Source organism: Ischnura elegans, chromosome 6 (assembly GCF_921293095.1).
Source record: "Ischnura elegans chromosome 6, ioIscEleg1.1, whole genome shotgun sequence".
Lineage (NCBI taxonomy): Eukaryota > Metazoa > Arthropoda > Insecta > Odonata > Coenagrionidae > Ischnura > Ischnura elegans.
This window is the reverse complement of record NC_060251.1, coordinates 117,455,884-117,520,788: the sequence shown is the minus strand read 5'-3', so window position 1 is coordinate 117,520,788 and position 64,905 is coordinate 117,455,884. Positions and strand designations below refer to the sequence as shown.

Genomic DNA, 64,905 nt, shown 5'->3' with positions numbered 1-64,905 from the left:
AATTCAAATGCTAGGGCGCCCTTTTAAGAGTTTACAATTCGCCATGGTGAGTGCGTTATTTGCCCTGAAATTCTTGTTTGCACATAGGTCTACTCAAAACAATCTCTATGGCACTCGACAAAAGCAAAACCTAGTTTTATCCTAATCTTGCGCTTGTGTAAGAACATTAATTTTGTATTATAATATCGTTTAATTGAGCGATGCTGAAAAAGTAGAAGCTCCGTGAAGGATGTAAAAATCCTATGACTTTTATGTTCTGACCACCACTATTGCGCAAACAATTGTCTGCTGAATATAATTGTTGTATAAGGGAAGTCGCAGCCGGAGAAATGTCTGTTTACGTATCGTTTGGTTTTCTTACGCGTTTCTCGCGAATCGGCGCCATCAACGGCAGTCTTCGCTACTCCCTCCGTCCGCCTACGACTCGTGACGTCACGATGGAGCGCTCAGGCCTTCTCTCTCGGTGGTCGTGGGTGACTGCATATATCCAATAAATCATTGTATAGACCATAACTCCATCTATATTAACTGGATTATTTATCTCTACAATTTATTTCATGAAGTACACAAAAATTAATTCTCCATTTGAGTTTCACTCTCGTAACTATTCAAATTAAAAAATAATTTTTAAAAGGTCAAATCCAAAGAAAGTCGATTGTATAATACTCGTAGAAAAATCTATCAAGTGGACTATTGATCATGGGCACAAGTGACCCTCTTGAAAAGAGTATAGCCTTGAAATTTCATTGATCTCATTCAAACCGAATCGTATTAAAAGGGAATAGAGTTATATTTCCTATTAATTTACATTAAAAATAAATAGGGATATAAAATAAAAACCAGGTTTGGCATGGAGGCATAAATTTAACCAAATAGGGTGGTTTCCTTTTAATTTTATTGCCTAAATCAAAAGATTATTACTCCTGGAGTACGTAGTTCACGCTTTTAGATTTTTAAATGACAATATCTATTTTTCGCGATTAAGTGAAAAGTGAAAAATTTTCAAGCGCGCGAAAACGCGATCGTAAGTATGAATGCTGGGAAAACGCCGAGTGACGTAATTCTGGTTCCCGCTGTCGGCGTGTGAGGTGACCTTGGGGCGAGGCTTTGAGCGCTGATACGATGCAGGATGCTGGCAGGTAGCAGAGTACCCTGTTAGTAGGTAGCGCTTGGCTTAAATAAGGATTATTAATACCTTATCAAACGAAGGAAACTTACCGACCATAGGCAGTTTTAATTGGTGATTATTAAGACATGTTTCCCTGACCTCTGTGCCTCATGCATGCATTGATAATCTCAGACGATGTAAAACTCCTATCTCCTCGTATAGAAACTAGGTCCCTGTGACGCCACGTGGAGTGGCATCGCATGGACACCAATCTGGCCTTTTTCAAATGCGATTAAAATTGACCTTTGCCATTCGTCTGAACTTGGATTTCTAAAACCAAATAATTTGTATATTATGAATACACTAATGGTTGGTAACGAATCGCAATCAATGCTTTTCGTTTCCTTTGATGAAGGAGACTACCCTATTCTTGTATTACCAACCAGGTAATATTCTGAAAATATTACGGTCATCACCGTTCAATAGCATAGGATAAAATCGAAATTATCGATATGATTTCATAACGATATATCTTCTTGTGTAAGGATTATTTTCAATTATAATTAATGCGTGCATAAGTTATCTTACTGCCCTAAAATCACATTTTTTTATTTTCCAAAATATAATACTTTCGCTTCTAAAATCATCTATCGAGCAGACACTTGTATCGATCATAACTTCTACTATTACCATTGGATTTGTTTGCTTTCTCTTTTATGTGAATAAATATCACATTTCCAATTTTCATTAAAGGCTCAGTCTCGCACATTATTAAATAAAAAAATCATTAGCGAATTATCAAATTGAAGGGAAGTCAATTTTTTTTAGCTAGTAGGAAAAAGAGATCACGTGGAATGAATATCATTGCCAAATGCGACCTGCGTGATAAGGACTATATCCTTAAAATTTCGTTAATGTCACCCAAATAGAATGGTTTGGAGAAAGATTTGAGGTTATTTCTCTTTAATTTGCATTCATATTAGATATCAATATAAAATGAAATCAATTTTTTGCATAAAGACTAAATGATTATTGAAATCTTTTATTACGTTTAGATCTTACGCTGAAAACTTGGGACAATATCATAGGGGACATAAAAAATTATCGGCTTAACTTCATATCGATATATCTTCATTGGGAAACGTAACTCATAAAAGTGATTTATATTTTTGCATAGCCTAAACATAATGTTAAAATTCTTATCCCCTCAACTATAACGGTAAGCCAAACATATATATCATTCTAATGCACACTTGTATCGATCATAACCTCGACTCTAATTATTCGATTCGTTTGATTTAACTTTTATCGCATTATACACAATAAGCGAAATTTGCTGTATGACTTTCAGTCTCAAACCTTGTTCAATAATATAGTAATTAGCAAATAAATCTTATTTGAGTATCAACATAACTCACTTATGAATGGATCAAGGGGACTGGCAATCGTTGCAAAGGTTGACATATTTAATAATAGTTTTACCCTGTAAATGACATTCACATAGCTTGAACAGTTACTAAGAAATTCAAGATCGTATGCTCCACAAAAAATGGCGACAGTGATTTATGACGTGCAGGATATTTTTCGGAATTTTATTATGAATTAACCAAGAAAGGGTTCGGGAAAAGCAGAGTGGATCGCGAGGGTATGAAGTAATTTCCTGCAAAGAATGGCATTTCCTGCAAATTACAAATATTCGTATGCCAAAGTCTAAAGACCGAAATCCAAAATTGAAGATTCGTCTATCCCGACAGAGTAAAATCGAAAATCATTTATTCCTCAAAATGGCTTCGACGTATGGAAAATCTAAGACAGCCAAAAAATAAATCATAAAATGTAGTACATACGTTTCAAGGACTTCGTCTGCGAGTATTGCAAGTTCGTCAAAAAATGTTTTCAAAGTTAGTCCTTTAAGAAAATCATTTGAAATTTTCAGAAAATCATAAAAATACTTAATATCAAAATATCACAATGACAACCACACCAAAAAATCAACCAAAAATCTAGTTTTCTCCGCGGGAATTTCATGTACCTGAGACATTCATAAATATCCGATAATAGCGAAAAAAATTTTAGTCCCAGAAGGCTCCCATGTCAATTAAAGTCGATACATCTCGAAAACTAATCGACATTTTCGAAATTATAGATTTTTCATTCCGATGATTTTTTTACGTTTACGACCCATAAGCAATATTCCCGCACCTATCATGGTTTTGACTGGGAATTTTGATGAATCAGCAAGTCAGTCAATCAATTTCTCATTATTTATAGCACCGCGGAAAATAATACAAAATAAAAATAAATTTTTACAAATAGCAACGTTTTTATCAAAAACTAAAAATAACGCAACCCTTAAAATAATAGCAGCGCTACCATCGGATTTTAGTGGTCATTTTTAAAAACTAATCCACATGTTTAATTTTATATTCTGAAATACACTCGAAATACAGTTAAGATCGTCATAAAGGTGTTAGAATATTGCATTGTCATCTGCTTCCGAGTTATCATGAGAATTTCAGCTTGATTGCTAGTCGGAAATACAGTTGCAAGATTTGACGCGGGCAAGATGCGGTAAACGAGGGCATCAAAGCGAATTCATAAACACGTAATGAAACAGGCCAATCCTATCCCGCACAATCAGATAGTTTTTTCTCTTCTTCCGTGTTGATTTAGGCATTTAATATTCATCTCAAATAAATAATTATTTCGTGATTGTTCCTCCACAGATGCTGAAACACCAAATTTTAGGTTGTCTGGAGGCGGTGGGGGTGTAGCCGGACTCTTGGAGCAGCGTTTCGGCATGAAGGAATTCGACAAAACGGTCGAAATATTTGTTCTCTTAAAAATACCATGTTTACTTTCATTAACGTTTTATCCGTGTCGAAAAACTCAACATTAAAAATGACTGCTTTCAGGCCCTTTAAGCGCCTTTAGGCATTTCATGCACGGCTATCCGACGTCACACGAACCTGGAACTTTTTTATATTTTTTTCCCTCGCCGATTCGCATATTTTGAGATTCTTAAATCCGAGCAAGTTTGTAAATGAAGCGCGGGCCTAATGGGATAGCTCTGGATCTCAGTCGTGGCCATTTCAATGGTGCGGAAAGTAATCTCTCTGTCCTCTCATCATAGTATACATCTCTACTTCACGGATTATGTAACGAGGAGCAAAACGCTCTTAACACACACACCCGACAAAGTAACGCAATTCTCTCCAGGTTTCAATACAACAATCAAATTTAATATTTCACATATTTACACTTATATAAAAAATGTAACAGCTCACTTCCTCAACAGGACATTTTGGAGTATTGTTAATATAATTTAAATCATTTTTAATTCTCTAATCTACGAAATTCTGCAATTCTACCCCTCATATTTCTCGTTTTTTAGCCTCGATAAAACTTCTGTGCAGCGGCACCAATGACAATAATATTTGTTTAATTATGAATTATTAATAATTATGATTTACAGGAATTAACAAGAATAGATTCACCAAATAGCATAATATATTTTAGAAATATGATTTGAAATTACCAACGTGATTCGCGCTCTTCAATTGTTTTTGACTGCGGAGGCAGTGTGTTGATCGCTGAAATTATCTCGTGCCCATTGACTTATGGGTAGTCTTCATTGCCTACGTCAAAGTATTTCGCCAAGAGAACGAAGTTACCCGAACTGAAGCCATAGGCGGGGCGAAAAGAACGAGTAGAATCTCGGAGAATATTTTCGCTCCGCTTCGAGTTGCCGCTGCAATGCCGTAGCGAAGCAAAGACTCGGGCGAAAGGATAACGAGAATCACCGCCCCTGGTGTCATTTTCCGCCAGAGAAAATCTCCGATTGCGATTCGAAACATGTTCAAAATTAATATGGCTGCGCCCATTACGTCTTCTGCTATGGTCGCGAATAGATATGTTTGCGGAGGAGTGACGTTTGAAATATAAGATTTTGAAGACGTGATGTAATACTGGCTTCATATTTGTCATCAGCTAATCGAAAGAATCGGTTACATAAGTATATCATTTGAAATATACTATCCAATAAGATTTAACCGAGGTCACAAATTGTATTTGAAATGTTTTCAGCTCTGAGAAGCTTTTCCACTGTTTCCAACGGTTTTCTTAATCAGAAAATTTTCTCTTGACTATAAAAACAGTCGCGGACGGAAGTGAGTTAAACTCTTGGTTGTGATTGTGGGAGGTCTTCATATCGACAGTCACTTCATGTCATCAGAATGCGATTGAAATGTTGATTTCTTTTTCGGATTCCTTCTCAAAAATCCCGCCTCACGTATAATTAAACCTAACAAATTTTTCATAGTTTCATCGTCTCATGCGATTAAAATCCCCAGAGCTTTCATTACCGCCCACTTTGAAGTGTCTGCTGTTTGGTCACGTGACTGATAAACTGCGCAGCAACTGTTCAGCAGATCGCTACAATAGGGTGGTTCCCTATTATTTTTTTATTGCCCAAATCGAAAGATTATTACTCCTGGAGTACGCATTTAACGCTTTTAGATTTTTAAACGACGATATCTATTTTTCGCGATCAAATGAAAGGTGAAAATTTTCAAGGGCGCGAAAACGCGACGGCTAAGTATGAATGATGAGAAAAGCCCGTGCGACGTCATTCTGGTTCCCACTGCCGGCGAGTGAGGTGACCGTAGGGCGAGAATATGTGCGCCGCTGAGATGAAGGCTGCTGGCAGGTAGCAAAGTACCCTGCTAGCAGGTAGCGCTTGGCTTAAAAAAGGATTATTAATACCTTATCAAACGCAGGAAACTTTCCGACCATAGGCAGTTTTAATTGGTGATTATTAAGACATGTTTCCCTGACCTCTTTGCCTCATGCATGCATTGGTAATCTCAGACGATGTAAAACTCCTATCTCCTCGTATAGAAACTATTTAAAAATAATATTAATATGAATACTGATGTCATGGCTTCATGCCTGTGTCACCTTTACTTACTAACAACCTTTCAGTAATGCTTAAAGCAATATCAATCTGAATTAAATGATACCCTTCGATCCACCGAATCGGAGTGATGACTAAATTAAATATTCCGAAATATCTATTAAACAAGCAGTAACTTTTCCCTCACAGCGATAATAACGAAAAGACTTCCAATGACTAAGATAGGAGTAATTAATAAATGTTATATCACACAGGACACTTTAAGAGCCTCATGCCCTCAAATTGTAAATTTACATTTCAGTAAAATCCGCAGCTATAGCAGAACGAACCACTGCTAAAAACTTCTTTATTTTCTTCAAATTATAGTTTCATTTCCATGTCTCACTCATTCAATCGGCTTTTGCTTTCCTCTTCAACAATTCCCCGATCCTTCCACTAACAGCTCCCTAACAACATTTTAAACGCCACTCGTCCTGACGTCACAAACGTCCTCTGCTCGCCTGCCTACGCCTTGACTAATGGTGACAACGGTTTTACCCGTACGTTAAGCGAACTGTATTTCAAGGAATGCGAATTCGTATTGGTTGGTTCTGCGTCCGCGTTTTCACTTGGATCCGTCGTCTTGTCTAAATGTAAGCGTACCAACTTTGTTCACTTCACAAGTATATACGAGCTTTTCCAAAATAGATGTAACTTTCAAAAGAATGACTGTAGAATAACTGATGCTGTCTATTCCGAACTAACCCGTTGATATGATATGCTAGAAATAACTGATTACCTCTTAAAGATTAATTTTATACATGGATATATTAACACCCTCCGATAGTGTAAATTCGCGGGCAAATCTAGGACGCAAAATGCATTGGGATCCAGCCAGCTATATCAATGCGTAGATTATTTCCTCCAAACGACATGATATTTTAAAAAATGTTCCATAACAAGTAATGAGGTCTAATGGCGGGTAAATAGTTCCAAATTCCGTGGTTTTGCCGGTTTTGGTGGTGTTAGTACACGCTGTCCATCGAGTTTTCTTTAAGCGCAGATCCTCACTACTTACATAGTATTTGAATATACAAATATCTCTAAGTGGCTAATGGCGTTTTTCACGAATGTCTAGTGGCCAATAATGTTAGATAAATAGGTATACATCCCTGAAATGATAGAAATACTCAAGACCGCACGAGGGTAGTTCATTTTAATCCCATTGCCAACGCCATGACCATGCAATGACAACACAAATAGCAAATCGTTGGACGTTAGAGATGTTATGGAGACAGACTGTAACACTATGCCATAGATAGGTAAGTAAACCTATGGAGGTATCATTGAGATAAAAATACGCTAATTTCGAATTCATTCGTGAATAAGAAAGCACAAAATGCACTCACAATCAGTGCGAATAATATAGCCAAGGCTTTACCACGAGCAAATGCATTAAATGTCTGTAAAAATCACTCTTAAAATGTGAAATATATCATTTTACCTTTGATTTGCCTCTTTCCACGGGAATGCAGCCAAATCCTGAGATTCGAGTACCGCTTGATATGTTATTCCTCTTCTTTAACTCCCATGGTAGCACAGCTAGATACACAATATCACACAATCTCTGCAACACGGTACAACGCACACACCAGCGAAATAACTTAACACTATTCCGCGTGCTGACCAGCGATTACCTATTTGAAATGTTTTCTTATTTGCCAACAGAGCGAAACACTTCTTCACTTCGCACAACGAGCAATTGGTGCGTTTTAGATCCACAGCCTTATAGATATTGGGAGCCGTTACTCCAAAAGACAACTGAGGCGCGCCGCTCCGAAATAAGCCTAAGCAGTCGCGTCGCCCCAACTGACTGAGCTCTCTTCGCTGACTTCGCGTCGAGTCGAAATTTTCCCGACATCGACTCAAGCGTGGCGCCCAAGGACGAAGACACGACCCCTTCCACTGACGACGCCGATCATCTATTTTGCAGCCCCTCGACATTTGAAAGAATCAATTGTAGGATTTGGAAGCGTCAAAGTAGGTCAAATGTTTAGCTCATTCGGTATTAATTTGACGACCGTGGTTCTACTTTCTCTGATTTCGTAAATTTAGGCTGTTAAAGTGTGCGTCGTCGTCCCAAGTCGGGGAGCTTCGAGTCTCCCGAACCCCAGTTCTGCTTATTATTCCTAAAGATCTCATTATGCATCTCGTACGTGAGATGAGGCATACATCTACATCTACATAATACCCTGCGAGCCACCTCTAGGGTGTTTGGCAGGGGGTGATCAATCACCAGCATGCAGCATGCATTTGGACTCCCACATGCAAATGGAGGCATAATGGAGCATCAGAGGACAACAGTTTTCGTTGGTACCTTCAGTTCACGTAATTAAAATAAATGTGTGCGCGCATTGTCTCCAACCGCGATTTTTTCAAGAGTTCGCTTACTTCACCACTCAAGTACAGCGATCTGAATTTCACAGGAGATGAGATGTAACTAGTACTGTTAGCTAAATGTATATTCTCGATGATACAATCTTTCCATCGACTTCAAACACTTCCATTGACAATGATTGGGTCTCTCTGTTGCGTTTCGCGCTTTTTCCTAACCAATCACAAAGCCATCGAAGAGAGTGAAGCCCCCCTCTGGTCACATCCGCCCCCCCTGTAGAGTTCAGCCCTCGCCGCGGCGATTGGGACGACACGAAATTGAAATTGGAAGGGGGAGGCCGAACCTTAGACCATATATAACTTACTTATATGGTCTAAGGGCCGAACTGTGAACAAAAGAATGACGATCGCCAATATGAGCGAACGGGATCGGATGAAACAAAGTTGCCCATGGGAAAAAACGCAATATTGAATGTCTGTGTGAAGGATCTCGGCACATACAATTCAAACGGCAAAATTGGATGTAAATGGCACGAATTAAGGATAATTAGCTCGGGCACGCAGTCACATGGATATGCAAAAGTGTCCACTTGCGTCAGAGAATTCTGAACTCCACGGGTAAATAAACTGTGACAAACCAAATGTATGTTCATGATGAAAGAATCGAAGAAATCTTTAATTTTCAATGCTTTTCTTCACGGGTGGAACTCAAGGTGCGTATAATAGGCACCTTGGGTGGAACTAATGTACTGCAATTTTTGAATATATGAATCACTTCGCTCCCAACGCTGAGCTGCGGTCATTTTTGAAAAACCGATTCAAAAGCGAGCCAAGTCGGGCTGAAATTCGAACTTCCACGTAATCCTCCTGGCTCCACGTATTACGCTAAGTACTCAATAGGGGCTCCTTACCCACCTTCTCTAAAGGCCTTCTCAAATCAAGATAGGAGCATATCCTTCTCGATCCAAAGAAAAACGCGTTATGTAGACATCCCATGGACTGAGGAATCGATGGAAGAAATCTCCATACAACGTGAGGGATAACTAAACAACTACTATCGGTAAAGAATAGTAAATATCCGGGACCGGAGTGTGTACACCCTTGGTCAACAAGTAGTTAGTTATGGAGGGGCAACGTGTAAAGCTTCACGAGTACTCGCATTTGCATTTGTGGTTAAATTCCTGTCTTCCCTTTATTTTAAGTGGAAACAACAGCTGCTGCACTGCCTTACTTACTTTACGTCCCAAGGGTGACTATGCTTTAGCTAATGGCGAAATATGGCGCTCGTTAATCCATTGTATGGATTTATGAGTCCCCGTCTCACCGGATGCCTTCAATTTTGAGTTTACTCTATCGTATGCCGCGGTGAGGTCTGGTCTTTTATTCCTCGCTTCATGTTATGATCGGAAATGCTCTCGAAGGGAAGAATTACCCCGGATTCCGTACAAAGCCATCAATAGCATTTAATCGTGCGATTAACACGACGCATCACTCTTGCTCAACCGGCAGTATTTGCTTCCTTGCTTTGGTTGTGAACTGGCGTCTTCCACTATCCGTAGATAGAGGTTGTGTCTTTAGGCCTTCAGCATGACGCAGTTCAGAGTTGAGGATGGGAAAAATTTGGGATCGGTGCGAAGCCACTCAGAAAATACTTCAGTTGCTGGGTAACCATGTGACGATAGTGTTGGAATTCATTTTTGAGTGGTGTCCCTTTTCCGTCTTGTGAAGTCATTATTTCAAATTTATAATAACATGAAGGAAGTAATATGTGCATCTAAAACACGCAAATGATTCGTTAGGCTGTGTGAAGTGCATTGGTTTGTGAGGAGTTCGAAAATATATGAATGTGGAAATAACCGGTTCACTGCATGTTCATATTGTTATGTGTGTTGGATGGTGTGCGTGTGGAAGCGCATCTTGTGGTGATTGTGTAGTTTTTTGTGTTACTATGAGTGTTACAGAAGAGGAATAATGATACTAGGATCTTAGGAGTCGGCTTCATTCTCCTGGAAAGAGTCAAAGGGCTCCAGATCCAACGAAACAACTAAGTAACTACAAGTTTCACCTTTTAAAACTACTCGTAATTATTATATTTTTATACAGTCGATTCTGAGAAAACAAATATATTGCCTTAATAATCATACTGTATGTATTTATAATTCCACACCTTCACGGTGTAGGATTAGCACATCCCGTACACAAACGGTTCCTCAGAAATGTGCTGAGAATTGAAGGTCGCGGAAGGAAGAAAATCCCTCTGATAGTCGCTTCTTACTTCCATGGATTGCATCGGTGGAGGACATGCGTTAAAATGGATATAATCAAAATTTCGATTTTTTTCCTCCATTACATAAAAGAGACGCGCAATTCCAATAAACTGATGTCAACATTGAAACCCCAACCTCAGTACTAATGCGGGAAATGGCGAAAGTTAGAGAGGGAAATAGTCATACACAGACTATAATTGAGGATAAATTTACCCCCCGCAAGAATGTTCCTATAGAGTTACCCAAGTTCCCGTTCCAGTGGCGTAACTTTGGGGGTGGATGAGGGGGATAGATTCCCCCCAAAGCCTCAGAGAAATAAAAATGAAATGCAAAAATATTATCTAGTTTTGATGTGTAGTAAATTTAACCGGAACCTTTTAATGAAACCCAAATTTTAAGTGCCAAAATTATGTAAAATGTATTTGCAGGGATTTCATTTCTTCAAATTTTTCTCAAACAGGTGGAAGGCCACCCTTCCCCATCCAAAGCATATTCCTAGTAACGACACTGCCTCGCTTGAGCTATTTAGCGGCACGGGCACTAATTTGAGGATAATCATCAAACACTGTGAGATGTCAGCGAAAATATCACTTATGATGGGTATAGAGTCCCGCAGACGAGAGATAGTGGGCTATTGATATACGAATTAAAAGTTACGGGACAGGAGGTGAGTAATCTGTTTTGGAGGATTTAGTCTACAGAATTTAGAGAGTGAGAAGACGTTGAGGATGGGAGGGGATTGGTGGCCCACTTATAGACTCCAATTTCACTTGAATGTAAATTAATTGAATTAACTTTTTTACTCACGTATTCAGGTTTATTCCTATGAATTTCTGCTCCATCGGCGTGCTCGTACCATTTGTTCTTCTCGCACCAAATTTCTTCTGACTTTATTCTCGTATCTGTGACAGCCGCCCCGACGAGCACCCGGATGAATACCCGGAAAAACGCTTAGTTCAGTGATACTGCAAAATTACACCAAAAAAAACGACATGAGAAAGGTTATTGGAAGTTGGTACACCAGATAATTATAGCATGAATATTATGTTTTGAATAAATTATTAGCATTAAAATTACATCATTATCTACATCACGGATGATGAGATGATTAAATACAAGTGACGGAAACTGAGAATGTCATTTACTGACCACATTTGTTGGATGCTAGCTAAACCTTTCTGGGAAACAGGGAGGTTACCCGAGAAATCTAAGAAGCACTAAAAACTCTTTTGGGACTGAAGAGGGAACAACAATGCATATATTGAATCCAAAGCAACCGGATGAATTCAGGGAATATAAATCGGGGTTGTGATTAATATTAATTAGTTACTATGGTGATGGCACGTAGTTCGCCATTGAAAATTTGGTATGGGGTGTAGAAGTACATTTGAGGGTGTTTACAAAAATACAGTTTATGTCATCGCTCACTCAATGCCTCAGACCGAACTTTGGCTTGGATGGACGTAAATATGAAAATGATAGATCATAGGAGAACTGAGTGGAGAGCTGCATCAAACCCACCTTCGGATTGCTGATCTAAGATGACGGCAATTAATTCATAGTACTTGCACATTAACTTTCACGTAATCATGATCCCCCTCGTGTATTTCTGCTACTCAAGCACGTCCGTACCAAATTTTCCCCTCACTCCGTACTCACATTCTCTGTAACCAGTGAAACAGATCAAATGCAGTTACTTTAGGATCATTGTCCAGGAGAAAGTAATAAAGAAGTATGCTGCAAAAATGCAAATAATATACAGAAAATAAAAGATTGATACAAAAAATAAGAGAGAAATTAAAACAATACAAAGCCTTTTTTTTCCAGAGAACCTATCGGAGATAACCAAAGTTTGAAATAATATCAGTTTTACCATTGTCACATCTTAAGGAGCTGTTGAATGGGTAGCTAACTAATGCAATTGAGTCATAAAATCCTAAAAATCGACGATATTTTATGTAACATGATAGCAATTTTGCCGACAACCGGCTCACTAAGAAATGGAATGCAGATTACGATAGCAATAAAATCCCACAAAATAACAATAATTATAATTTACTCACTCATTAAATCACGGTCAATCACGTGAATTTATTCCCAGCAAGCCGCTGTTTGCAACACGTTATCATCCTACTCTAACCTCGCATGCACACGTTTTCTCACTCCTTTCAAATTTCTCAAGCGTGCTCTGTGTGCCAGCCGATGTTGATGTTATAGACGGTGGTCCGTTGGTGTAGACACTGCAACACTGACAGCGCGGAAGTAGTTTTTGAAATGACACTGGAGGATGACTAATGGTCTCCTGACGGTTAACAAGACAAGAAATTCCAAGGAAGTTAGGGAGTGGTGAGGATCAATAATGGAATTTAGCGACGTCTGGTTGAATAGAGCACTGAAACCGTTGGAGAGTCAAAAGCACTGAAACTATCGAATTTATTACGCAACTCAAGGAAAGGATACGAGTTATTTGGAAAACTAAATTATTTTAAATGAATTTATATAAAGTATTACATTTAAAAATTATATTCGATGATATCCTATTTATTAATTTAAAACTGAGAGTCTATTTTATTATATTTACGAAAATATATCGGCCTTATTTTCATGACGTCATAGGTGTTATCCAATCAGGTGCATGTTCAATTTTCGAATCTTCGGGAGCCTCGACCCGCCTCAGTTTAGTGATAGTCGTCTTCGAGTTAAGAGGTAAGTAACCAAGCCATGTTTAAGTTACCAATTCCCTGTTTAATTTCTACGCCATTACTTTATTATTTTAGTGTTTAAGATATCAGTGAATTAACTGTGATTAATGCCGACAAATGTAGGTGCTTTATTCCGATTAAGAACCTCAAGATTTGATGGAAGTGTTTTCGAGGTATCTTCGCCGGTGATTTCTATGATTTCATTGTTCCTGCCAAATATGCGAGGATAGTGAGGCTATTTTTCCATTGTTATCTTGCCTTATTGTAATCGCTTATTCACTTTCACGGTCCGATCGCTATTGTGATGTGGGATACGTCTAAATTGTTCATCATTGAGTACGATGCCTATTAATCCAGTTTCAGTAATTTCTTCTGCATATCTCACGTATCAGATGATGGAAAAAATATTCCATTGCAGCAATCCAGTGGTCATATTGCGATTATTTAGTCAATAAGGTGTAGGTACTCAGTTTAATTTTATCTGGTTTGAGTGGTTGTGTGTCGTCGACGAAGTGCTTCAAGGTCATCCGTACGTGCTTCTTGAGTGATTCCTTCAAGGGTTTTATTAACAGCTAAAATATAATGATTTGTCTCCCGTAGTCGGGTCGATGAGATTTCAATCGAGTTTTCACGTCGTCTTAGCTCTGACCGCAAGGTAATTGAAGAAGAATTTCCGGGGCTTTGTCACGAAGATAGTTGAATATTTGTAAGGCCGTGCCATTACACCGCAGATTGCCTAACCTTGGAGTTATCACTGGCATGGTATTATCCGGTGTTCCTTCAAGATGTTGTAACATGTAAATTTAAGTTGTTTGTTGTGGATTTTGGTGTGACGTGAACCGGGGAAGGTAATAATAAGCAGCAGAGTTGGAGGGAGGTGATTGTTGTGGTTGTGGACGGCGCGGGAGGAGAGGTATGGGAAGAGTGAGTTGCATTGTAAGAGTGATGGCCGACAGGTGTCTCTCCCGAGATTGATTTATTTAAAGTGTATTTGAAAGTGGAGTAAACCAAAGAAAAATAAAAAACGTTACAATGTATCCCTTAATATTTCGTTTTGAGAGTTGAAATAGACGCCTCTCCGTTTTTGAAACCGGCGAGTGGCTGTGATTGATTGCCTTTTTATCGCAAACATTCGGGAATTTCCTAAGAATTTAACCAAACTAGGCCTTTCATTGTTGGCTTAAATTTTATCTTCTCAAACCGATTACACGGTATTAGAAATCATGAAGGAAAGATTATCGAATAAATTAGTGTATTGACTATCATTATTCACCAACTTTTTTTCTTACCTTAAAATTTTACGTCATCGTAATAGCGGGACGGTGCTGCGATGATATTTCAGCTTTCAAATTTTATGCATTTCGTAATATCGGTTCGTGCATTAAGTAACAGCATTATGTTCATTTTGTGTCTGTCTCAATTTACTTTCAGTACACCGAGTCATGTGGAAGTTGTGGTGTGTCAGTTATACGGGTGATATTTCTTAGAATTTTTGTACATTCGAGAGTGATCCTGAGGAACGAATGGTAAGCTAATTTCAATTTTCAATATCACACAACATTTTATTATGTTATACGCCAAATTGTTGCCATTGACAATCCTTAGTATTTGCTTGAAATTTTTTCTTTTTAGTTGAAATATTTTAATTTTAATTTGATTAAAGTTTTTAATTGAAATTTTTTTCACGGGTCTATATACTTAAGTGTATACAATTTTTTTTTAATTTGGCTCGTTTTGCCTTGAATGGAGTTCTTAAAAATTTCAAATTCCAGGGAAAATGCCGGAAAATATGAATGGAAATTTTTTCGTTTAGGTTTATTGACGCATTTCTTAAGATATAGGCGTCGGATTTTCTTTGCATAGTTAACTTGTTTCAAAAGTGGCTTCTACAATTTAACTACACTCGCGTTTCCGTTATGAATATCAACGTCTTCTGAATACGTATGATGAATGATCTGAGTTGGTACTTAGTGAATCAATAGATTGGTTCCCTTGGAACATTAAGACGTTTTTGTTCCGATGCTACTTATAATTGGTTCTACGACTTTCGACAACATTGAACCTAATAAAACAATCTTCATAGAGTTGCCTTGTAGAAACTGACGAAAATCTATTGAAATGAACTACATTCTTTGTAACGACAACAACTTTTGACATTTTCTAGCGTTAGTATCTACACTACGGTTAGACTGATGGCAATGGCCCTAACTTAATTATTCAATTCTTCCGAATGCATTTAGATTTTAAGTCAGTTGATGACTTTGTATATTTGAGAGATATTTTATATAGGTATTTGCGTGTAACTGCCATGTAACATATCCGGCTGTTTCTTTAAGCTTGTCGTCACTTCATAGTACGTTTATACTACCTATTTTCACTTTGTTATTTTCTAAAGTATTTCTAATTGGATTTGTTGAGTCACATACTTCCAGATTTGGAGTTTTTGTTAAGCATTGCCTCCACAATTTGCAAAGAAAACTTAATGTTCTGAAAAATCTGGTTAAAAAATACGATTAAATAATTGTATTTTGCGGAAGAGAGAAGCTGAACACCGGAGTTATTGAGGTGGTTATTAAGCCTTTTGAAAAAGCTCTGGCAGTTCAAAAGACGGGTTTGTGTATGTCATTCTTGTTTCAAAAGTTGACCTCGTTGCCGCAGTCGAATGCTCTTCGGCCGGTACCCTTTGAGCAGCGGCGCCTTATATCCCTGTGGTGTTCTATCCGCTGAACTCTCAATTGGGGAAGGGAATGGGAGAAGTAGGGGGAGGATACACGCTTACTCCAAGGCCAAGGAGGGCGTGCTTTTTAGCGAAGCCTGGACAACCTTTACTGTCCATACAGAAATGGAGGAATATTCTATATTCCACAGATATTTCTGTAGATGCTGAAGAATTTCTTCTTTGGAGATGTTGTACCTCGTATGTAATCGTTTCAGGCTTCACTCGGTGGAAGTGCGATATATCTATTAAAAAATATAAACTTCAAATGGAAATTTCAAATCTTCCATTTAAAACTCTACTGCCTGGAGGGTGATTTACAACACAGATTGACTTACTTAGGAATCACTTATAACTTTAAGCACTGGTTATTGAAATACGCGTTGAGATTGGCTACGCGGAATTCGATATAGAGTGTAGGAAATGATTCTTCTATAGAGAGTATTTAGATAGAAAGTTTTAAAGGGAGTCTATAGAGAGTATATAAAAACGTCTTATCCTTAACTGCCTTACTAGCATTACGAAGTCATAAGGTATTTGAGTTCATATTCAAGAATTAGAAATAGCCATGAGTAGTTTATATTTAATCATGGATATTTTGTTCCTCGTTGCTGCAGCCATAACTTACAATATGACTCCAACTTCAACCTTTTTTTCCTATATTTCATGTCATAGTTAAAGGTTCATCCCATTTCCATCGTCAATACTTATTCGTAAGAATTTCTCGGTCATCATTTGTAGTTTGCCAAGAATTTTTCCTTTTGTAAAGGCCTGTTTACACGAAACATTAACACGTACCAGTTAATGGACGTTTGCGTGAATGATTTTTGTGGACCGGAACGGAACATGTACGAATGCATGAACCAAATTGGAACAGGTTCTATTTTCTGTGCATGCATTCGCACAAGATGGGTGGTTACGCGGTGCATTTTAGCGTTCATTCTCGCGTTCATACATTTAGACATTAACCCGTGCGAGTTAATGTACCGTGTAAACAGGCCTTAATAGTTGCTATGAACTTAGGTTGCGTGAGGAAGTGACCGACTAGCGTTGCTTTCTTATTTTCATTTCTTGCGTTTTATTTCCCTTTGCTGCCCAAAAAATATCGAAAGATTGTGCACAACAAGTTGCTATGCCTAGGTTTTCGAATACAGATAGGAGCCTTTAGGACGAAACTGGCATTGAACCGGGTACTTTCAGATTCAAAATGAAGCAAATCATCTACCACACTAGCCTCTTGCTGATTATATGATATACATGGCACCTAAGTGCCCACGGCAAGAAAATAGCGCGAAACCCAGTTGTGGGTCAAATGACCCCCAGCCGTCCTTCTAGGTATAACACGTCATAAAAATTTAAAACAAAACATTATTGTTGAATTTTCACTAATTTATCAAAATATAGACCAAAATGAACAAAGCCGAAAAGTTTCAAAATTTAAAAAGATATTTTAATAAGAGAAAAATAAATTTGAATTCTGAAAATGGGTCAAATGACCCCTGCCGTCCTTCTAGTGTTAACCCGTGCGAGTTAATGTACCGTGTAAAATGGCCTCAATAGTCGCTATGAACTTAGGTTGCGTGAGTAAGTAACCGACTAGCGTTGCTTTCTTATTTTCATTTCTTGCGTTGGTTCTTTTTCCTATTGAGCTTCTTGCGGTAATTTCTCAAGTATATTTCTGTCGGTCTACCCATTTCTTGTAACCCTCCTCCTTTAGGGAACCCAACAAAGTACCATTAACCCTGAAATTTGCGAAGGTACTTTTCTTTAATTGAAAGGTTTTCTTGGCTGCCGATGTCCTTCTTTTGGCCTCGCAACAGATGATATTAATCTCTAGTATTATGTCATTGGCATGAGAGCACACTATGACGTAGACGTCATAACGAGACAGATTTCGTTGTTCCATCTTCTTCGGATGATTTAAAAAATAGTATTTCTCTTTTTCCTCTTCCACTCCTCTTACCATTTCCTTATTTCTCACTCGAGCGAACCACGTTCTCTTTATCATTCTTCGTTAGCTCCGCAATTCGAATTCATCCACCATTGAAATTTTTGTTGACGACTCTGAGATAATAATTTACAACTTCTAAACCTCATTCCTTTCTGCCAGCGATTTGATTGCCATACAAAACCTGCCACTTTCAATTTCCGCATTTGTCATTACCTACTTCCTCGTTACGGAATGTGTGAATGCGTATTCTAAATGGGGTCTAACGAGGGAAAAGTAGGTTATTTCTCTCAATTTTTCGTCGCACTCTCCTAATATTGTTTTAACAAAACCCATTTTACGATTAGCTTCACCTGTTATTTCCCGAATATGTTTATTCCACGATAGACCACAATAGAGTCTAACTACTAGATATTTCAGGGATTCAACTGTTTTCAATTGGGTGCCCCGAATGATGTGGGGAATTATTCTTCATTCAGAAACTCATTACTACGCATTTTTCAAATTTAATTCTAAGTGCCATGCATCGCACCACGATTGGCTAGCAGCGAGGTCATTATTTAGTTCATCCCTATCCTTACTGGAACGGATTTCCCTGTAAACTACAGCGTCGTCTGCAAATAATCGTACCTTACTGTGTAGTACTTCACCAATGTCGTTTATATAAAGAAGTAATAGGAGTGGGCCAATGAAACTACCCTGAGGGACGCCTGAAGTGACTCTAACCTCGTTGGAGACTGCACCGTCTAATACTACTCTTTGCACGCGGTTGCTCAAAATATCTCTTATCCAGGAAATGACATATTCATCTTGCCCGTAAGATTTCAGTTTTTTTATTAACTTTCCGTGGGGTACTTTCTCAAGTGTTTTTTTTTGAAATCAAGAAAAATCGCGTCTACTGGAAAGTTTTCCTCTTCGGATACTAAAATATCGTGGGCGAAAAGCGGAATCCACGCTGAGTTCTCATTAACAAGTTTTGTGCATCTAGGTTTTTATTTCCGAGCTGACCACGATGTGTTCAAGGACTTTGCATGATATGGCCGTTAAATATAGCGGAATGTAAATAGATGACTGTTACTTGTCTCCACTGATGAATATTGGCGTTACATTAGCAATTTTCCAGTCGTTAGGTACTCCCTGTTCCTTGATGGATTTACTGAATATTAACTACAAGAAGTGGGTAATTTCTGAGGCAAGTCCTCTATATACGCGAGAAGGGATTTCGTCTCGACAAGGCGATTTAATTGACCTGAGCTATTTGCATATATTTTCTATTCCGTGCGTACTAATATTAGGCGGCATTTTTGGTATGCAGAGATAGTCTACTGCCTCGGATGAGTTTCCAGAAGGCTCTGTGCATAAACTCTAGGAGTAGGAATTACATCTTCTACCTTGAACTTCCGTAAAATAAGACCAAAATACTTTTGGGTTATCCCTTAAGTGCTCTACTAGTGTTTTTCCTTTTAAAATTCGTGATTGCATTCCTGAACGCTTCCTTCGTGGCGGTTTTAGACAACCTATCTCTTCTAATTAATGCACGTTCATTAGCGGGTAAATCCGTGCTGACGTTTTTTTTTTCATTTTAGCATGGCACGCCCTCTATCGCCTCATTGATTTTCTCACTTCCGCGTCATACCATCTCGGTTCGCTGCCTCCTTTTATTGTTTTACTGAGGATTTCCGAAGCTACGAGCTATTTATTCCCGAAGTTACGAGGGAAATAAAAGCTTTCAAAGTACCCTCTACATTTAATTTTATTATTTATTCTTGGAATGCAAGGAAAGCATTTTTCAGACGACTCTTTAACCCATCAAAATCGGCTCTTTTAAATATGAAAACTCTGCGTTCAATTTTTAAAATTTCTAGCGGTACTTAGACAAAACTTTGCTGTTACTACCCTATGGTCATCTATTCCTTCGATGGTGCTCAATTTTATTTCCTGATGAGATATTTTCGTCGCTGATAAATCAAGTATATTTTCTCCTCTGTTTTGTGCGGGTGCTATTTGAAACAATGAATTTGATGTAAAAGTGCGTAATAACGCCTCGAAAATCACTTTATCCCTCCCACCAGGAATGAAGCTATACGTCCCCCAATCAATCAAAGGTACAGTCGTATTCAAAAGTATTGCCACGAATGAAGCGGCGCCACTTACGCCGCAGCTTTGGGACTGAGTTTCAGTATTTTCTATTGTACCTGTAGGAGGGAATACGGAAAATATTTCAGGCAGGAATTCTTCACCATCAAGGCCTTTCTCGTATCACCCGAATGTTCTATCGTTTTCAATACTATGTAGACAATTAATTGCCATATCGTTATCAATAAGAGCGCTAGAATCGAGTGCAAATTTCAGGTCGCAGATATGGTCATATTGCGAAAATATTTTCGGACGTGAAAGTAAAAGAGAGGTCCTATTTCGCACTCATCCGGTCACACCTTAAGCTAGGTTTACACCTGCGAGAAATTACGCGAGTTTACTGTCTGACAGCCAAAATTGCAAGTGTAAACGGGTCGGCGAGCAGTGTCGCGAGCTTGGCGGCGGAGTGTCTGACACTTCGACTCGCAGGTCTAAACATGAAACTTAGCTCTAGCAATTTCTCGCGCTCGGACTGTCGCCTGATCAAACCGTGGGAGATATTTCCCGACACTTTTGCGGAAGTTGGGCTGAAGTGTAGTTGTGTTGTCTCTCGAGTCTCCTGTAATTTGTTGTTTTTTGTTTGTTTTTTGTGTCATGTTGTTTTGTTGATGGATGAAGGGAAAAGGATGGAAAATCCCCTTGAGAAAAGTAGTTACAAATGGTCGGACTTAGAGAAAAAAAACTTATTACGTTATATGAATAAAGCGAAATATTGTGGAATGTGACCCTGAAAGATTACAGAAACAGAGTGAAAAATCAGGAATCTTTGCGTAACATTAGCAAGAAGAATAAATACATCAGAGAATGATAAGAGTCACCTAAAAAATAGAGATTGTATGACGAAGATAGTGCATAGATAGTACAGCGCCAAACATATAGCTATGCATGGTACCACTTCAGTGGCACAAATTTTCTCTCAAGTAGATTGGGATGGACAATTTTACTACTTTACTAGTATTAGCTATTCGTATAAAATTTGAAGAAAATTATAATTGAACTTTCATAACTTCCTTCGGTCTGGTAATGAATTCAAATATACGATGATATTTAAGTGAAGTTAACATGGAAGTAGTGGCCACAAGCAGTATAAGCTGAGATTTGTATTTCGGAAGGAATAAGGTTCAGTGGATGATTCCTATATGTTTTCCATTTCTATGTTTTCTTCCGCTAAAATCAAATGATAAAAACAACAACATCTTATGGCAGAATACCAGGCCGTCTTCGATCAGGTATTGTAGACCAATTAAATTATTTCTGGAAGATGAAAGTTATGAGATAACTGGGAAAGAAGTGCAAAAGGTAAAGGCACAGATATCTCCACTGATGCCCTTGGTCATCAAAATAAACTGGAAGAAATTGTACAAAGTATCAGATTTTGACGTTAAAAGAATCCTGACATTTCATCAGGCATTAGTTGAGTAGAGGTGGAATTATTTCATTGGTTTGGAACAATTCTTAGCGCACTTTCCTGTGGTTTCTCCATAAGTACAAGTGAAATTGAGAAGTATGCTAAAAAAACAGAAGAAATGTACATTAGGGCGGATCGCAAAAATCGATTTTTTTCAAATCCATCTGGCCCAATGAAAAAAAGTTGTGGGACCGATCAAAAATAAGGCCTGAAAAATTTGAGACCTGTACGTGAACCCCTGACCCTCGCTCAAATGTAATTTAGGGGGGGAGGGTCAAAATTCGAAAAATATAATATTTTATGGTCATTCCCTATAGATTTTGCCGAGTTACCGTCCGTTAAGAGCAAATATTTCGTGCATTTTGACGTATCTGCCACCGTTTACCCACAAAATGCCTAATTTGAGTCCGCGTCCGCGAAGAAAATATTCCAACGCCCACGCAGCGTCGCGGATACCAGAGCCGCAGGCCGATCCCTTCCCCTCCACGCTCGCTTCTCCCCCTCCCACGCCTCTAATGCAGCAAAATTCATCCCGCGCATGCTGCTAGGAGGTAGTTTATCTTTGATAATATAAATCAGAAGATGGTAGAAGGTAAAAAACGATGCGTAGTGAGACGACTTGTCCCTTATTTGGAGCATCGTCGGCGTTAAACAAATCGATGTTACCAACTTTTAGAGAATTGATGAAATATTTTTAGATCTGCACACGCAGGAAAGGAGACTACGGTCTATGAAGACGCCTCTCGAGTGGCTATGAAGGTTTGGGAACTTAGGTTATGCACTTATATTCCGGTATTGTCCGACAGCTGTGACTTAATGGATTAATAAGGGTGAAGGCCGCCGGCGTACCCTCCCCGCTACCCTCTCGAACGCCCCGGATGCACCAAAATTCACACCAAGTGCGTCTTTCTTCGTTAGTCTTACTAATATTTGATGTATCAGCATCGTCCAGTGAGGAACAATCACTAAGGAATTACTCAATTACCTGCTATATATGCGATATTTTTGCGTGTAAGTGCATGGAGGAGCATAAGGTTCCCCCAATGAAGAAGTATTTTGAGAGACAATCTGACGAAAAGAAAGATGATGGCTGCTGGATTGAACCCTAAATTAACTCGACATCTGAGGAAAAAAGGGAATTGTAGGACAGCGTTGAGTCATCATCGTCAATTCTTGTACGGGAAAATAGTATCAAAAATTTTCTTCATCAATTCATCCGAAGAAAATTAAACTGGCGAGGAATAAGTCGATTTGTATCTCTACTTTCCTCATGAAATAAACATTAAGGACTATAACCTCAAATTGGAACTTCTTCGGAGAAAATGCGTCTGCCAACTGTGATAGAGGTATATGCTAGAACCAAACAACAGCAATGATCGTTCCCGCAACTTTAGCTGACGCAAAAGTCATAACTTCGTAAGATACATCAAAGCTAGTGTACCAGAATTACTTACGTAGACAGAAAAAGATGCTAATTACAGTGAATAAGAAAAGAGAGGTGTCATCAAAGGGCCTTATTTTATTGGAATGAAAGACTATACTCTTGTCTGATGCAAAAATGGAAGAGGACTTATCAATATAAGTTTAGAGGGTTATGTGTGGTGTTAGCTGAAGAAACAGGGTCCTACTTTTGGAGGTTTGCCTCCCCCATCTGAGGATTAGAAAAAGTTATAAAATCTGCGGTTATCGATTCCTTTCCGAGTGAAAATTAGATACACAGAATTAAAAAGGATTTGATTGTGATGGTACCAAGCGAATACCGCCCAAAAAGGAGGCATCATCCCTTTGCTAAAAACATAATTCCAACATCCCTTGCAGTGTGGGTAGACTCTTCTCGGGATTCCCACCGGGTTAATTTTTCCATAATGGCCAACATTTCAAGCTCCGACTCGGGGCTCATCCTAAGGGATAAATTTTGTTGAACCCCGAAAAGATTTTACCCATATCATTCGCCGGGAAAGCATCAAATCGTATTTCATCCCTTACAGTGGTCTATTTGCTGATTGCACTATGTTGAGTTGGATTTGCGACATAAACGTTGGGAGGGTAATCTAGGGACCCAATTTGCATTTCCTGAAAGGATGCGTTTGGTGATCAATCCGAGATTTTTTTAAATGCTGGATTTTAATACCGACGTAAAGAACTACACGCTGATGATATATAGGAGAGAGACTCCGGTTCCTTGGGCTATATCTGAGCTTAGCGCTGTGGTGTTTAAAAATCTATTTATGAAAGCTCAAATTTGAATTTAAATATTCCTTTAATTATACATACGTACGAGAGATTCGCGAAAGAATTTACCAAAACTTTGTTGACAGCAGCAAAAGACGAGGAATTACACTAACATAAGAAATACAGACTGGAAAGCAGGAAATTGAGTAATTCCTTCATGATTGTTCCTCACTGGAAGATGCTGATACATCAAATATTAGTAAGACTAACGAAGAAAGACGCACTTGGTGTGAATTTTGGTGCATCCGGGGCGTTCGAGAGGGTAGCGGGGAGGGTACGCCGGCGGCCTTCACCCTTATTAATCCATCAAGTCACAGCTGTCGGACAATACCGGAATATAAGTGCATAACCTAAGTTCCCAAACCTTCATAGCCACTCGAGAGGCGTCTTCATAGACCGTAGTCTCCTTTCCTGCGTGCGCAGATCTAAAAATATTTCATCAATTCTCTAAAAGTTGGTAACATCGATTTGTTTAACGCCGACGAGGCACCAAATAAGGGACAAGTCGTCTCACTACGCATCGTTTTTTACCTTCTACCATCTTCTGATTTATATTATCAAAGATAAACTACCTCCTAGCACCATGCGCGGGATGAATTTTGCTGCATTAGAGGCGTGGGAGGGGGAGAAGCGAGCGTGGAGGGGAAGGGATCGGCCTGCGGCTCTGGTATCCGCGACGCTGCGTGGGCGTTGGAATATTTTCTTCGCGGACGCGGACTCAAATTAGGCATTTTGTGGGTAAACGGTGGCAGATACGTCAAAATGCACGAAATATTTGCCCTTAACGGACGGTAACTCGGCAAAATCTATAGGGAATGACCATAAAATATTATATTTTTCGAATTTTGACCCTCCCCCCCTAAATTGCATTTGAGCGAGGGTCAGGGGTTCACGTACAGGTCTCAAATTTTTCAGGCCTTATTTTTGATCGGTCCCACAACTTTTTTTCATTGGGCCAGATGGATTTGAAAAAAATCGATTTTTGCGATCCGCCCTAATGTACATGCGTCATACTCATGGTGTTACATGCCTTTCACGGTACTTAAAATATAATTCATGGGACAAAAGTGATTTATTGCCCCCATTGCATTGCTTTCCGAAGAGGCCCAAGAAGCAAGGAATAAGCATATTCGGAAATTCAAAGAAAATCACGCGCTAAAATAACCAAGAAAGGACACAATGAGAGATGTTTATAACCTACTATTAGTCACATCTGGCCTTATGTTTCCAGTGTTAGTTCGTTGCACCCAAGGCATTGTTATTCCCTCTCGATAGATGCCAGGCAGCTTCTCAGGGAACCAATATTACCTGCGCCTAATGAAATGAGTAATGCTAAAGAGTTGGAGGACGTGGAGTCGGTAAATGTCGGAGATGAAGAGAGTTGGGAGAGTAATAATGATGAAGGTGACTAACGTTCCGCAGTTCACTTTCTGTGAAAAACGATTTTACGTTTAAATCATGTGTTTAAGAGCATATTTTTAAACTAATTAGTTCATCAAATTAAAAAAAGCGCATTACTATACATTTTTTATGATTTTCTTCATATTTCTCAAGTGTTAAGTAACATGAAATTATTTTGCAAATTAAATACATTTTTTTCGTAATAACCACTTTGAAAAGACCTGTGATAGTGTTATTTTATATTTTTGTCTATAATTTGGCATTTCTGAATGTTTTCATGACAAAAGATCTCAGTTTTTTGATAAAAATAATTTTGTCCCGCTAGATTCGCAATACGGTAGTTTCCTTCATCAAAGAAAACGAAAGGCATTGATTGCGATTCGTTACCCACCATTAATGTATTCATAATATACAAATTATTTCGTTTTAGAAATACCGGTTTAGACGAAAGGCAATGGTCCATTTTTATCCTTATTTGAAAAGGGCCAGATTGGCGCCCATGCGATGCCACTCCACGTTACGTCACAGGGACCTAGTTTCTATACGAGAAGACAGGAGTTATACATCGTCTGAGGTTACCATCGCATGCATGAGGCGCAGAGCTCAGGGAAACATGTCTTAAAAATCACTTATTAAAACTGGCTAAGGTCGGAAAGTTTTCTTCATTTGATAAGGTATTAATAATCCTTATTTAAGCCAAGCGCTATCAGCCAGCAGGGTACTCAGCTACCCGCTAGCAGCCTGCGTCGTATCAGCGCTAAGCCTCGCCTCAAGTTCACCTCACAGGGCGGCAGCGGGAACCAGAAATACGTCACACGGAGAGATTTCCCGGCATTCATACTTACGCGTCGCGTTTTCGCGCGCTTGAAAATTTTCACTTTTCATTTAATCGCGGAAAATAGATATCGTCATTTAAAAATCTAAAAGCGTGAAATACGTACTCCAGGAGTAGTAATCTTTCGATTTAGGCAATAAAAAAAATAATAGGAAACCATTCTAATGGAACCACTGTGCCATCCGTTTGGTTACTGTGGATATTTACACTTACGTAAACAGGCCAATATAACGAATAAAAACGATTATACTTATCAGAGGCAAGAAAACGTGGGGTTATAACTATCAGCCGCTGACTCGCTGATATCGATTCCCTCAAAACTATGTCCTGTTTTTGGACTTATGGCCCAACAAAGTAGAGCAGATTCTCCAGCTCTGTAGCAGACATCCTGATGAAATTCCTAAACTGTTGAGAGTCCTCCCTTTGTAACTCATTTACTTAAAGTCGAGAAAGCTCTCAAATGTTGCCTTCTATCAATCCATTCCTTAACCCAGATACTCCTCTTCTTTTTTTTATTTTTATGTCCTCCATGCCAATAATCAAGTAACACTATTGTAGCGGCAGTTTGCGCACGTCTACTTCGTGGCATTGTAAAAAGCTACTGACCACGGTACGGGAGGGACCACTTCCGCGAGTTGAAATTGCACCGAATGCTGTCACATGTAAACGGATTCCATACCAACTGTCGCAACCAACAGTGACACTGGCTCGCGCGAGAGCTCGCAAAATAACTCGCGTCCAACTCTCGGGAAAAATTGCATCTGTGAGTTTACACTATGCGACACCACTCGCGCAACTTATGTCGCAACTTTTCTCGCAGGTGTAAACCTAGCTTTAAATATGCAAAGAGCATATGGGTTGCGGTGCAGAAATACTTCATCTTTGAACTTAATAAAACTCGAAGGAAAGCTCCGCGATTCGTTAAAAACTGCTATCAGTGTACAGAGAGCGTTAAACAGATAATATGCGAATTAGGTTGGGAGCCGCTAGAGACTCGGAGGCTACGAGCAATGCTTATATTGCTTGAGCAATTGAGAATGGATATCTTTAAGAGTGACTCGGATAACATGATATTTGAAGCCCACTAGATTTACTGGTACGACTAAAACGATAAATCAACAGAGATATTCATCCGATTAGAAATGTGTGGGAATCCGTTTTTCACCCGCGCGATAAATACTTCAATAAATACTTGGCTTGATTTCGTTAGAGGGTTTCCTTTTTATATGCAAGCGGCTGGTGTTCTAATACTATACGCCGCCTGCCTATTCAGTCGGCTTACGAGGTAGTAAATATAATAGTACGTGTATTAAAATAATGAGGAAATACTGTTAATATAATACACTTATGACCGAAATTGATGTCAAAATTCAACATTGATGTCATATCTGAGTTATGTGGTCTTTAATACGAGCATAATAATAGTGTTTTGAATTTTGGGCATTTAACTCTTTAAAACCCAATATGTTTATCCGTCAATTTTAATTTAATATTTGTGGTTAAGTTGCGTATATACAATAATTAGAATACGTTAATACAGTTTTTTTTCGAATTTCCCTCACACATTTAGATTTTACTGCATGTTGCTTCAGAGCAACATTAGGCCGCTAGGGAACTATTTTAGATTTATCCGCTGTAAATTAGTATCTCATTCAAACATCAAGATGTAACTATTTTTAAATATTCACATCATTAAATATATTATTTTTAATATTAGGTAGTGAATTAATTTATCATTAAGGTTATACGTATTGAATAATTATTTCAAGTGTAAATTTTTCACATGCATGAAGTGCTTTATTTGCACTGATGATGGAGTAAAATGCACTGAGCCACAAAATGTTGATCAATAAAAGCTTTTCTATAACACCATCGGACTGAGGCAACATTAATGTTATTTTAAATTCGCCAGTTTGAATTTCGTCTTCCAGATGACTTGAGAATAACCTCCCAGGACAGAGGGTAATAGCACATTCAATCACAGCGAATTGTGCATAGGTATAGGTAATAGTCTATCCTTTAGAGCAATTGATTGGTGAAGGGAAGAAAACCAATTATCGAAGTATACTTTTGAAAACTTGATATTCCGACAACTCATCATTGAGAGCCATTACAACATCACACGAAGCTTTCAATCGTACGTCTTTACAAGTTCCCTTCCTAGTACATATTTCAAAGTCGTACATGAGTCCCTACTGGCCAGATCTCGTAAAAACTTAGAAACCCTTAGTTTAAGGCTTGCCTATGATTTATTGTTTAGATTGGCTCCTTCCCTCGAAAAGAATCGTTTGCTCAATCAATCAATGGAATGTCACTCTTCTGGGGGTGTTTGTTGCATTTTGGTACTATGGTATTCAAAATAGGCCTCAATTTATACAATTCGTCATATTTATGATGATTCTTGGGATTTTTATGGTTGTTATACGCGAAATGTCGATACTCATCACCTCAAGTGAAGCCGATGGAGTCGTTGATGTGCTCAGATATGTTGCCGTAACTGAATTCTTCTAGGATGTCAGCAATGTATTTCTCCTTTCAGTACGATTAAGTATTAAAAATGTGTCAATAGAATGACCAAATTGTTAATCTGGAATTTCTAAATGCACCAGATTTTCCCATCGTTCCCTGGAGACCCGTTGTTGCTTTGAAGCAACACAAATTTCGGATCAAATTTAAAGGTAATAGACATCGTGTAATCGGCCTGTATCTTTTACGATAGCTAAATCATGCATTTATTTTAATAATATAATGCGTAAAATTTGATTGAACGATATTCAATGACAAAAAAAGCTTTCTAACAACAAGGCTGTCAGGGAGAATTTTCAAACGTTCTGGATTCCTTATTCCATTGTCCCCTATTAAATCGAGATTTGCACAAAGCATTACCTTGTGACGTAAATATTAGCTCCGAAGATACAGCTTACAAGCAATATTAAAGCTGCCTTAATATCATGCATTCTCTATGATTTTTAGGTCCTTGAAATGTATGTTGCTTCAAAGCAACATTGAGCGAAACAGCTGCCACAAATTCTTTTGAAATGGAAAGCGGACTGGGTTAAGAGAAAGAGGTTAGTTGGCCAATTAAACGAGTTCATTGCCAATAAATCAATACTATCATTATCACTGACCTAAAATATGGGGTTCTTAACAGATGACCCATGCTACGAATCGGAATGAGGACACTCGAAAACATTAATAACTTGGTTTGAATGAATGTCATTTTTATGTCCGTAGAGTCACCTTGAGTGGTGCAGGAATGCCTTAAATACATTTTAAATTCCTTTAAAAAAATGAAATACTATGAAAGTTCCGTGGCTTATAGCTGGGCTAAGCAGAGTAAAATCCAAGATATACCCCCGAGGATGTGAGACACATTGTGGGTTAGGATTTTGTGGTGCTTGGATAAAATATGGTGGTAATATTCGGCCATTCCTACGCATCTGAAAATCACAAATTTCATACAACTTTAAATATTATTTAAAACTTATGAGGTGTACGTCTTCTTGCCACTCAAAATCACACAAAACTACAAATGCGATGGAAAAAAAAATATTGCAGGAGGATCATCGGTATACCCAATTTACATAAGGGCTACATAATAACGGCCTTGGGGCCCGGGAATGTCCTCAACCACCCCCTCGCTGTGTCCCTGTATCTCAGAATTTGCTTGGTAGGGTTACCATATATTTTTCTCCTCGCACAAGTCCCAACTGAAGTCATTTGACAACGTGGAAACACTTCGCTCTTAATTGTAACATGCCACCAGTAATCAGGAATTCTATTGTTTTCAGTCACCAGTGCACTTTAATATCGGGATACATAAATTAATATGACCAATTGATTGCAAACGGTAAATTACTTCACATTTGAAAGGAACCATAGGGTTCGGAACCCTACCTAATTATAAAAACACATTTCATTTACTTCATAAAATAAAACCAAATATGGAAAAATCATGAATTTTCAAAATATTTTTCATCGACAAACGAAGTATTTTCTACCATGAAAAGCGTTAAAATTAGTTTGAAGCCCTCTACTTAGTAACTTTACTAATCTAGCTTTGGACCCCCTTCACCCCCGATCGAAATTCCAGGCTACCCCACTTCTCGTTGTACCTACTTTCATTATTTTTAGTTTCACTTTTTTTGAAGCTAGCCGTCAGATGGCAGCAGGGAGGATTCTGTGTGAAAAGGATACTGTGCTTGTTGTATTGAATGAAGGCTTATGGCGGACATTTTTAGTTGGCTGAGGATTGTGTAATATCTTGGTGAAAAATGCGTACATAGCGTATTGTTTTTTTTCAGAATTCCCCATGATCCAAGCATCTGCAAAGAAAAAGGAAGAATTTTCCGGAGTGAAGGCTGAAAGTTTATTCAAGGCTAATGTAAGTACTTGGTGGTATTCAACGTAAACGGCTTGATAACTCATCATATTCGTTGGTGATATTATAATTCATCCATTGTGTATATGTCATTTATCGACTCACAAATTTACAGTAATTATCAATCTTATGTAAAGTTCATTTATTTTAACCAGTGAATGCTATCATTACAAATGTAAACCCACCAACGATTTACTATATCGTCCATCTGATAGAGACATAATTTAAGCCTTAGTTGGCCGTATTTGTTAACACCTGGAAGTTAAAATATCACGAAAGCGAAAAGGAAAAATGTATGGAAAGGTAGGAAAACCAATATTTGGATTCCTAACTGTGGAGATGATTATTGTTTCATTTGAAAAGTTGTATTGTTCCAATAAAACTTTTCATTTGTCTCAACATAGAAGATCATGGATCATGAAGCAAGTACCCTTTCCAATATGGATAATATTTCGAAATAATTGATGCTATGCTTTTTACTGTAGCCTTTAAGTGGATCACGGGCGTACATGTGAATGATAAGGCTAAATACGGAGTAAGTAACAGATTCGTTGAATCAATTAAACCTTTGGGACCTCACTGAACAGAATTACTGCAACATGGCAAGGGGCGAAACATAAGCAGAAATACATTGAGCATAAACAGCGCAGCGTTTATAGACAGTGTAGGTACTATTTAATGCTGCGTGTGAATGTTTTACAGTACTCTGCGCATTTCTAATTACAGTGTTGCTAGCCCATGTGCTACTGACTGTACCGTAAGCTCGAAAGCAGACACTGAACAAAGTGGAGGCTAGTTATAAATTATATAATGGAAAGTCGGACAACATTCTGTGGCGAAGAATACCGATTGCCAATATGTTGTGTTGTAAGCCTGTAAAGGTGCTGTAACCAAAAACACTTAAGGGTTGGCAGCACTGTTTTTTGTATGTCTGACCTGCTGTGTTCTACCCGGTCTCAGTCTGTAACCCGCCCTGCTACGAAGTAGTTGTTGTCCGGCAAATGTTCTCCAACTGTAATCTAACATTCCATTTTTCGAGGCAATAAATAGCCTTATGTACATCGTAAATGAAGTCAATTATTTACGACTGAAATCCCAACAGGTTATGGGCCCAGGCCTTCGAACTTTCTTTCGATGCTTTTTTCGTAAAAATCATTGGGTTAGAGATTATCATATCGCGGATGAATTTGACTGTAACATTTGTGCGATTGAAAGGGCACTATGGAAGACAGTGTTGGAACAAATTCTATTTTGGCGAGTATTCCGAGATTGAAAGGTGTCCAAGATTTTCAGGACTGGAAATTTCAAGTCAAGAATTATCTCGAGAACAAAAACTTATGGGTAGCGGTTGTTCCGGACACCGACAAGGACGGTAATGAGTTGCCGTTGAATGCAGATAAAGACAGACTAGCTCTTACAACCATTTGCATGCTGTTAGAACCTGTGTGTTTCGCCAAAGTACGAAACGCAACTTCAGCGAAAGCAGCCTGGAGGAATCTCTGCGACGCATATGAGGACAAAGGTTGGGGCAGACGCTTGCGACTTCAACGAAGTCTGTGGCATTGCAAATTGGAGACATCGCGATCGATGGATGATTATTTGACAAAAGTAATGAATCTTGCTCATCAGCTGGAAGACATCGATGCCAAGGTTAGTGAAGATTGGCTCATATCGATAATTCTAGGGGGGCTAACTGATCATTACGCACCGTTTATCATGTCCATTGATAATAGTAAAGAAGTTGTTAAAATTGATGAGCTAATGAATAAACTTTTATCTGAGAGTGATCGGCAGCAATCCAGTGAAGTTCAGAACCGTGATGACGTGGCCCTGTTCACCGCAGCGAAGAAAAATGCCTATGGTAAGAGATTAGGCAAAGGGCGCGGAGGTGAATCAGGACTGTTAAACAAACTGATGGGAAGAAGTTTGTATACAAATGCTTTAAGTGCCATGAGCAAGGTCACAAAGCGTCCGAATGTCCAGAAAAGGATGACCACAAACGGAAAGAATTCTTTGGAGCGAAGAAAAAGAGTGGACGAGTAACTGGCCACGCTTTAACGGTACATACTGAGCGGTTAGTTCCAGGACATTGGTATGTAGATAGCTGCTGTAGTCACCATGTATCACCCGAAAAAAATAAGGTGCTCAATTTTTTTTTCTCGGGGATCAGATCTTGAAATATCTGTTGCTAATGACGACATCATCAAAGCTGCTGGCAGTGGCAACATCCCCATTAAATTGCCAAATAGTCGCGAAATATCGTCAATATCAGATGTCCTGTATGTCCCAGAGGCAACATCTAACTTTTTGTCAGTCAGTAGTACTGTCCGCAAAGGGTTCTGTGTGTTTTTTAGTGAAGATGATGGATGCCTGATCTTCCGCAAGGATGGATGCAGTATTACCGGCGATTTGGTTGCTGTGGCCAAGGATATCGGTGGCATTTATCGGCTGGAGGTGGAGACTAAGGAGGATGTGATAGAGAATGAGAATCCGCAAGTCTGCTTTATCACTTCCACTCCAACCACACGGCATGAACAGAAGAAAACAAACCTTAGTGCTGATGCTGAAGCACTGTGGCATCAGAGACTGGGGCATCTAAACAGGCAAGATATGATAAAGTTAAAGACATTGGCTCATGGTGTCCATTTTACAGGTGCTATGGAGATAAGTTGTACTCCCTGTATTGCCGGAAAAATGAGGAGAGCTCCATTTAAGGAAAGCCTGTGAAGGGCAAAAAGGAAATTGGAACTTGTACATGCTGATCTCTGTGGGCCAATGGAGGCAAGATCATTTGGAGGGTCAAGGTATTTATTGTTGTTGATGGATGACTATTCCAGAAAATTATTTGGATATTTCCTTAAGAGTAAAGCTGATGTGTTGGAGTTATTTAAAGAATTTGTGTTGTTAGTTGAGAATCAGATTGGTGATAGTATTAAAATTCTGCGTACTGACAATGGGACTGAGTTTTGCAATAAACCATTTGCAGACTTCTTAAGGAAAATTCGTATAAGGCATGAGAAAACTGTGCCATATTATCCAGAACAAAATGGTCGGATCGAGAGAGGTAATCGAACAGTGATTGAAATGGCACGAACCCTACTCAATGAAGCTAATTTAGATAAGCGCTATTGGGCTGAGGCAGTGAACACTGCAATCTATATTAGGAACAGGTGTCCTAGCAGAGTTTCAGGAAGTGTACCAGAAGAACTTTGGAGTGGCAGGAAAGTTAACCTTTCTTATTTGAAGATATTTGGTTGCTTAGCTCATGTGTATGTCCCAAAAGAGAAGAGGCATAAACTAGATCCAAAGTGTGAAAAGATGATATTTGTAGGCTATTGTAGTGAGACAAAAGGATATCGTCTTATGAGCCTGAAAGTACCTGGAAAATTAACAAAGGCTAGGGATGTTTTATTCTTTGAAAGTGTCTTTCCAGGAGGTGAGACAAATGAGCCAGAGGTGAACCCTACTGTTGTGACAAGGGATTGTGTTCTCTCGGAGGCAGTCTCTGAAATTGGTGATGGTGAGGCAACTGAGGAGGAAGACACTGAGGAAAGGGAGGTGTCACTTAGTCTTGAACGCAGGTACCCATTGCGAGAAAGAAGGCTGAAGGAATTCCCTGATCACATAATGTACAGTTCGGTATGTTCAAGTGTGGAGCCAAAGTCCTTGTCTCAGGCTCTGTCTTCTAAGGATAAGGAAGTGGGTGCAAGCTATGCATGATGAGTTAAATTCCCTGAAGGCAAGTGATACTTGGGAACTAGTAGATTTACCCCCAGGTAAGAAGCCAGTGCAAAACAAATGGGTGTTTAAAATTAAAAGTGATAATGAGGGTAATGTGATTAGATACAAGGCAAGATTGGTGGCCAAAGGTTTTACCCAAAAATATGGTGTAGATTATTTTGATACTTTTTCCCCAGTAGTAAGGTACTCAACGTTGAGGGTGCTTTTTGCTCTATCAGCTCACTTTAGCTGGGACATGGACCATTGGGACATTAAGACGGCATTCCTAAATGGAGTACTGAAAGAAGAAGTGTATATGATGCAACCAGAGGGTATAAAAATTGCAGAAGAAGAGAAGGTATGCAAGTTAAAAAAGGCTTTGTATGGTCTAAAACAATCATCTAAAGTATATACTCCATACATCCATACATACATACATCCATATGGAATGAGGAGTTACATTCTGTTCTGTGTCATCTTAATTATAAGCAGTGTAACTCTGAACCATGTGTGTATAAAAAGGTGAGAGAGAACTCTATTCTTGTTGTTGCTATATTTGTTGATGATATTTTTGTTTTTGGTAATGATTGTGTTGAAAAGGAGATGCTCAAAAGTAAACTTCTAAGTATGTTTGAATTGAAAGACCTTGGAGCAGTAACGAATGTCCTTGGCATGAGAGTGACAACTACCAGTGATGGCATTTTGGTAGATCAAAGCAAATACATTAATGAAGTGTTGACCAAATTTCAAATGTCAGACTGTAAACCAGTTGATACACCTATGTCAATGGGAATGAAATTATCAAAGGGTAATTGTGATAGTAATTTCCCTTATCAGTGTTTAATTGGATGTTTGATGTATATTGCTATTTGCACTAGACCAGATATTGCTCATGCTGTTAACGTATTATCCCAATATAATACGTGTTACAGTGATGAACACGTAAAAGGGGCAAAAAGAGTGTTGCGTTATTTAAAGGGAACTTATGATTACTGTTTGTTTTTTAAAAGAGGTAATCAATCAATGCTAAATATGTATGGTTATGTAGATGCATCTCATGCTAATGATCTTGAAGATCGAAAATCATATACAGGGTTTGTTTTTACGTTAAATGAAAGTGTTGTATCATGGGAAAGCAGAAAGCAACAAACTGTAGCTATTTCCAGTACTGAAGCAGAGTACATGGCTCTCTCTGAAGGTACAAAAGAATGTATGTACTTAACAAATTTTCTGCATGAATTAATTGGAAAGATGAATCGTATACCTATTATCTTTAATGATAACCAGTCTGCTCAGAAACTAGCGATGAACAAAAGGGTAAGCCATAGAACTAAACATATTGATGTACGTTATCATTTTGTAAGAGAGGCTGTAGAATGTAAAAAGGTTGAACTTAGGTACATCCAAACTGAAGAAATGATAGCTGATATCTTAACGAAACCTTTGAGTGCATTTAAGGTTGCAAAATTTAGGGAAAGGTTGAATGTAGCACAAAATATTATCACATAAATATTTTTTCTTTTTCTTTTGGCTTGAAAGTGTGTTTTGGTTAGGGGGTGATGTTGTGTTGTAAGCCTGTAAAGGTGCTGTAACCAAAAACACTTAAGGGTTGGCAGCACTGTTTTTTGTATGTCTGACCTGCTGTGTTCTACCCGGTCTCAGTCTGTAACCCGTCCTGCTACGAAGTAGTTGTTGTCCGGCAAATGTTCTCCAACTGTAATCTAACATTCCATTTTACGAGGCAATAAATAGCCTTATGTACATCGTAAATGAAGTCAATTATTTACGACTGAAATCCCAACACAATATTTTCACTTGGGTTCCAAGTCTCCTGATATTTATTCTATCTCACTTATCATGCCTTTCGTGGAAATGTTAAAGATCATGGTTCAAGAAGCAGGCACCCTTGCCCTTGCTATAGCTAAGGCGACACATTTTAAGTATTTTTTATTTTATATTACGTCCTTCAAGCGGGGAAATTCGTTTATTTATAAGGCGGCGAACCAGGCTGCAGTCAGACAGATCCGTTGTATTGGTTCGACCTCTCGGACATTGCTGAATAGTGGAACATCAACATGGCGATGAGCAGAAGGTCCACAGCTCTCTTTCTCTTTATAGTAACAGCTTTCACTGCCTGTGTATTCCTGACTGTATCGGAAGGCGCGGAATCAGATCTTGGAGAATGTGAGGCGAAGACTAACACGTCGCGTCGTTGGAGTTTAATGCTTGCTAGAGTCCGTAATGAGAGCGGCCAGTGGGTGGAATTCACTTCAACGAGAGAAATGGACGACGAATCAGCTGTTCATATTACGGAACAATTGTTCGAATGCGGCGGCAGGAAGATGATCATACTGCGAGGAGCTCTTAAAGGTAATGTTAAATTGTCCGGAAAGGAGTTTCACAGTGAATTTTCGTTGCATTAGGATTTTATTTTAAGTATTTATCTCTGATTTAATTAATACCATAACGCTAATGCCAAATCTTCAGGGATAAATGCCATTCTTGTGTATGTCTAATATTTAGCAACATTTACTGAATGGCCGTTGGATACTCCTGTTCATCAATGCAAAGCCTGAACAACTTAATGTACAGCCACAAAGTTCATGAAGTTTTTCTTGTGTCAAGTACAGGCGCTCTAGAATTGCATCATTTTTGCGAGAAACGTTTCTTGTGGGTAGTTCTTTCCCAATCAATGTTAACTTATTACCTCCCAGTGTAAAACTATTGAATTCAAATATCACTCAACCACTCTTTCTCTTCTTCTTTCCCTCTGCCAATATATACTCTGTGGTGGCAACCATGTGCACCTAAACTTGCATTCAAGTCATACTTATACGAAAGCAAAACTACTTTCGTCGAAACGTTTTGTGGACAAGCACTGCGTTAGTAGTTGTAAAGGGATATTTATCGCTCACTTCCCGTTGATATTCAATTCAATGAATTCCTTTTAATAGGCAATTAATTACACATCACCAAAGTCAAGTGAAACTTTTCAATGTCTCGTATGAATGAAAACGCGCCGTTATTGTTCGACACCGTCGTGACGTCACTTTTAGGTTCCGGGAGACCTTTTGCTGTAAGCGTCTTTGCCTCTTTCGTGAGTATAAGGGAGAGAAGTCGTTACTCTCGTTATGAAAGCATTCCAAGGAAATACTTAAGTTGTGTTTTAAGATGCAGTTTTGTGGAGCTATTTCCTTAAAAGGAGGAAAACTTGCGAGACTCGCAAATTTTTCAAAAACCTTCGAGTTACTATACTTGCAGAAAATAACACTAAGTATTAGTGATAAATAAAGCATTCACGAGTAGTTGATTGAGGAAGAAACATATAAGATAAACGGTAGGTCAGCAGAATATGGATGAGGATTTTTCTTTTTTAATTTTTAACGCTGCCAATCCAAAAAGTACACATAAAATTAAGGGAATATACAGTTCATCAATAAGTCGCTAAGGAATTGCCAGCAGAAGATGCTATTTAAATGTATAATTTTTAAGCAACGTTCTGAATAATTGTTATGTAGAGTACCCATTTGAAACTTTCACCACTCAACACACAAATAAATAAACAATCCTAACAGCAATAGCACTTCATTTGCGTACCTATTGCATTGGCGTGAGTGAAATTATTGTAATTGGCAAAGCAGTGAAACAAACTACTGCTTTTATATAGTATTTTTAATCTCACCACTTATTCTTTATTTCCAGATCCATTTTCTGGAGAAAGATTTGACCATCAGCTCAAGTTCCATCACATGACTGGACCGAATACAGCACTCATTAACAAAGGCTACACCGTGGTTAAATTGAAGTAGGTATTGCCATTGCAAAGCTCATAGCTGTTTTTAAATGATATCCATATGACTAAAAGTGATATCTGGTACATGGAAAATCATTTTATTAGGTATTAGATACCAACAGCACATTTAATATAGAGTTCTTTTGGATTAACTTTAGTGGAATTGAAACACATTTGTAAATTGATGAGCTTACATTGAGTTTTTTTTCAATAGAACCATTCCGAAACGATATTTCTATCACAATAACGTCTTCTTCTTCTTCTTTCCAGGCACATTGTGTCTCAAAGTATTCTATCATTATTTTTATTACACTCACATATACGTCCCCCACCTCTTACACTCCTATTTCCACTCGTCTAATAAGTGAGTGTCATTTTTTATTTAGTGTTCCTCTATGATATGATATTTATTACGAACGGCGCACAGTGGGCTGAAATCAAAAAAAGCTGGACAGAACCTCGAAATCGATTTTTTTATTACGGAAATTGAAACTTCGCACAGTTATTGTTATTACATCAGTGCATTTTTTGACTCAAACCAATTTTCATAGGTAATTTTTTAAATGAAATTAATTGGCCTCAAAGTTGAACAAATTTCGCAAAAATTGCCCTCATTGAATCTTTTTCGAAATTCAGCATGTAAAAACTAATGCCACATCTTCTGTAGTAATTCACTAGAAAAAATTTCAATGTTATTATGCGGTTTATTATTGTTAATTCTTGGTAACTTTTACGACTCAGTTGTATTATTTGTGGCCGATACGATACAAAATGACGGACCCTGTTTCTGTCGAAGTTTTGTGTTCCTGTAGGATTATGAAAAAAACGATCACCAAGTTACTCGAGATATTTACACCACATATACAGAAAAACTTATGGAGTATGATAGTATTATAATACAAAGTAATTTCTTCAAAAACTTAACTTATGAAAGACTGTTTGCGTCAAAAATGCGCTAATGTATTGATAACAACTGTGCGAAGTTTCAATTACCGCACTCAAAAAAATCGATTTCGAGGTTTTGTCCAGCTTTTTTTGATTACAGCCCACTGTGCGGCGGTAATTGTCCCAGCAGATGTTGAAGAGGGTTCGCTATTCCTTCCATTGTTGGCTAATGAAACCAGCTGCACGGTAATGCAGTCCGACCGCTATGTTCTTCTACCTCGTGCAAAGCAGAAATAAAATGGCTCTCATAATAGATATATCCAAACGAAAGCTCATACGTGCATACATAGCATTTATGTAGCCTCGGATCGCAGCAAAATTCACATTTAATCTGCGAAAAACACGGCGAAAAACGCGATATAGCGGACCAAAAAAATGCCTCTAAATGAACAGGCTGATGCTGGTTTCGCGTTGAAGCGCCAACATTCAATGCAGAACCCTCTACGGTAATGCCGGCGTTTTATTTTGTTGGAGGAAAGCATAACTCCTCAATGTTAAATGTCTTTTTCCCTTTACATTATTTCAGGGTGGATGGCCATGGACCCGTGTTGACGAGCAGGCCGTTGAGGTCCGGTGAGCTGTTTGAGGTCAGAATGGACAAGAGGGGAACATCCAAAGGATACGCAAACGGAATTGGAGTCACCATACACAAGCCAGGAGACCCCATTATCCCCGAACACATGAACACCTTGAAGTATGTACTGGGATCATTCTCCCACAATCGTGCAGTGGGGCCAAGTCTATAAAAGGTGGTCATAATTAGAAAAATAAAAGTTCGGAGTTTTGCTTTTTCATATCACGGTTGGGAAGACACTTATTTGAGCCGTTGAGAAATTAATTTTAAAAGCAAGTAAGTAAGCACATCTTCGTAAATATCACTTGCAAAGTGACAGGTGCTTTGCTGAGTTGAGTCAACTCCCTCTCGCTTTAGAATATTCCGATCTGTAAGACCGCTCTACAGCTACTCAATTGGCTAAATTTTAAATTTAAAAAGTAGAATCGATGCAGCAACGCAATAGATTTTAAATGCTTTTTTAATTATATCATTGAAACAGCATTAAAATTATTGTTAACATAAATATTAACCTGTAAATTACACATTTTTTCATTAAAAAACAAAAATGCGAACATCATTCAGTTATATAGCAGAGCCCAGCAGTGCTTTTGTGTACATATATTATTGTAGCCACAACTCTTAGCTATGAAACCAAAAAAAATTGACCGCCCTAACCCGCACCTTCGTGAATTAATGAAGAAATACGTAAGCTATAATATCGCTAAAGGATTATACCCCTAATGTGGTTTGAGCACGTTTCATGGATGGATTCGAATTTTCGAATGCTGCTTTCAAGTGGCTTTTAGAATGGAAGTTAAAACCTGGCAGATCTGCAATACAAAATCTAAAGAATTGGTGGAGGAGCCTAAGAAGAGGATACGGGAAGGGCTTAAAAGGGAGCTTAATTTAATAGTCGACCCGCCAAAGCAGGTGTATGGTAGTAGTAATGACGGCAACACAGCTAGAGAACTCTAAAATTTCCGTCAATATAACAGGCCTCAATTTGGAGCTTCTTCGGAGATTTCATACTGTTTTACAAGTTCTGTCTTCTGGCTATAGACTAAATATAGATATCTGCGAAGAGTATTCCATCTGAACAGCACGGCTATTGTTGAATTATATCCCTGGTACTGTATGCCAACGATATTTACCCTAAATACTGTTGCACGAAAGGGACGTCACAAAAAATGCATTGTTACCAGTTGGACAAATGTCAGAGAAAGCGCAGGAAGCGTACAACAACTTGTTGAGGAAATTCAGGGAAGATTTACCCGAAAGTGCTCGAGGAAAAAAAACTGTTGTGGACTTGTTCGTGAGAATTTATATATAATTCCGACTCGATTATTGTAAGTCAGACTGTGATGCGGTCCAAGTCATCGAAAGTATTATGTTCCGAGGCCATGAATATTTTTTATGAATCCTACCTGACAGAATCAGTATCTTCATCGAAATCGGAAGATGATTCTTTGGATGGAACGGAGTCAGATTGGAAACTAATATTTAATAATGTATTATGTGAATGTGTTTGTTAGCTTTTTATATTTTCACATAAAGATTTTTAAGTCAGGTTTTAAGTTATTTTTTTAGTTTTCACATAAGATTTTAAAAAATAAGTGGATTTATTCATATAATGCACTTGTGCTTGGATAATTTTTGCGTTTGTCTAAGTAAATGGTCGCGGGCCTGTTCATATTCTCTGCAGATTGACTGGTGTACAGTAATGTTTTATGTAACTTTCTTGGCTACCTTATTATGTTCCAGCATATATTTTTAAGCCATAAGTATATAATATAACGTGTGCGTTTAGACACATGTAACAATATCAAAAATTAATTCGTTTAGAATGCTTGAAAATTAAAAGTAGATAGAAAATGATGCTATTTATTTAAAATAATTCATAAAATTATTAATCGATTGTCTAAAAGCTTTGCATATGTATTTCAGGAAAGAATAATTTAAAAAATCAGTTTCATATTCGTAAACTAATATCATGAAAAATATTCCCCCCTTTTTACTGGAAACAATCAACAATTACTGTCCTATTTTTGCGAAAATTACAATTTTTTTGGCAAAACATAATTTCTCTTTATATTTCAATATCATATTCGGAATTAGCGACCACGAAAACTCTAGTATTCCAAATTTCAAACAGATTACATGATATTAAATAATTATGACCATCTTTTAAGCATTTGGCCCCACTGTGAATCGTACAAAATTATGTCAATGGACTGCCATAAAAAAACCAAAACTGGTAAATCAAAAATAAAGTGAAATATTATTTTATGTACCCTTTTACTAATTTTAGTGACAAATTAGAAAAGAAAAAAATTATATTCCCCAAATGTTATGTCCACAGACTATGATTCGTCATGTCCGTGGACTGTCTCACATAGATTTTCGAAGAGGTGATTATTGTAGTTCATTCAACTTTTAGTAAATAATTTATTATAAAATCTATGATTAAACAAGTTGAAACAATATTAACATTCCAATGTAGTCTTTTTGGGTTCCTTTATTACATAATATTTATTATAAAATAAAAAAACATTTGTCCTACTGAAAAATGCAACGTCCGTGGACAAACAGGAAAAAGGGGGAATTATTCATAGGATATGGTGGCAGCCCTTAACAACAAGTGTGTAGAGATAGATATTGTCAGCTATATTGGGTTTTTAGAGTTTATACTTGCATTAGTGAACATTTTAACGCTGGAAGAAAAAGTTTCGTTCAATTTTTTGAAAGAGACAAGATCATCAGTTATGTCCGTAGACGGGTAAACATTAGTAAAAGTAAACTATTTATTAATTACAATTGAGATAGCTTTTGCAGCTATAAAATGCTAGTTCAATGTAGGAAGGACAGTGCCCTTACTTATATCAAGTCCCAACTATAACTTAATTTAGAGGAAATCGCCATGTCCGTGGACATCATGTTCGTTAAATCTGCAGTCCTTGGACATGACAGATGGTAACGGACATGGTGATACCTAACCTATGACTAGTTACGTCATTAGATTGTATGATTGGCAAACTGTAATTACACAATTTTTGTTCTCAATAAACAAAAATTTATTTTGTCTTGGCTGTAGAAAATGTACGTTTTCTGGAGATTGACCAATTGGAATCCTTATACATTATGTCCCCTTATTTGGCCATCTTTTCACGCCAAAAATCTTTACACATTCCCCACCCAATTTGAAAACATGTATCGTATTCACAGTTATAATCCATTTTTAAAATTGATTAAAATTTTTATCAGAACATAATTTGTATGCCGATGTTCACTGCTATAACAGTCGACTCTAACGCTCGAATCAGACGTGTGAACAGCGTAGTAAACTCTTAACAATGGAACGCTGCGCTGTTCGCTTAGAAGAGCGCAGAGGAGTAGTTGAATCCAGTATAAAGTACGTCCGGACACTAGTGCTGTGCGAGAGTCTCGTCTCGGCGGTCGAGACGAGAATTTCATTCCTCGGCATTGTCAGGACGAGACTCTCGGCGCGGCGAGAGTCTCGCCTGGGTCGAGAGTCTTGACGATAGTCGAGAAGTCTAGCCCCTTCGAGATTTCTCGACACCGGTCGAGACTCCCGGGCAAGGCGCGAATTTCCGATTAATACCTCAATCAGTCGATAATAGAGTTTACTAAGGAATCCCTTACGACTTTTATGGATATATATATATATATATATATATATATATATATATATATATATATATACAATGTATTGGAAAATCCGAAATGCACGTGGCACGTAATATAAATAATTTAAGTTAATGTCAATACACACAGAGACACAAAAAAGAAACACTCACATTGGATAAATAAACTTGAAGCTATCGAAGCACTTCCGGCTTCTTCGTCAGCTGAAGAATGAATGGTGAGGAAAGGAGAGGGTTGGAAAAAGGAAAAAGAGGGGTAAGGGGAGAGGTGTATGGGGAGGGGGGAGTTAGGAATAGGGGTTAGGATGCAACGTTCAAACCCGGGAAACTATTGGCTTGAAAGTGCCAAATGCACGCCAATTCGAGGGTGTGGAGGTTGAGGGCGGAGTCGGTGGGAGGATATATATATATATATATATATAATTCAATGTGAGTGTTTCTTTTTTGTGTCTCTGTGTTTATCGATATTAACTTGAACTATTTATATATATATATATATATATTATATATATTTAATTTAATGATTTACCCTCTGCATCCAATTTTTAAAAGATTGTGCACGATGCTAATAGTTCCCAACGAGGGATTTCAAAAAAAATTATTTCTTTTTCCTGACCTCAATATTTAATATAAAATTTGAGTCTTGGAGTTTAGGTCTTTAAATTGAAATGTAAATTTTGCCGACGTTTCCGTTTATTTACGAACCATTATCAGCGCTTAAAATAAAATTGAGCATACAATTTTGATACATAGGCATTTTAAAGGGTTACATCAATGTTTCTTATAATATAAATATAATAAAAAAGAAACATTCACTGGTAAATCAACAAAAAATAAGATTTCATAGTCTAATTCTATAGAATTTTATGTATCTTTTTGCAATGTTTATTTATGGCAACTATGGTTCATAGTTACCTGTCAATTTTAGTTAATTAAATAATAAAATATGCTTAAGTTGTTAATGTCAATTTTATATTACAACTATTTTTACTTTTGGAAATATATAAGATGACTTAAATAATCTTTTTGCTAAATTATTTTCAATGTTTAAAGTGGAAATAGTTTTTTTTCGAGGAGCCGGGAGTCTCGACGGGTGTCAAGAAATCTCGTAGGGGCGAGACTTCTCGACTCTAGTCAAGACTCTCGACCCAGGCGAGACTCCGCGCCGCTCCGAGTCTCGTCCCGACAATGCCGAGAAATGAAATTCTCGCCAAGACCGTCAAGACTCTTCGGGTGGTCGAGAATCTCGCTCAGCCCTACCGCACACTCCCAGCATGGTCGACTCCCATGTATACGTATATTTAAAATAGACAATGCTGAAAAGAGGAATAAATGAGAAATTCATTTAAAAATTAAAAAAACAGTCCCATGGGTTGCAATTTATTTATCTTCATATTTTCTCTCTGATTTGAATTGTATGAGCCAAATGATAATGAAGTCACTATTTTTTACATATATTTTTTTCACTATTTCTTTTCATCCTTTAGGTCTGGAACATGGTTGTTCTATGGGCCTGATGTATGGAGCAACAATGTGGTAATATTTCCTAAATATACCACCTCTAACATCTACAATTTAAAGGTAAATATCCATTATTCTAATGAATGATTTATATAGACATTTCATTTTATAAACAGGTGTGTATGCGTGTGGATGAGTGTGTTTCATTTACACTTGAATAATTGATACGGCATGCATGAGCAAACATAGGAAGAGATCAGAATGGTCACGAATGTCCTCTGGTAGAAGAAATGTATCGCAACGTTGCAGAAACATTTTATGTGCTACAAAATACGAAAATCGAGTACTCTCTGAATAATCCAACTCAAATTGCATGTGAAATTGAGAATGAACATTCCTCTGTGTGACAATGAGAATATTATTTTGGAGCACCAATTCATTTCTAGCTCCTCCTCAAGGAAAATTTTCTGCTGTGTAAGTCATTTGGAACTGTCATCTTTCTGCTTTGTACCACTGATTTGTATGTGCTTTTGAACTACTGTGGAATTGAAACACGGTACACAGCAGTTCATGACGTCATAGCGTCCTACCATGTCATCAACTCATTTGTAACATATTTTGAACTGCCTTGGATTTCCATTGGAAACTGCTATGGTACTCATTTGGATTTAAATTTTGGAACTCGTTTGTACCACTCGTTCATCCGTTATGAAACTGATTTGTACCACTTGGACACCCATTTGGAACTCATTTGTACACCATGCCACCTGCTTTGTAGCAGTTCAAGATGGCGTACTCAAATTTCTTGAAGTTTATTTTAGTCTGTTTCGGATATTTAGGCAAGATGAATATTACGAATTGAAGTGCGGCAGTGCCGCCATTTCACTATAGCTCCAATGCTTTGCAAAGCATTAGTCATAAACGAAAGACCTTCAAGCTCGACAAGCTGAACACAAGTTTTATGTTTTCATATTGCGGAGTGAGGGGTAAGTCACTTTGGTGGTCAAGAAAGTCCTTATCGAGAGCTTAATTCCGATCTTACGTGGTTGGTGTGGATCATTCAGTGTCCATTTTTGAGTGAAATGCCTTCGTTTCTGGATATTTTTTCTTGAAAACCGTCATGTTAAATATCTGAAAATGCAATGGGAAATGCGAAAAAAGGCCTTTCCGGGTAATCGAACTTGTCAACCTCGACATTGAAATATATTTTCGAAGGAGGGATTCATGGCGAAAAAATTCAGCCCTTAAATACGGATCCAAATATGGACATAAACCATTTCCAAGGGATCGCGAAGACAATACATCGGTATGTTTTATCATAGAGTAAGCATATTATATACTTACTCTATGGTTTTATGTATACTAATCTATGCAAAATACTACTTTTCCGGTAATATCAAAGAACGAAAGCAATGAAAGAAAAGGTTGCAAATATGCCGTAAAAATCGCAATATTTATAATTGCGAATTATACTTTGAAAGTATAGACATTGAATTTTTACGATAATAATATACTTGGAAACGCAAAAAAACGCGAGCGCTATGAATTTGTTATTGAATACCTTTATTATACGCAACCAAAATTCTCGGTACGTAGTGAAGATAATCTTGTCGCATTTCAAATCGGACCCAAAGATACGATTTAAGCCACAAGGAAAATAGAATAATTTTTAAACTAATTCGAGTGATTATTTGGGAGTTCCGTTTCTATTAACTGACTTGCGATTATTTCTTATTAAACCACTAATGCATTTTTATTGCATACATTAAAGAATTTTCGTTTTCTCGACCAAACGAATCAGACTGAACCTGGCCATGGTATGTTGGCGCGTAGAAGACAGTTCCAAAACAAATGATGACGTATATAAATCGCATGGATTTGTTCACAAAGAATTACAAACGTATGGAAAGCCGTTATACATGAATCTTCTCAGTACACAACAGTTACAATACGAATGATGACGCAGGGAAATCCTGTCATCTCGTTCAAAGGGAGTTCCAAATGACATTTCTCCGTACACAGCAGTTACAATACGAATGATGACGTCTGGAAATCCTGCCGAATCGTTCAAAAGTAGTTCCAAACGAACACACTCTGTACAAAGGAGTTCCAAAGGGGATCACAAATGAGTTACAAACGTCTTCATATTTCTAATTTTTGGTACAAATGAGTGAAAATGAGTTTCACAGCAGTTCCAATGCAGATTTTGGTGTTCCAAAGCAGTTTCAATAGGGTTCCAAAGCAGTTGCAAAGCAAAAATTTTTCCCTGAGGATCATTATCAGGTATATATGAGTCGAATACATTTGCCGAATGGTTGAGTTCAGCTTTTCATTATTTTTAAGACGCATTCTGTCAGCCTCCCCTCCTTCCATGAACTTCATTTCAAAGTTTCAATTTCATTCAGTCCAAAAATTCTATTCTCTTCCTTCCTCTCCCTCGCGTACACTTACATTATTTCCTCCGAATCTGTTTTCGACATCCCTTCTCTAATCCGTACTCGCTCCATCCATACCTTGTATCCACCGTATCTCATCTACAAGCTGCCAATATTCGCCCACCATGTCTGGCACTTCGTGGCTCCCACTCATCTCAGTCCACCTAACATTCTCCATTCTTCGCCACACCCACATCTCGAACGCCGCCATTATTTTCTCTTTCTCCTTCCTTAGTGAATACTTTCCCGCACTATAAAGCGCTACACTCCAGATCAGACCCTTCACGAACATTTTATTTAAACTCTTACGTAACGATCCTTTCATAAGCTCCTTCCTGTTCACGAATGACTCCTTTCCTAACAAAATTCTCTTCCTGATGTCTTTATAGTTGATTTAGAGCGCCTTCTTTCTCCAGTGTGTTTTCTAAGTTCTGGAATTGATCTTCCTGATCTAGTTTTTGCCCACCTATTTTTTCCTCAAGACTAACATTCCTAACTTTTCGCGATGCTTTGCAAAACCACATGACAATGTCTTCTTGTGGTTAATCCTCACGCCTTATTCCACAGCAGCCCTCTCGCTGACTGCCTCTACAACCCCTCATCATTCGGGAACCTCACTGATTTTATCGTCATCGTCTCCACATTTATTGCTTCTATGTTTCCAAGCTTAAGTGCAAATAATCAATTTTTAATCTTAGATAGCCTAAAAATTTTCTCAAAGAAAAAATTACTATTTTTTCAGTGTTTATCACTTTCATATTGAATATAAACGGTCTCATATGACAGATCTGAGAGTCTAAACCACTTAAAGATCTCAATGTCAGCTGAAATTTATGTGAAACCATGTGACCACATGACGTCACTCTAATGAAAATAAGGGTATTCCCCGATTGTTAAATGTTTGTCTGTTTGATTGCAGCCTGGAGATCGCATGGGAGTGATGAGATCAGAGACTGGAGCTTTGCACTTCTTCGTCAATGGAGTCGATCAAGGCCCAGCCGCATCCAACATCCCAGAGGAGGTCTACGGAGTGTACGAACTCTACGGAGACGCCACCCAAGCCACCATTTTGAATCCAACGCACCCATGATACGCCAAGAATTACTTCTCTATATAATCCCTTAAGAAAACATATGAAATAATATACTATGGAAAAGTGAATGATTCTCAATCTGAGCTTTCTCTTCATTCTGGTTGTAATTAACTAAGAATTGTATCTATTTTTATATCATATGCTGAAAGAAAATCCATTCTCCCTTATCTTATAAAGTATACATCATATCTTTTCCTTATTTAATCACTGAATTGATAAAACTGCGAAACCATCACTTGAATTAGGAATGGCATGCACATTGTTTATATGCTATATGTAATAAACCATTTAAAAATATGAAACTCTAAAAAATATACTCTTTTACTTAATCTTTGGCAAGGGAGGTATACTCAAATTTTATTCTTCAACCGTACAGGATTGCCAATACTTTATTTTTATACAATTATGAAAAATTAATTGCCTCGCACAAAGAAATAATAGGAATTCAATATTAGTTGATGGAACATAAATGCCTCCTTTATCCAATGAGACTTATAAAAACATTTCCGAATTAGCCTTCGTATTTAACTCCATATCGATTCGAATGATAACTAATTCAAACAATTAAAAAAATATAACCTTGTCGCGGTGGAAAGGCTTGCGAGTTCCTGGGACCCTAAGAGCTGCACTGGCGGAATTAAGTCTAAATTATTCCCGGTAGGACCACCCATAGGTCGAAGGGTACGAGCCAGATGAAAGGAAGTCCACGTCAGGTGCGCAGCTAGGAATTAAGGCTCAGGGGGTTTAAGGCGCAAGTTATCCTGGGGGGTATGGAATACGGGATGTGCGGGTGCCCTTCCCAAGAAAATGTTCAAGATATATGGTTCAAAAGTGGGAGTAATGTCTTTCTGAGGGATATTTAATTGGTTTTACTGTTCCTAAGACTATTCTATAAGTAATATTCATCGGGTTTATCCCCTAAAACACCCCCTTGCTGCAACACTGGTCCACGTGATGGTATCACGTAAAAGAACACTGTTGTAATGGAAGTGGGAAACCCTACCAACTATCTCTTCCCTGAAAACATGGATTACAACCAAATGAGGCTCGGAATCTCATCGAACGGGACCCGTCCGCAAAGGGCGGGTGTCGTTCACGGCAGCGACGTCGGCGAGGTCCTCGTCGCGTCGCGTCAAGGGTCGCGTCAACATGCGAAATCCTTGCAGAGACTTATCATAATCACCATCAGCAGCAGCAATGAAGAAAGAAAAAAGAAGGCCAAGAAGATGGAGAAGAAGAAGTTGGCTGGCAATGTAGGGAAGTGGAATGTGAGAAAAATGATGAGGGAGGGAAGTTAGAAAATATCAAAAGGGAAATGGATAAAGGGAGGATAGATATCTTAGGATTATGCGAAGCGAGGTGGAAGGATGGTGGGGACTATTGGAGTGATGGGTATAGGGCTATATAGGGGATAGCAGGGTAATAGAATACACTTAAGCATTTTTATTTCATATTTTTCAAATGAAAACTTCAAGAAAAGGGTCAATCATCTTACTTTGAAGGAAATTCGATTTCCCACCAATCACTTGCCTCATATTTGGTAAATTAAACTTACTTTGAGTGCTATACAAAATATTTTACAAAACCTGATCGGTTACTGATACTGATCGGTATTGTCCCGAGTGACGGGGCGATACCGTACATCAGTTGGGGTAATACAGCTCTGTGCGGGATTGCCCCTATATGGTGATGATGAACGATATTGCAAAGACTGTGGGGGGAAAACAAAGATGGAGAAAACAATTTAAAGTTTTATTCCATCATACATTAAAATTAAAATAATACCATCTTAGTTGTAATAAAAGTGAGCTAACATAAAACTAAAATTAAATGCAATCCTTTTCTAGTTACGATTAAATGTTTTATTATACTTAAAAGATTAAATTATAGTAATTAAAATATGAGCTAAAATTAAAGCAATAATACATGAAAATACATGAATAGTACAGGCACACTGACGACGACGGTTGAAGGACGTTTGGATTATTGAGGTGTTTCGACTGTCTTGTGATCGGACTATCGAGGTTCTCCTGTACTTGGGAAGATTGGCAACTCGCACATTCAAAGGTCCTTCATAATTCACGCAAGCATTTTAATGTTCAAGTTGCTCAGAAAAGATATAATACTATATGGGGCATTATCGTTCAACGCGGGGCAATACCGTGCACTTTGCGTCTTGTAAGGTATTGCCCCATACAAGGTGTACGGTATTGCCCAAAAACGACATGACGCAACATTTTCAACCCTAACCTAACATAAGAAAACACTAGCGTGTTGGGGGACAGGAACGCCTCAGTCGGGGAGGGGAGGAATGAACACGAATGGGAGATTTTGGACTAGGGATGCAGAACGACAGGAACTCATGAGAGCTCAAGGGGAGCTCTTCTAGGTTACAACCACCGGGGCCCGGAACCAAGCCCGAGGCTTATACGCCAGGACACCCGAGGAGGGGCTGGAGTGGAAGGAAAAAGACGGATGAGAAAGAAAGGATGGAGACGCCGCGGCGTCGCGATCGGAGCCCGCCGACGCCTCCAGGGGAAGGAAAAGGGTTGGAAGGGAGTGGAATAGGGTTAAAACACTCCAATGCTATGGAAGCAGAGGAGGCCCTACCTAGCGAAACCATGCGTACGCAATTTTTCTACCAACACCCCGGGGAGATTTATCTATGAGGAAGAAAAATCCCAGATAGGGACAGTGAGAATGATGCAGAACGACAGGGAAGAGAAAGCAGAAGAATTTTGCAAGAGAAACAAATTATTCATCACAAACAGTGGCTGAATAATCGGAAAGGGCGAAGGTACGCCTGGGAAGTCTAGAGAATGTGGGGAGATATCAGATCCTGGTAAGGCAGCGGTTTACGAATAGTGTGAAAAACTCGCGCAGCTTCCCTGCAGCGGATGAGGATTCAGATTACAACCTAGTACTTATGAAATACAATGTCATATTCAAAAGGCTTATGAAAGTTAGGAAGTCGAAGAAATGGAATCTACATCTACATCTACATAATACCCCGCAAGCCGCCTAAAAGGCGTGTGGCAGGGGGTGTTAGGACACCAGCCGTTTACAGCTATTTAAAAAAAAAAAAGTGCTCTAACGAGGTTGGGACAAGCGTTTATTAAAGTCCTTTATTGTTCGGGGGAAAAACGAATTCTTATATCTATCCGTTCGGCTAAAAATCTCTCTTAATTTATCGCTTCTGTCGGACCTGGAAATATAGTGTGGCTCTAAGATTATGTTCCCTGTGTCGCTCTTAAATATATCCATTCTTAATTGTTCAAGCAATCTAAGCCTAGCGCGCAGCCTCCGAGTCTCCAACGGCTCCCAGCCTAATTCGCTTAACATCTGGGTAACACTGTCTGTACGCCCGTAGCGGTTTTTGACGAAACGCGCAGCCCTCCTTTGTATCTTATTCAGCTCGCGGATTAAGTCTTTCTGCACTGGATCCCATACACTCGCTGCATATTCAAGGTGCGGTCGGACGAGAGCGAAATAGCACCTTTATTTTACTTTCTCATCCGAAAATCTTCCCACAATACGCTTGACGAATCCTAATTTCTTCAGGGCTATACCGCAAATATTCTTTATATGAGTTCCCCACGTGAGGTTCGAGGTTATCGTAACTCCCAGGTACTTCACTTCGTCTGTTGCCTTTATGTTAATGCCATCCACTGCATAAACATTGTTAGTGTTGGACGAATTCCGCAAAAAATGTACCGCCATGCATTTGCTCAGATTAAGTTCGAGTCCCCACTCTTGACTCCACAAATGAACGTTGTTTTAGTCCGATGATAGATTTCCATAGTCAGAGTGATCACTAATTTCGCGATAGATGACAGCGTCGTCAGCAAATAAACGTATTTTACTGCTAATGCGGGAGCACAGATCGTTAATGTATATAATGAACAACAGGGGGCCGATTACGCTACCTTGTGGAACACCTGATGTAACTTTTACAACATCAGAGCTAATTCCGTCAAGAACTATTTTTTGTTTACGATCTCTGAGGAAGTCGCGTATCCAGTTTACAACTGTTTCGTTTAATCCGCATGACTGTAATTTGTATAAAAGTTTGTTGTGAGGTACAGTGTCGAAAGCTTTCTTAAAATCTAGAAATAGTGCGTCAACTTGTCTTTTCGATTCACCAGATTTTATAACGTCGTGAAGAAAGAGCGCGAGCTGTGTTTCGCAGGATCTATTTTTTCGGAATCCGTGCTGACAGTCATGGAGGAAGTTACGTCTGTCCAAGGGAGTCATGATATTACTAACAACGATATGTTCAAGTATCTTGCCTATAATTGATGTTAGGGAAATTGGACGGTAGTTGCCTGGGTCATTTCTGTTTCCCTTTTTGAAAATGGGTGTAACACTTGCAATTTTCCAGTCGGGCGGTAACTTCCCTTCGGAGAGTGACTTCTTGAATATGATCTCTAAGTAAGGCGCGATCTGTGGAGCTAACTCTTTGAGGACACGCGCGGGTATTCCCTCCGGACCCGGAGATTTACTATTCTTAATCGATTGTAGTTGTTTAGTTATCCCATCACGTTTTATAGATATTTCTTCCATCAAATCCTCAGTATATGGGATGTCTAAATTGAATTGAGTATCGCCAGTAGTGTATACACTTTCGAAGTGGGCATTTAAAGTGTTAGCTTTGTCAATATTTTCGGTGACAAGTTTACCATCTTTATCAAATAACGAATCTACGGTTGAATGTTTTCCCTGAAGCTTTTTCGCGTACGACCAAAAGGATTTCGGATTTTCTTCGAGTAATTCACCAAGTACTTTTTTCTTAAACTTTCGCATTGATTTCTTGGTTATTGAGCGTTGAGCAGCGTAACTTTCTTTAGCTTCAAGTTCCTTCGATTTATTACGAGACGTGATGGACTTTCTGTACAAGTTGTATAGTTTTCTCTGTTTCCTAAGTTCTCTTCTGACATCGTTGTTGTACCAGCGAGGTTCCTTATTATCACATTTCAGTTTTTGCGGAATATGTTCGTTGATTCCTTGGCGCAGAATTTCTAAGAAACGTGTCCATATTACATCTGTGCTTTGGTCATTTGATGTAACAACGAATTTTTTGTAGGAGTCATTAAGCATCTCGCCAAATTTAGTGAAGTTACATTTATCGAATAGGTAAATATTGCGTTTTGGTTTTACGGCTGACACATCAACTTTTAACGTTGCAAAGATTACTCTGTGGTCGCTTATACCGTCAATAATATAGACTTGTTTTATCAACTTAGGATCGCTTACTGCTAAAAGGTCTAATAGCTTGTTTCCTCTCGTAGGTTTGTCAACTACTTGGGCGAGAGAGTGATTTGCAAGTATGTTGAGTAATACCTCGCCGATTTCTTTATTCCTTGAATTCGGTTTTACAGTGTAAGTATCCCAGTTTATGGATGGAAGATTAAAATCTCCTTCGATTACTATTACACCTTTACTGTCTCTCTGAGTAAATGCGGATATTTGATTTTCTAGAAGGTACATAATATCGACTTCGGAGTTCGGCGGTCTATAAAAAGAGCAAACATGAATACTCCTTTTGTTTCGTTGTTTAATTGTACACCATACGCTTTCAATTTCGTTGTCAATTATTTCGTGGGCGGCGCTTTGTAAATGGGATTTAACTGCAATAAAAACTCCGCCACCTGTTCTATTGCGTCGATCGCATCTGTAAATTTTATATTCTGGAGGAAAAACTTCGCTGTCGCTTATATCTTCCGTAAGCCAGCTCTCTGTCCCCATGACCACGTCTGCGTCCTGAAAAATATGCTCGATTTCGGCGCGCTTGTTTTTTACGCTACGGCAATTAACTACAACAAGGTTAATGTCATATATTGTAGTTAGAGTTTCGGTTGGTTCTTTTCTAGGCTTTTGTATACTCAGCGGGAGGATTTTATTGGCAGTACTAATAATATTTGATATTTTTTCTTTCTCTGGAGCACGCGTTTTGGGAATAATGACGCTATTGTCCGGCGTTAACGCTTCTAAGCTTACTTTCTTGTATATTTCGCATTGCGGATTTCCTCGGAGGCTACGTTCAATTAAATCTTTGATAACCCCGCTAGATGACCTACCCTCTAGTCTAAAAAATACCTACAGTGCTCAAAAATCCTACGAGCCACCCGTTCCGACGCCTCTGAAAGTAGAAGCTCTGAATAGAGAGGAGAGAAAATAAGGAACTAATGGATTTTAGCATGAGGGAGATTGGAAGTACACAGTCTGTAGAGGAAGGGTGGGATAGTATTAAAACGGGAATGTTCAAAGCGGCGCCGAAATCAATTGGTTACGTTAAAAGCAGAAGAATAAAGAAGCCGTGGGTTACGGAGGCAATGGTAAAAGAAATGGAGGAGAGAAGTAAGTCGAAGAACCTGGACACAGAGCAGGGAAAAAGAAGGTATAGAGAACTAAGTAATCGATTACGATGCGAAACTAAGAGGGCAAGGGAGGATTGGTGGAAATACAGTGTAAGGAAATGGAAAAGTTCAAGAAGGAAGCAGAAATAGGCACGTTGCACGTAAAAGTTAAGTCGCTATCGGGCTGAAAAAGAGCCATGTCTGAAATTAAGGCTAAAGAAGGGAGGATGCTAACCGAGCGAGAAGAGGTACAGAGTATATAATGGAAGGAATACGTAGAGGATCTATATGACGGAAGGAACAGGCCGGAGATATTGACTTTAAAGGAGGAAAGTGCAGTGGAGGAGGGCGATCTTGGGCCGGTGATCTTAGAATCGGATGTCGAGAGAGGACTTCGTGATATGAAGGCTAGGAATGTAGTGGGTGTATCCCGTGTGAGATCCTGAAGATCTAGGAGAGGATAGTAGGAAAAGGCTTATCAATCTAGTACGCAGGATATATGAGGAGGGGTGTTGGCCGGAAGATTATGTGAAGACGGTTTTAATTCCGCTACAGAAAAAGAAGAAAGCTGAGGAATGCGGAGATTATAGGTCTATTAGTCTAATATCGCAGGCGGCGAAAGTGGTACTGAGGATATAGAACAGAGGAATCGAGGCAAGGGCGAACAATTTTTTGCGCGAAGATCAATTTGGCTACGGAAATGGGAAGTCAACACGTGATGCAATAGCAACAATGAGGTCCCCGGTGAAGAGGAACCTAGAGTATGAAAAGGACGCGTATGCCTGTTTCGTTGATTTTGAAAAAGCGTTTCATATGGCGAACTGGGTGAATTGATATATTGATATATATAGTGGAAATACTCAAGAGAATAGGCGTAGATTGGAGGGATAGGCGACTGATTCGTAATCTGTATATGGCCCAAACTGCGCAAGTGAGGGCAGCGGACGGAGAATCTGGGTGGGCAAGCATTGGCCGGGGAGTTAGACAAGGTTGTCCTCCATCGCCTCTGCTTTGTTCCGTATACGCTGAAGAGATGGTAAGAGAAGCGTGGGACGAGTTTGAAGCAGGAGTGATAGTGCGAGGAATGATGTTTAAATCGGTAAGGTTCGCGGATGATCATGCATTGATTAGCCAGTCAGCGAGGGGACTTAAGGCTCTAGTGGACACGTTAGACGAGCGGTGCGAGGAGTATGGGATGAGGATTAATCACAAGAAGACTGAGGTAATGCTGTTTTGTAAAGTATCGCGAGCGAGGAATGTGAGACTCAAGATAAAAATAGGTTTGGAAAAAATTGAGCAGGTAGAGCAATTCAGATATTTAGGCAGCACATTAGAGGAAAACGGATATATGTAGTAGTAAGGGCATAAGGAAGCGAATTGCATTAGCAAAGGTGACGTTCGTGAATAGGAAGGAGCTTATGACAGTATCGTTACATAGGAGTTTTAAGAAAAGGTTAGTGAAGACCTGATCCGAGTGTAGCGCTTTAAGGTGCCGAAACGTGGACACTAGGAAGGAGGACGAGAGAAGATTGGAGGCATTCGAGATGTGGGTTTGGAGAAGGATGGAGAAGGTGAAATGGACGGAAAGGAAAAGGAACGACAAAGTGCTGGATATGGTGGGTGAGGAGAGGCAACCTTTAGATGAGATACGGAGGATACAGTAAATATGGATGGAGCGTGTACTTAGCGGGGAGGGGATGTTGAAAACGGTGTTAGAGGGTAGAATGCCAGGTAAGCGAGGGAGGAGAAGGAAGAGAATAGGATTTTTAGATAGATTGAAAGGCCTTACAGTGATTTGAAGAAGGCAGTGCTGGACGGAAAGGGAGGCTCCCAGATCACTTCCATATCTCCATGGAAACCTACCTTAATATCTAGAATAGTAAAATAATAATGATCAAGTAATATGGTATTAAAATATTTAAGAAAGAAAAAAAATTAAAGGCTTAAGACGCTCACTGAGGACAGTCCTCTTCTAACCTTTGAGAACACTGATGGAGTACTTTGGACCCGTACCAGAACTTCTTGAAATGTCAGAGGGAAAGGTCAACACTGACAATCTTTCAGATTAATTTGTGGAGTCATCCTGGAGGACAGGCAACCTGTCTTTCACGTACACCCTCCTGTTAAATAAACCATGCTAACCACACGCAGGAGAAGACATTCAAAATTCCCATTGAATGATGATGTGGCAATCAGCTAATTTACTCTTTAATCAAAATGATTGCTGTAGCCCGCCATTGAATTGCCACACTCAGATATTATGCACGTGACGCTATCAATTCCTCCCTCAGAATCTCCAACATAACTAGCCGCGATTTCTTATTTGACCTCATGTTTTTGCCTAGGATCTTTAGCGGTCCTCTATTGACAATCTAAATCCTCCCTCTTTTCCATTTTTATGTTCCTCCTCGCCCCTTACGTAATGACACTCTGCTTCACATTCCACGATTCCATCTTTCCAATTCTATCTAATCCATAATGCCCCCTCTTATGTTCAAAAATTTTGTTTTCTATTAGTTTTTACATATTGTGTTATCTTTTAGCTATTATATATTTACATAAACAGCCCATGTAAAAGTCTTTGTGTCGTTATTGTTCGTGAAATAAATATTTAAGATCGAAAGGCATTTGGCTTGCAAAGAAATCCTGCCCATAATGCGATTGAATTTTTATCTGAGGCTGGCTTCAACCCTATTTCCACCTATTTACTACCTAAATATTTATCATTCGTGCTCAAAGCACTGATGAGTACAGAACAGACTTATGATTCGCAAGTGATCTGTCTAAGATTTTGACGGCAAGTTCTTTGTTCTTCATTCTTTTTTACATTCTCTCGTAGTATCATTAAAACAAAATGAACGCAATCCAACCGTATTTTATAATCATTGACCCAGAAAAATAAACATGGCAAAGAGAAGATGTGTCCAATTAAGATAATCTTCAAGTCACATGCATGCGAGCAGAACTGATACAGAGTCACTCCAACTAAGAATAAGGATATTTTTCACTTCTATCAATACAGTAAAACCTCTATGTAGTGAACCTCTTTACATTGTAAACCTCCGTACTTCACACCATCCCTACAGTCACGTCTGATTTACATGTGAATTTAAAGGCAAACCTCTATGTAGTGAACCTCTTTATCTCCTAAAACCTCCACCTATCATACCAAGGAGACACCCCCGAGATGGCCAAACCACCTCTGCAAATCGTACCAAGACAACTAGAGACCATTAATCCAGCCGCGATTACGTAAATGGAATCACATTTTCAGCGATAAATGTTTCTTATTTTTTTTCTTATACACCTTTAATAAGCTGTAATTTTCACATTAACCATTAGTTATGGCCATTTTGATCCGTATGATAGCATACCTAAAAGAAAATTAGAAAAAAGGTATCCAACAATCCTAATCATTTTAAATGACTGTTGAATTAAGAGAGCTCACATTGTTTTCTCAAAATGGCAAAAATCATGCGATAGCACTCGCTTTTTGTAATTATTAAATAATAAATATGTGTTCACTAATGCATGCATGTTTGTTTAAACACATAAAATAATGGTTTTAAATACAGTAGTACCTTTCATTTCCGAAAGATATGAAAAAATGGTGCCTATCACTAAAAACTCTCCATAGTGAACCTCCATACATCAAATTGTCCAAATTTTGGTCCCCTTCATTACATTGTAAAGAAGTGTTACTCCAATAATAAGGAATATATATGCTAGTATTTGACTTATATTGAGAAATAATACACCTGACGACTTTGCCATTGGGTGAGCACCAAATGCCTTTGGAATCAACAATTCCCTAATACCTTGCGAGACATATTGCCACATGACCAGAAGAACAATAAATATTATCACTATTACTTTAAATAATATACTGTCATTTATATTCTATCGAAGACTAAACATAATTTTCAGGGTGGGGGAAGGCCAAGGGTCAAATATATTTAGCACAAGGCTTTATGAGTATTTTTGCATGAGGCTTTGGGGCAGGGAGGCTCATGCAGATTATAGGGAGGGGGAGTAAGTATGAGATGAGGAAAGGAGTGAGGGTGGAAGCGACTGTAGGGGAGTGGGTTCCATTGACAGATGTGGACAAACACGATTGGCATTACCATCATGAAAGAAATATTTTATAGGTATTAAAAGTATCTCAGAGAATTGAATTCGATAAAAAAATGGGTACTACTTTTAGTAAAATTGATTGCATTAAAATTTTACTCGATTTCCAAATAATGTTACTGATGTCTTTTATAATGTTTATGCAGGTTATTTGGGATGAATCAGCCCCATGACCAGAAACTAGAATATTCTTATTTAGTAATGCATTGTTTACAATGGCTACATGATTGACATTTAATTTATGCTGCTATATCTGAGTTATGAATTTTTCTACCCCATGCACACTCACTCCATTGCACTCACATCAATGAAGTGAGTACACTTCACTTTCGTCTACCACAACCACTCTGTCTTTTAAGTAAAAAAAGGGCTTTCTCCATTGATGAAGACAGATAAATAATCCCTTGACACTACAATTTCCTTCAGAATATAAGAGTATATTCTGTGGAAAACACGGTGAAGAGAAGGTAGTTCACAGCACCAAATGGTTCAATTACAATCATAAAGAGAGGTTGAAGGTTTTATATTTTATTGGTAGTCTTTTTTATTTATTAATTTGTGGATCAGGAGACAGCTGCAATTACTGTTATATACCCCTTAGTTTTGATGATATTTAATTGTGATTTGATGTTGGCAGTATGGAGAGGAATAGATACTGGTCTGTGAATCATAGATTTGACCTCTGCTTAATAACCTTTCCTCAGGCGCAATATTTGAATTGCTGGGTTCAGGCGCAATGTGCATAACAGGCAAAAACATTATTAGCTCTTGGCATGGCTCACTGTTATACCATTAAAGTTTAAAGCATCATCATTAGTGTAGTTAAGCACTTGCATGCTGTCTTACGTGCTATGCACACCGTCATATGACCCAGGACCGATCCAGCAAGGATCAACTTAACCTGCTCTTTCAGCTTTTACGTACAGTAGATTCCGGTTAATTGGGACGTATCGGGACTTGTGAACTTTGCCCCAATAAAGCGGCTGCCCTAATTAGGCGAACTATTCTGTATATGGGCATACACAAGCGTTGCAATGACAGAAAGAAGACTAATGTATGTTTATAATGCAACATAAGTTTATTAAAATAGTAATTTCATTATTAAATCAGCGAGTTTAATTAATTAATTATAATTTTTAAGAATTATAAAAAAATAGTTAAAAATATTTTTCACAGCCTCGGGTGACCCCGAATGAATGTCTTTTACTAAGTTCTATTAAAGAAAAGTCTTATCCTCTTGCGGATAGTATATAGACAAGAGCTTTCAAAAGAGGGCAAGAATAGGAAAATTTGTGGAAAATAAAAGTAAATCAAAGGAGGAAAATATAAAAAAATAGTATTCAGAAAACAAAACAATTTAATTTCGTCGCGAGTATAGTCTATTTCGCCGACTCATGGCCCAATGAAGCAGCATGCTGTCCCAATTAACCGGAGAATACTCTGGGATATTCCTCTATTGGGTTCTGTTCTTCAAGATTAGGCCCAAATAAGCGGCTGTCCCAAGTAACCGGTGGGCCCATTAAACAGAATCTACTGTATTATTATATGTTATATATATTTGAGCATGTGTATTCTATATGATCAGTGTTTTTTTATTTTGTTAACTCGTGTATCTAATAATGCTTTTGTTTTGATCTATTGTGCCATGATTTTTCTTAACTATGGTGAATAATCTGCCTCTCATCTGTTGGCATAAATGCAAGGCTGCATTGAGCATGTGGCGTGTTTGCTAAGGCCGTGTCATGCGGCATTGGGGGAGTTATTGCTTTCAAACCACCTAGCTGTACGGTCGCTTGTGGGCATTACAATAAAGAGGCCAAACATGGAAATTGTTGGGAATAGTTATTTTACAAAACAGAGCATGTCAAAAGTACCAGCTACGTTCTATGAACATAAAGGGTCTATGCCGCCTAGTGTGCAAAGAAATGAAAAAAAAAAACAATTGTGATCATATCCTGTCAGGTCCACTGCGCCCGACGCAAGGTTAATAAGTGGTTTTGGGAGTCTGATGGAATAATTAGGTAATGATGTTCCAATAGATCATGAAGAGGTGCGTACTATTTGTAGGGAAATAGTTAAGTCAATGATATTAATGCACATAGCTCTCTCCACTATCATGGTGAATTTAAGGGAGGGATGGAGAAATTTTTAAATATCTAAGAAGAGTCCAGCTGTCTAATAATCCCACTCCAGGATGTCATTAAAGCATCTAAAATAAAAATATTTCCTCTAATGTTAGAGTCGATATTTGAAAATATATGATTCAATGGATTCCATAAAAATCTGCCAATATAGGTGAAAGGCGAGAACCCATGCAAAGACCATGGTTCTGTCTATAAAAATTTCCAGTTCAAATTGTATGTAATTTTTTTCCATACAAACGTTTAATAAATTTTCAAAATTACATATTACAATGAATTGGTGTGATGAATAGTGATAATGAATATGTAACTCTAAAGTGAAGCATAAAATAATTTTGGTGGGACAGAATTGAAAAGTAAAAATGTGAAATGACTCCTATTCCCCTTGACTGGTGGTGAAGTATCACTTATCTGGTTGGCTAACTAAACAGCATTCTTCTTATGATGCATAGCAAAATTAACTCTTATGCAGTGTTAGAAGTCTTCATGTTAATCATGATAATGAGAATAGGATTGGCCTACCAATGCCTATCCCACAAAATAGGATGTAGATGTACATATGTACTAACGGTGCCCGTACTACTAGCATATCCATGACCTATTCAATAATTTCATCATGACTAAAATGTATTTTTAATGGATGCTATTCTAATGAAATTTCAGATGTGTGAATATGCACAGGAGCCGTGTAAGGCGACCCATTCAACTCGAATTCACACTTTTCCGCCGTCCTGAAGTCTTATGACCAGTGAAGACACCTCCCCATTACTATCATTGCATACACCAACCACAAGAACATGAACTGCTAGAAATTGCAGTCACTAAAATTTGCAATTCATGGACGAGCTCGAACGAATAGAACAACTACCACGGTAGCGGACCTACTTGGTACCGCAAGGCAAACACGGAGGTTAATCAACTGCCAAACGTTAGCACTGGCGTGATGACAGATCCGAAGCGAAGTCACGCCTTTTATGCCGATGGTGATAGGGGAGGGTTTGGAGGGGAACCCCATTCAGGGGGCTCCCACCTCTCCTCCGCCCCCTTCCACCCAGTTCAATCCAAGCAGCGACCAGCGTGTCGCGAGCAGACAGGAGTGAGTCCAACTGCGCCACCACGTGGGAGACTCCAACGCCCGATATGCCCAAGTACCTATCGCAGTCGGGGGTGATCGGGGGCCATTGCATTATATATATGCTATATAGCATTGTATATTACTGAAAACACAATAGAAAATAACTTCAATTGTATTGAAGTACTCAGCCTTCGACTTGTACAGTAAAAATACAAAGACAAGGCTAGGAATAACGAGCGATCACAAAGGTAATGAAACTTCTCGCTGACTGATAGTGGAGGGGTAGACTTTGTCAGATCACTATTTTACAATTATATAAATTTACATCCTTATATTGCATGACATCTCATCATCTGCAATTCCATGAGGACATGCATGTGTTGGCAAATAATATAATTTAATATTAACGATCACAATTATCTTGCTTCTTTTCAACTCAATTTGATTAATTTCATTCATCACCACCTTCTCTGTAATTCAGAGCCCCACTGGATTAACAACTCAAGCATACCAAAAATTCATCTGAAGAATAAAAATATGAATAGAGAACCAAAAATGTAACAGATTAACTGTGGAAGGAGTTTGCCTTCTTGAAAATTTTAATGAAATGTATTTTTCATTTCAGACATGACCACTGCCCAAATTGAAGCAGAAAATACACAAATGACCAACGGTCTCTATCGTCTACTCAAGAAATACTCTGGCCTAAGAAATCTAATTAGAGAATTGAAGGTGAGTACTTATTGCTTATGTAGACATATGTGACACGAAAGGTCACACAAACAGCTGCGCTGAGGTTCTAGATGTTTTGCTGAAAGTCAAAGGACAGTGGTGTAGTCCAGGGGAATTTTTTCCAATGGCCGTTAATCAGTGGCAGCTGGTGGTAATTTATCTAGGGTGTGCATTAGAGCAGATAGATAGGTTGATTTAATTATATTATGTTAATCCTAATCCATGAGCATCATATTTCGTTGTAATATAATACATAGCAAGCAAAACATATCACTGGTACATTCTACCCTTAAAATTGCATGAACAGAAATAATATTAGCATGCATGAAAATAATTATTCTCAACACACCTTTACAAGTGACAGTAGTTGAAATTCATTCTCTCTTCCTTACACCCTATGAGGAAGTAGTGTAGAAAACGGCCATACAGATGGCTCTGTAGACGGACTAGGATCCTGGGTGCAGGTAATGTAGGTGGTGGCTACACCACTACACTACCTGCTAGTCAGTCACCAAAAATATGCGCGTGCGCACTCGCATCGTTTTGAGTTTGCTCCCATCGCCCCTTTGAACAGCACATACCCCCCTGCTTACTTCGTCCCGCCAGAGCTCCCTCAAGCGATCGCACAGACCGAAAATGCGCCCGGCATGATGCCACGGGATCGCACACTTGTAGAGCGGTGAATTCGAAAAGGAGATAGCTGTAGCGTTCGGAGGCTCATGTTTCTTGCATATGCAGACAGTACTTTTATCCTTCTCGTTGCAAAGGAATAGTTTTCTTTTATAATTTATTCATCTTTGGGTGTGCACTTGCTAACATGCGTATACGCACGCGCCGCCACTGCCGATAATAAATGAGATTCCCAGCAGGATTGGAGCAGATATCAATTAGAGTCGAGTGCTGGCATGGAGGGACATCCAATTGTTGTGGATTCTTTGAAATTCTCTTGCATTGGTATCCTAGATGAAGGGTCTAACATGTAGCATTATGAACCTTAGGATATCTCCAAGGGAACAGAAGATACTGGATGGCATAGAGGTCTGAGCGGTGACCCAGATAGCCAAAGGCTTGATTCATGATAGAGGGGAATTTTTCCCATGGAGAATGAATGTGAATTTCACAGTCGTTCAAACGGCAAGATTGATTTATTCCAGAAACCGTATTGTTTAAGACTGTTTTTCACTCCTTGAAGTTGATCCAAACTCAAAGTTACCATGCCAATTGAAGCTATTGTATTGATTTTGTGCAGGCATATCCATCAAGGGCTTACCCAGGATCAAAACTAGGGGAAAGGGGGGGGGCAAGCCACGGTTGGTAACATTCAAGAATGGAAAAGGTGAATAAAATCAACATTTTAAGAAAATTATAACACTGCTTCATTACTATTTTTAAAATTATTTGCCAGAAAAAAATATTTTAGCTACATGTCTTACGCTTATATCATTTTTTGTGGTTTTAAAGAAAATTTCTCAAAGTTTCTTTTCAATCCAGTATGGAATTTCCCGGAAGATTTAAGTGATTTTTACTTTTCGGGGGGCGAGGGGGGTTGAAAGCTGCTGACCCCCACTGGGTACGCCCATGATATCGATGTTTTTCATGTTACTGTATGTTGATCATGAGGTTTCTTTGCCAATAAAGGCCTCATCTTCAGATAAAATCTAATGCCAGCTAGTTGAATTTGGCCTGAGCATACTTCCATACATGTATTGCTTTGAGGATGACGTTCTGGCTGCACAGCCAATCAGCATAGAGCACCATGTTGGCTGTAGGTTAGTTGGCTACTCAACCAGAAGGCCACCCAGGGGCAAAGGCAGAAATCAGGGGCAACCCACCCCCCCAAATATATCCTGGAAAAATTGAAAAGATAGTTATCATTGAGGTGGCTCTCCAATTCAAGTTTTAATTTCACTAGTTCAACAAACAATATTAAACAATTGATGTCTCATATGTGAAAACAATCACTGATTGAATGAAATGATTGAAAAGACTTATGGTGACACCAGACACTTCCTTCATGAGTGATGGCCATAATGCAAGACAGAGTGAGCACAATCTCCCACCACACCACACACAATGGCACCAACATCATATAAAAAAAGGCATATGTACAATATTCCAGATGAACATAGTATGTACAAATTCATGGCAAAGATCATTGGATATTATCTAAAATCCGCTCATCTATTGGTAGATGCATTATTGCTGTGAGGTAATGTATTCCACCAGGGCGTGGTGCAAAGTATAAGTAAATAAATGAATGAAATAGTATGTTTGGTTTTCTGATCTCTCCTTGAGACCACTGGAGATACTGGGATAGACTCTCCAAAGAGGCAGAGGAGATAACATTGCAATGTAGGCTGTGACCCCAGTTTTGTCTTGAGCC

At 38.5% G+C, this 64,905-nt stretch overlaps 1 protein-coding gene across 2 annotated transcripts; it reads left to right on the top strand.

Moving 5' to 3' along the window:
* Positions 1–14,839: 14,839 nt before the first annotated feature.
* LOC124161574 (neuralized-like protein 4) lies at positions 14,840–48,399 on the top strand. Of its 2 annotated transcripts, XM_046537953.1 has the most exons (7): positions 14,840–14,891; positions 30,346–30,425; positions 36,261–36,512; positions 37,845–37,947; positions 39,407–39,574; positions 44,586–44,679; positions 47,914–48,399. In XM_046537953.1, the coding sequence occupies exons 3-7, from the start codon at positions 36,365–36,367 to the stop codon at positions 48,082–48,084; spliced, it is 684 nt and encodes a 227-aa protein (XP_046393909.1). In that variant the 5' UTR covers positions 14,840–14,891; positions 30,346–30,425; positions 36,261–36,364; the 3' UTR covers positions 48,085–48,399. The 2 variants fall into 2 exon arrangements, with proteins under 2 accessions (XP_046393909.1, XP_046393908.1); XM_046537952.1 differs by lacking the exons at positions 14,840–14,891; positions 30,346–30,425 and having other exon boundaries at positions 36,127–36,512.
* The last annotated feature ends 16,506 nt before the right edge of the window (positions 48,400–64,905 follow it).

Bases quoted from the DNA above. Each gene is read 5' to 3' on its own strand.
- LOC124161574 (XM_046537952.1), top strand. From the start codon at position 36,218: ATGGCGATGAGCAGAAGGTCCACAGCTCTCTTTCTCTTTATAGTAACA. The intron at 39,575-44,585 runs GTATGTACTGGG...TTCATCCTTTAG, and splicing joins GAACACATGAACACCTTGAA to GTCTGGAACATGGTTGTTCT. The intron at 44,680-47,913 runs GTAAATATCCAT...GTTTGATTGCAG, and splicing joins CTAACATCTACAATTTAAAG to CCTGGAGATCGCATGGGAGT.